A 72,089-nucleotide genomic window follows, 5' to 3' on the forward strand; every position below is an offset into this window, starting at 1 on the left:
ACAGCAGCCTGCGGTACATCTAATCCGGTCCCGGCGACTTATCCATCTTGATGTTTGCGAAAAGCTTCAGCACATCCTCTTTCTTAATGTCTACATGCTCAAGCTTTTCAGTCTGCTGCTTGGTTAAGTTTGTCTTCCATGCTGATCTTGGTCTCACGGTGGTTTGTTTTAGGGAAAAGAGCTTTTCGGAGTCAGTGATTATCATATGGCAGTTTCAGCCTGCATTCTGAGAGAGAACGGCTGAAATCAGATGTAACCGTATTATAATCGAGTAAAAATGAACTGCATAGGCGTGAGAGAGAAGCTGGCCAAAGTTGATTGAAAGGAGACACCAGCAGGGATGACAGTGCAGCAGCAATGGCTGAAGTTTCTGGGTACTAGTCAGAAGTTGTCGGATTGCTTTATCCCAATGTTCTTCAAAGCATCATTCTAAAGGGAGGATAAGACAACCTTGACAACCTGCACCGTCCTTCTCTGGAGCTGTTAAACTTTATTGTGGAATATGTTATTGTTCTCCTTCTTTGCGCCATTCAATCAGTTGATTGGTTGGAACAATTTGCATGACAGGCTTTTCACCACACTTTGATGTATTTTCTTGCCCCATGTAACTTACACACAACATTTTATTTTACAGAGAGATGCTAGTTAAATACACGGGGAGCACTGCCACAGTCTGGATGAACAGAGGCAAATTCGAGAATGTTAGCAAATCCTGCCGCTATCTGTTATGTCTTGCCCGTGATTACGTGTATCTCTTACTTGTGATCTGGTTTCTTCCGACATTCCGGAGTGGGTAGTTTTGTTGATCACTACAAATGGACCCGAGGATGAAATTGGGGGATTGCTGGTGCCGTAGCTCGAAGGGACCTTCTCAGCACTGTATATGAATAATGATATCTGATGAGGTGAGAGGCAATGTTGGAGAGTGATGGGTGGTCCAGGTGAGAGGGCAATAGGGAATATTGGAAATAGTGTCAGGGGCTGGGAGATGACAGGTGGGAACAACACAGGTCTGAAGATAATGGATATTAATGCTATAGCGATTTAACAAAGAGGTTAGATGGCTCTTGTTTCGGAGATTGACTGCACTGATCCTTGGAATGGTGCAGTCAGAGTATGAAGGAAGATAAATAATTCCCCTTTAGTGGGTGAACTAATTCAAATGCACAACATCATTAATTTTATGGGATAGTTGAATCAGGTTTCCAGTCTCAGAAAGAAAGGGTGGATTGTTCAGGACTGAAATGAGGAGAAGTATCTCTGCTCTGAGAGTGAATTATTGGAAATACCCCCGCCCACCACAGAGGCCTGTGAAGACGCAGAATGGGTTGGGGACGGCAAGGATCTAGCTGCGGCAAAGGTGGGTTAACTCGGAGATGTTGGCAGGTCCGTTGCGGGAGGCACCGCCGGTCACGTGACCCCGTATTACCAACACCTTTCTTGGAAATCAAGTCAAGCCAAGTCGCTTTTTATTGTCATTTCGACCATAAACTGCTGATACAGTACACAGTAAAAATGAAACAACGTTCCTCCAGGATTATAGTGCTACATGAAACAACACAAAACTACAGAACTACACTAGACTATGTGAGAGAACTCAAGGCTACACTACACTACGTAAACAACACAAAAACTACACGAGACTACAGACCTACGCAGGACTACATAAAGTACACAAAACAATGCAGGGCAGTACAATAATTAATAAATAAACAATAAACAAGACAATAGGCACAGCAGAGTACAATTTTCAATATAATGATATATGGTGTAGGTGGCAGTTTATACTCTGGGTATTGAGGAGTCTGATGGTTTGGGGGAAGAAACTGTTGCACAGCCTGGTCGTGAGAGCCCGAATGCTTCGGTACCTTTTCCCAGATGGCAGGAGGGAGACGAGTTTGTATGAGGGCTGCGTGAGGTCCTTCACAATGCTGTTAGCTTTGCGGGTACAGCGCGTGATGTAAATGTCTGTAATGGCGGGAACAGAGACCCCAATGATCTTCTCAGCTGACCTCACTATGCGCTGCAGGGTCTTGCGATCCTAGACGATGCAATTCCCGAACGAGGCAGTGATGGGGGAGGGGCGATGGGCGATGGACTTTTCTCAGCCTTCGAAGAAAGTAGGGACTCTGCTGGGCTTTCTTTGCTATGGAGCTGGTGTTGAGGAACCAGGTGAGATTCTCCGCCAGGTGAACACCAAGAATTCTGTTGCTCTTAACGATCTCAACGTTAACGATCTTAGTGATTCAAGATTAGCCTCTGCTCTCCGAAATAGGCTTTCTGAATAGACCATGAGTACTACCTTGCTATTCCCTCTTTTGTATTAGTTATTTATTCATTTTTTATATCTTGTGTTATGTTATTGTAAAAACTTGCAACAAATTTGTTGCGCCTGCAAAACAAACTGGACGACTGTACAATCCAAATGATCTCGCTCTCATTGGGTTTCCTTCCTGGGCCCCACCCCCGCCCTGATGACGTCGTAGCACTGCGCATATCCACGGTCCCCGGAAGAGGGGCGGATTCAATTTTGTTCCCTCTGAAGTAGGTCGTATGCGGGGCCGATTGGGAGAGGGAGGCGATCCTTAAGAAGGCCTGGTGACTGCAGAGCGAGGAACGCAAGTTCCCGTCGGTGAGTATTTCTGCTGGTCCCGGGCGGGCGCGCGCACACTCACGTGTTTGGCTGTGACTCTGGTTGAATTTCCTTCTGCGGGTGGCCTCCAGTGTTGGTGCCTTCACACCGAGCCGGCTGAAATGGGCCGGGGCTAAGTCCGTGTTCTGGTCCTGGGGGCGGGGTAATGGGGCACTACTGTTTAGCGGCCCTTTACCTCCATCACACTGTCCGGTAACGGGATCCAAGTCCTAGGTTGATGGCATGATTCTCGGCACAAGAAGCGATCGCTCGGCCCATATTGTCCGTCCTGGAGAAATTGTTAAATTGAGTAAACACACCTTCAGGACAAAACTCCACATATGTGAACGTCTTCCTCCTTCGCCTGGTAGCGAGGCATTGAGATCCAAATCTGCCTCATTCTCTAAAACATAGAACATAGAAATCTACAACACATTACAGGCTCTTCGTCCCACAATAATACTCTAGAGACTGTCTAGAATTTCCCTAGCGCATAGCTCTCTATTTTTCTAAGCTCCATATACCTTTCTAAAAGTCTCTTAAAATATCCTGTTGTGTACCCGTCTACCGCCTTCACTGGTAGAGCATTCCACGCACACATCACTCTGCATGGAAAAACTTACCCCTGACATCCCCCTTGTACTTACTTCCAAACACCTTCGTGTTAGCCTTTTCAGCCCTGGGAAATGCCTCTGGCAATCCACATGAACAATGCCTCTCATCATCTTATACACCTCTATCAGGTCACTTCTCATCCTCTGTCACTCCAAGGAGAAAAGGACAAGTTCACTCAACCTATTCTCATAAGGCACGCTCTCCAGTCCAGGGAGTATGCTTGTAAAAGTCCTCTGTGCTCTCTCTATACTCTCCACATCCTCCCTGTAGTGAAGTGACCAGAACTGAGCACAGTGGGGTCTGACCAAGGTCTTATCTTGCTATAACATAACATCATGGCGAGGTTGGGCATTTTGTTTCTTGATCTCCTTACCAGTAATACTACCGGCCAAAATGAAATCCATGATTGGTGGCATATGACCCGACCATTATTATTAGAAATAAGCCTTGTTCATTTACCTGAGCATTTCAAAAATCATACACTTCAAATTCATCCATTCCAGAGCAAACCAGGATTTTTATCTTTTCAGATAATTATTGTTGTTTGCAATTTTAGGAGCATTTCCAATATTTCAGCTTGTGTACAGAATGTCTTTGATTGTTTTTGAGTTACCAATTCTAACTGGTGGAGAGTACATGTAGAAATGGTGCTATTTAACTCCGTCCTTCCAAAATGTAGACAGAATTTATTGCCTGTGAGGGGGGGGGGGAATGTGCAGATGTGGCATCCTCTGTACATGTTGCCGGTTGTCATCCTTGTAAAGACTCCGGATGGGTTGGGTAGGGCATGATACAGTTGTGGCCAAGTTGAGTTAACCCAGAGACGTCAGCAGGCCCATTGCGGGGCGGAACCATCAGTCATGTGACCCTGTTTCAACAACACCTTTTTTGGAAATGTTTCAGAATTTGCCTCTGCTCTCCAAAATAGGTTTCTGATAGTCCATGAGCACTACCTCACTATTTGCCCTTCTGTAATATTTATATATTGATTGATTTTTATGTTTTATTATCAAAAATTCTGGTTATTTGTTACACCTGCACAACAAGCTACATGACTTGTGTCAGTGAAATTGATCTCGCTCCCATTTGACTGCAGATGGCCCACAGCAGTGGTGCCCTCACACTGAGGCGCCTATAATGGACCCTCTAGTCTGTAATCAGTACCTTGGTCTTGCCTCCATAGAGTGAGAGGCTATTGTTATGACACCACTTTGCCAGATTTTCAATATTCTTCCAAAATGCTGATTTGACAGCAGACATTGGAGCTGTGCCTTGCCGTAGTCAGAAGTATAAAGTGAGTAGAGCCAGGGGTGAAGCACACGAGCTGGTGGTATCCCTGCGCTGATGGAAATTGTGCAGGAGATGTCGCCAGTCTGAATACTTCAGACTCAGTGTGACATCGAAATAGCGACTAGAGTTTTGTGTGTCGCTGTGGAAGGAGCAATATCCGTTTCTGCCTTGTTAGTGAAAGAGAGAGAGAGCCTGTGGAGTGTTGAAATGTTGGAGTGAATAGATGGATGATCTCAGCTTTTGCTTGCATTTAGGTTGGTGGGAATACCGATGCTTTCTGCTGGAATGAGTAGCAGGAGGGCTGAGTGTTGTGCATGGGAGGGGCAGGGGTCCTTTTGTTTTCTTATAATTTTTCTGTCATTTGTCCTTTGGGAGATTTTCTTTTGTTTCGAGGATGTGTATGGGGAGTAAGAATTTCAGGTTGCATATTGCATGCATTCTCTGATAGTAAATGGAACTCTTGACTGAGGTCTACAGGTGAGGAAATCCAAGATCCAGTTGCTTGGAGCTTATTGTTGAATTTTGAGGGGATGTTGGTATTGAATGCTGAGCTGGAGTGGATAACGAGTATCCTGGTTTATGTATCTTTTCTCTCCCGATGTTCTGGGATGAGTGAAGGGCCAGTGAGATGGCATCTGCCATGGACCTGTTGTTCCTGCAGGCAAACTGGAGCAGATCCAAGTCGCTTCTCAGGCAGGAGTTGGTTGGCATGTCTCATCTCCAGTCTCTCAAAACCCTTCATCACTGAGGGTGTAAGTGCTACTGGACGGTCATCACTGAGGCCGGTTACCACCACCTTGGGCTCTGGTACAACTGAAGCAGGTGGGTGCCACACACTGTCAAAGTGAGAGGTGGAGGATCTCACTGAGACACAGTAACTATTTGATCAGCATAGGGACATGTTCAGATACCCCATCTGGGCTGAGTGCTATCAGTTTTACCCTCCTGAAGGCAGTTCCCATGTTAGACTCCAAAACAGATTATGGGATCTCTGCGCGATGTGGGAGTTTGTGATGGTTTGATGGTCAAAGCCAGCAGAGAAGGCATTGGGCCCATCTCGAAGCGAAGCCCTGCAGGATACTATATCTTACTCTCATCTAGTCCCACCGACCTGCACTCAGCCCATAAGCCTCCATCCCTTTCTTATCCATGTACCTATCCAAATTTACTTTAAATGACACTATCGAACCTGCCTCTACCACTTCTACTGGAAGCTCGTTCCACACAGCTACCACTCTCTGAGTAAAGAAGATCCCCCTCATGCAACCATGGTGTATTCATTCAGATCCTCAGATGAGGACTTTAAAACGGCCGAGACCACCGACTCAGCATCCCGTAATCACTCCTCTGCCTCCCACCACCACCTTTCAGTTGTGATGATATCTGGAGCTTGCTCTTTAGCATCTACCTGTCTGCAAGTGGGATGAGGACAGCCATTTGATCAAATTTACAAAATGCAGTCCGGTCACGGAACAGTCGGCATTCCTTATCATAGTTTAACAGTGGTCTAGTATGTTGGGATCTCTGGAGCCTCAGGTTATATGCTGATGGTAATTGAATTGACTTCATTACTTACATCCTTCATAAACGAGGAGTAAAAATCTTTACGTCTCCGTCTAAATGTGCAATTATTGTAATTTATAACAAATAATCATATAACCATATAACAATCACAGCACGGAAACAGGCCATCTCGGCCCTCCTAGTCCGTGCCGAACTCTTAATCTCACTTAGTCCCATCTACCCGCACTCAGCCCATAACCCTCCACTCCTTTCCTGTCCATATACCTATCCAATTTTACCTTAAATGCACAACTGAACTGGCCTCTACTACTTCTACAGGAAGCTCATTCCACACAGCTATCACTCTCTGAGTAAAGAAATACCCCCTTGTGTTTCCCTTAAACTTCTGCCCCCTAACTCTCAAATCATGTCCTCTCGTTTGAATCTCCCCTACTCTCAATGGAAACAGCCTATTCACGTCAACTCTATCTATCCCTCTCAAAATTTTAAATACCTCGATCAAATCCCCCCTCAACCTTCTACGCTCCAATGAATAGAGACCGAACTTGTTCAACCTTTCTCTGTAACTTAAGTGCTGAAACCCAGGTAACATCCTAGTAAATCGTCTCTGCACTCTCTCTAATTTATTGATATCTTTCCTATAATTCGGTGACCAGAACTGTACACAATATTCCAAATTTGGCCTTACCAAAGCTTTGTACAATTTTAACATTACATCCCAACTTCTGTACCCAATGCTTTGATTTATAAAGGCCAGCGTTCCAAAAGCCTTCTTCACCACCCTATCTACATGAGACTCCACCTTCAGGGAACTGTTATTCACTGATGCACTGTTATGCACTGTTATTCCCAGATCTCTCTGTTCCTCTGCATTCCTCAATTCCCTACCATTTACTCTGTATGTTCTATTTGGATTATTCCTGCCAAAATGTAGAACCTGACACTTCTCAGCATTAAACTCCATCTGCCAACGTTCAGCCCATTCTTCTAACAGGCATAAATCTCCCTGCAAGCTTTGAAAACCCACCCCATTATCCACAACACCTCCCACCTGAGTATCATTGGCATACTTAATAATCCAATTTACCACCCCATTATCCAGATCATTTATGTATATTACAAACAACATTGGGCCCAAAACAGATCCCTGAGGCACCCCGCTGGTCACCGGCCTCCATCCTGAACCTTCTTAACCAACCTTCCATGTGGAACTTTGTCAAAGGCTTTGCTGAAATCCATATAGACTACATCCACTGCCTTACCCTTGTCAACATTCCTTGTAACTTCTTCAAAAAATTCAATAAAGGTTTGTCAAACATGACCTTCCACGCACAAATCCATGCACAAATAGTATGTAGAACAAGACATTCACTATAACATAGAAATACAATAGTCTCAGCATGAATTAATTATTCTGATGGCCTGGTGAAAGAAGCTTTCCCAGAGCCTATTGGCTTTAATACTGAGGTACCGTTTCCTGGATGGTGGCAGCTGGACCAAATTGTGCTCTGGATGACTCGGGTCTCCACTGACCCTTTGGGCCCTTTTTACTTACCTGTTTTACTAAATGTCCTGAATAGTGGGAAGTTCACATCTACAGATGCGCTGGGCTGTCCACACCACTCTCTGCAGAGTCCTGCGATTGAGGAAAGTACAGTTCCCATACCAGGCAGTGATGCAGCCAATCAGGATGCTCTCACTTGAGGCCCTGTAGAAGTTCTACCAAACTACTTCTACGGCCTGAGGTGAAAGAGGCATTGTTGTGCCTTTTTCACTACACAGCCAATATGTACAGACCATCTGAGATCCTCGGTGATGCTTATGTTGAGGAACTTAAAGCTGTTCACCCTCTCAACAGGGGTTAGCCTGTCTCCATTCCTCCTATGGTCCACAACCAGTTCCTTTCTTTTTGTGACGTTGAGGGCAGGGTTTTCTTCAAATAAGCTTGGTTGAAGTCTCCAATGTGATTTGAAATGCGCTGAGATGGACTGTTTCCTGTTTGGAGACAACATGCAGGATTGCGAGCAGTTATTTCTTTACTCAGAGAGTGATAGCTGTGTGGAATGAGCATCCAGTAGAAGTGATAGAGGCAGGTTCGGTATTGTCATTTAAAGTAAAATTGGATAGGTATATGGACAGGAAAGGAATGGAGGGTTATGGGCTGAGTGTGGGCCAGTGGGGCTAAGTGAGAGTAAGTGGTCAGCATGGACTAGAAGGGCTGAGATGTCTTGTTTCCATGCTGTAATTGTTATATGGTTATGTGATTAATAATAGTCAGCCCACACATGGTATGTAAACTGAGATCAGGATAATAGACGAGTTTAAAATAAGATACAACCCTGAGATTCTTTATCCTGCTTGCATCTTCTGTAGTATAGTACCTGTAAACCGCATCACTGAAGGAGCTACAGCAGCGAAGAAAACAAACTGTTGAAATGCATCTGTAAATAAGTAGCAATAAATACCGAGAGCATGAATTGACTAAAGAGTCCTTCAAGTCGGGTTGTGGGAGCATCTCAATAGATAAGTGAAATTACTCTTTTTTTTGTTCAAGATCCTGAGGGCTAGCAACATTTCTTCAACCTGGTGGTCGAAGTTTTGAGGTACTTTACCTTTTCCCCGATGGCTGCAGCAAGAACAGAGCCTGGCCGAGGTGGTGAGGATCTTTGATAGATGTTGCTTCCCTATGGCATCTGAGGGAGAACTCCCAAGGTAACTAGAAGGCATAGTACTGTATTTGACCGTCACGTGTTGAAGGTTGGGGGAACACAAGTTTGCCAAAACCACTGTTAGCGAAATTAATTTGCAAAGGAAATTCAATTAAAGTTGACCCCAAATAAATCAGACACAAACTTCAAAATAATGAGAGTTTTAATCATGGGGAGTGGAACCTCTGACAGTGGGTGCAGTGTACAGAGTGCACAGTTCCTTTCATACATGTGTAAATTGATTGCAAATGCAAAGGCTGTTCGATTGTTCGAATTAGAGAAGATAAGCTTGGCTCACACACTGTTCTCTTGGGATAAGCCATGCCCCAAGTAACAGCCAAAAATTAAAAATTCAGTCCTGTGTACCAACTTTTGACATTTGTCTCATTCTTACGTTAGATTCATTCTTGATTCTAATTCTTACAAGATAAGCAATTGCAAGTGTTTATTCTGAATAAACTGCAAGTGTCTCTGCAGAACACAAAGGCCATATCTACAACAAACTAACAACAGAAAGGTTTCTATGCTCAAAATGCCAATATTTACCCTTTGCCTAACATAATCTTTAACTCATAATATTTTCCTCCACAGCTGCCAGACTGGAGCACCACTGAGAGTTTATCATAAAATTCACTTCCTCCTTTTGCTTTTCCCAATTCAGCACTTCGATACATTCTATAAATCGCAAACCTTTGGGTTTGATTGTTGTATCTAGTGTGCCGGGAGAAATCAGTCTATCAGTTCCCTCTGATACAGCAGTCTTGCACTTGGATCCTAAATCTTGTTCTCCAACAGCGACACGTACTCCGTAGAGGAGGCCTCATCTCTCTGTGTTTCAGCCTGGCTTGGCGTCCCTGTCTCCTGTCTGCTGTCTTCTGCCTCCCTTTCAGCCCTGGTGAGGATCCTTCATTCGCTTAAATCTTCATTCTCCTATCTGATCCAATGAGTCCTTCATTCGATGGAGAGTTCTGAAGATCATTCAGCAATTTAAAATCTTTTGTTTAAAGGGGAGTTGCATACTGGCAGTAAGAAAAGTTTAAAGTAGAATATTTAACAGAACTTTTGGATCAATTTTCTGAAGCCCACAAAACATTGTCAATGATCAGAGCATACAAAGCCATCTTGATAAGACGCTATCAGAAATTGGATATTGATGGAGGACAATTTGAATATTGGACAAACATCCCATATTTGTCAAAATGGTGTTGCACAGAGCTTTGGTGATGCTTAAGGCAAATGTTGAAATTTGGGGATAGAATGGTAAAGTAGATATCTTTTTTTTAAACTTGTGGAGCATTAACACCTGATACAATGGAAATTGGAACAATAAGATTATCTGATGTGGGGATTTAATGCTGTGTTGTAGTGTCACAAATGGGAATGGGATGGCAGTGGAAGGCTTTTTGAAAGAAAAATGTTTGGTGTACTTGAATGATAGTAGGAGTAACAGGATAAATCTTTGTATTGTATTTCTGCTGCTGACCTTGCAATAGCATCTGAGGATTTAGTAAATGTGTGCAAGTGGTGGTGCCATCCATTTGTCTGGAAGGACAATGGGTGATCACAAGCCTGGGCAGAAGGTACGGAGATCCTGAAATGCCCAGTCATCAAGATCCCCCTCTCGGCCTCACCAGTGTAGCCGACAGGAAAGTTTATGAAGTTTGGCACCAGCTTGGCTGCAGGAGCCTCCGGAAGGATGTTCAATGATGACCACACCAGATGCATCACGGCAACCATTTGGTACAGGGAATTTAGCAATATTAAGGCAGATATTATGGTTACTAGGGTCTCTCTGTTTCTTTTTCAGAATTTCAATTGACTTTGTTAAGAAGAAATGCTCTGACATTGTCAGAATTCATCAGTATTCTTGTCTATCAGTTTGGCCTTCAATATTCCAAGCTGTATTCCCTGATCATGTGCTTCAATGCTCACATTCATTCTTGGTTTTCACACTTGTTCAAACCGGTACTTCAAATTGTCAGACTGACATTCTTCTGGAGATTGGACAACGTCTGTCAGACTGCACAGTCTAGGCCTGTGCACACATTTAAAATGGGCTCCTGCCCAAGTTGTGGTTGAAGGAAGTGAGCTGGCAGGTATTCTGGCCAAGCAGTGGCTGAAAATTAAGGATGTAAGTGTAGCGGTGCCTTTGCATAAGTAGGAGTTGAACGTTATAATTAGAAGGTCTGTTTGATCACAGTGGCATCGAAGTTGGGTAAAGAAATGAAGGGACGGCATTTATGTTAAATTTGGAGGATAATGGGAGCTCCATTGGGAAATGGGTATATCAAAATGGAATCAGAATCAGGTTTATTATCACCGGCAGCAGCAGTTCAATGCAATGATCAAATAGAAGAAGAAAATAAAAGTAATAAATAAGTAAGTAAATCAATTACAGTACATGTATATCGAGTAGATTAAAAATCTTTGGGAAATAGAAATAATATATATTTAAAACAGGGAGGTAGTGTTCACAGTTCAATGTCCAGTTAGGAATTGGATGGCAGAGGGGAAGAAGCTGTTTCTGAATTGCTGAATGTGTGTCTTCATGCTACTGTGCCTCCTACCCAATGGTAAGTCGTACTCAAAAGTTTACGTATTGGATGTACTTCGTTGAATAACAAGGAGCAGTTGTTTAGGAGCAATATGATACAGGCATTCGTAGGGAACGGTTGGGAGGCGTTCACTGTTTTGACCATTTAGCAATGGAATGAAGCTTGCTAGCTCACAACGCAACTCTTAGATATTCGATGCTCGCACTTTACCATTGCTGCACAAGCAACAACCCTAGGCCAACAGCTTAGAACATGAACTCTACTCTTCTCGTTGTACCAAGATTCACTCTTTTCCAATTTATAGCCCTGAAGTAGTTGATTGATCCTTCTCTTAGCCCTTGGTGTGGGGGTTCTTCTTTGCAATGCTGGGTCTCTGGAGAGAGCTACTGCTATCTCCAGGAACAAGCTTTGAATCACTCAAGGCAGGCACAGACCCGAAATCACAATCTAATTAAAGGCCACCTCACAAATAACTACTTATTTGGAAATAGTCTCTATTCCAGCAGCTTACTCAGAGCATGATTCTCTCTACTTTAAAACAGAAATACAGCCAAGCAACTTCATTTCACAAAATGGAGGGCATAGGGTAGCTTCACAAAATGGCAGTCTCCATTCCTTCAAACTCATGGCAAGAACAAAGACAATTGGTTTGTCTGCTTCCACTGTACTAGACCTATTCGAGTTTGACTTTGCCTTCCATATTTGAATTCCTCCACAGCCAACAGTTTTATTGTTTGAATAAGCAATATAATGGTAATTCATGAAGGTATCGTTTGCATGCAGATTTTGAGGTTCAAAGGAAATTTCTAATTGCTAAATTGAGATCTCTGGGGCAGGTGGTTTAATCATGGGTAGTTTGTTAGGATATGCCTGCCATCATGATGTATATACCTATTTGAATTAGACTAGTTGATATTATTTGTTTTTTTTGCGAGGGTGCTGATGAAGGGACTCAGCCCGAAATGTTGTCTGTTGACTCTTTTTCATAGATACTACCCGGCCTGGTGAGTTCCTCTAGTATTTTGTATGTGTTTCTCTGGATTTCCAGGTCTTGGAATTCTCCAGATTTCCAGGTATAAGTTTGAGGTGCTACATTTGGTAGGAATAATCAAATTTACCATACATGGTAAATGGTAGGGCATTGAAGAATTGGTGGGGATGTCCAGAACTAGAGGGCTCAGCTTCATAACTGACTGGTGGCCTTTGAGAATAGAGATAAGGAGGAATTTTTTTCAGCCAAAGAATGGAGAATATGTGGTATGCTCTGCCACAAACTGTGGTGGACGCCAAGTCCATGGGTGTATTTAAGGTGGGAGTTGATTATTCATCAGTCAGAGCATCAAAGGATATGGCGTGAAGGCAGGTGTGTGGAGTTGAGTGGGATTCGGGAACAGCCATGATGGGCTGGCAGAGCAGACTCGATGGGCTGAATGACCTAATTTTTGCTCCTATGTCTAATGGTTTTCCATTGTATTGTTATCTCTGTCCTGTTAGAATTAGACCTGTGATAAGAGGCTGAGGTTGATTGGGAGAAAACATTGTGCAGCTGGAAGTGAACAGCGGCTGAGTCCTCAGCAGGAGCAACAAGTCCGTGTGAGAGCACTGCAGGACAGGAATATCCTGATGCAGAATTTCTGATTCATTCGGGGGGGGGGGAAAGTTTGATAAGTCTCATTTACTGAGGCACTGATCCTTGAGTTATTACAGATCTGTGATGCATCAAACAGTTGGGGGACTGACTGTGCCCACATGAGTCTAATTGTTCCTTTGGCAGATCTAGTGTCAATCACCCCAGTTGTCAGCAGCCAGGTGTTTAAATACTGCACTCTTTCTCCTACTAAAGAGTCATAGAAAACTACAGAACTGAAACAGGCCCTTTGGTCCATCCACTCTGTGCTGAACTAATCCCACCAACCTGCACCTTGACCATAGACCTCTATTCCCCTCCCGCTAATGTACCTGTTGAAGCTTCACTCAAATGTCGAAACTGGGTGGCTGTCAGGAGAGAGGGAGCCAGTGCAGTGTGATCCTGTGGCTCGTCCCCCCAGTAATATGGGGTGGGGGCAATGGTGTTAGAAACGACCTGGCAGAGGAAAGCCACTTCAGTCAGGTATCTGGCACTGAGATTTTCCTCACTGACAAGGAAGGGGAGAAAAAGAGGCAAGTGTTAGAGATGAGAGATACATTGGTTAGGGAACCGACCTGAGACAGCAAGAAAGAGATTCCCTGACAGCATGTTACCTTGCAAGGGCATCCCGGAGTGAGTTCACAGCATATTTAAGGGGAAGGGAGAGCAGGCAGAAGCCGTGGCCCACATTGGTACCAGTGACATCGGCAGGAAGGGTGACGAGGTCCTGCAAAGTGAGCTTGGAGCTAAATTGAAGGACAGGACCTCAGGGTGGTGATGTCAGGCTTTCCACCCATGACACATGAGAGGCAAGATGGCTAAGGAAATTGTTCAGAATGAAGAGTTTTGGAGTTTTGACCCATTGGGCCAGGGTAGTGGAGGTCTGTACAAATGGGATGATTTGCACCTGAAGTGCAGGGGGAACCCAGTGTTAAGGTGTGCTAGTGCTCCCTCTGGGGGTTGAAACTAGGAGTTGCAAGGAAGGTTTGGTGCTGCAAGGAAGTTGCAAGGAAGTGGTTGGTTTAAAGTGGAGTTAGTGAGAGGAACCTGGACAATTGCATGGTTTGCACCTGAACTGGAGGGGGACCTATAATCTTGCTAAAACTGTTCCAGGGAGTTTAAACTCAGCTTGCAGGGGGTTAGGAAGCAGAGAGCTTTAGCATCAAGTGGAGTTGTTGTGAGGAAGGAAGATGTTTAAACGACTTACAAAGACAGGAACCAACAAGTTGAGCCTCGTGTGACAAATGCTGTGGAGTTGCATCTCTCCCTATGAAAGAATTGTGGGTGAGGGAGATGAGCTCTGAGCATTCGTCAGCATGTGGATTTGTGGTATTATCGTCGTCAGTAAGTACTGTTTGCAGGTCTGGCAACTTGAGGTTTCAGGGTTCTGTTGCTTTGCGTATGATGAAGGTTGGGGTGTGTGGCATTACTAATCAGGAAGAGTCACGGCAGTCCTCAAACAGGACAGACTGGGGGGCTTCTCTACTCAAGCTCTGTGGATGCCCTGAGCAAGAAAAAAGGGACGATCACTTCAATGCTATTGTGTTGTTGACCATCCAACAAAAAGATTCACAGGAGCAAATTTGTAGAGTGATCTCAAACAAGTAAGGCTGATTTTAGCTTTTCGTATATTGATTGGGATTCCCATACTGTGAACAGACCAATTGGGATAGAGTTTGTCAGATATGTTTGGGAATGTTTCCTTAATCATGTATAGAGGCCCCATTTAGAGGGAGTGCTACAGTGGATGAGCTATGAAGGAACGAGACAGGGAAGGTGGAATTAGTTTGTATTGGGGAACATTTTGGATCGAGAGATCATAATTCTTTAGAAGGGATAGGACTAGTCCTCAGGCTGGGATTCAAAATTGGGGGAAGACCAACTTTAAGCGTATCAGGATGGATGTGAAAAATGTGGATTGGGAGAGGTTGTCTGGCAAACACAGTCTACAAAACTGAGGCAAAGCTGTGGTTTAGTCCTGGACTGTAGCCGGATTACAGTGGAATTTGTGGGAGGTTAGTACCAAAGTTGTAGAGGCCCTGGCAAATGGATTTAAAATGTTTTTAGCCACAGATGATGCGCCGCTGGACGACGGATAGCTAATTTTTTTTTTAGCGATAAAGGCTCTAAGAACTAGATGGGGAATTAAAAGCCGGTGAGCTTGAAGTCAGTCGTGGGTAAATTATTGGAAGGGTTTTAAGGGTCAGGCTATATATTTAGATAGACAAGATCAGGTATTGTTGACATAGTTTCGGAGGGACGGTAGTTACATAGGGATGATTCAGTAGGCTGAGGTACTGGACTTACAGGCAGGACTTAACAACAAGAGTTGCAGTCTGGAGTTACAGTCAGGATGATTCAGGAGGGGTAAGGGATAGTAGTTACATCGGGATGACTCATTTCTGGCGAGGGACACTAGTTACAGTCAGGATAACTCAGTAGGGGTGACAGATAGTAGTTACAAGCAGGACAATTCAGAAAGGGTGAGGGACAGTAGTCACATCCAAATGATTTAGGAGGGGTGAGGGGCAGTAGTTACATTCAGGACAATTCAGGAGGAGTGAGGGGCAGTAGTTACATTGAGGATGATTTATTAGTGGTGAGGGACACAATTCAGTCAGGAAGATTCAGGAGGTATGAGGGACATAAGTTACAGTCAGGATGATTCAGGTGGGATGATGGACATTAGTTATAGCCAGGATGATTTTGGAGAGGTGAATGACAGTAGTTACAGTGAGAATGATTAAGTAGGGGTGAGGAACAGAAGTTAGAGGCAGGATGAATCAGGAGGGGTGAGGGACAGTAGCTACAGTCAGGACTATTCATGAGTGCAGAGGTGCTAGTTACAGTCAGAACATTTCAGGAGGGGTGAGGGATAGCAGTTACATTGGGATGATTTTGCGGGGTGAGGGACAGTAGTTACAATCAGGATGATTCAAGAAGGGTGAGGGACTGTAATTACAGGCAGGATAACTCAGTAGGAGTGATGGTTATTAGTTACAATCAGGACAATTCAGGAAGAGTGAGGGAAAGTAGTCGCATCCGGACAATTTAGGAGGGGTGAGGGACTTTTGTTACAGTGAGGATGATTCAGAAGGGGTTAGGGACAGTAGCAACAGTCAGGACAATTCAGGAGGGGTGAGGGACAGAAGTCACATCCAGACGATTCAGGAGGGGTGAGGGACATAAGTTACAGTCAGGATGATTTTGGAGGGGTGAGGGACAGTAGTTACAGTCATGGCAATTCATGAGTGCTGAGGTACTAGTTACATTCAGAACAGTTCAGGCGGTGTGAGGGGCAGTAGTTAGAGTGAGGATGATTCAGTTGGTGTGAGAGACATTTGTTACAGTCAAGACAATTCAGGAGGGGTAAGGGGCAGTGTTACAGTCAGGATGATTCATTAGGGGCAAGGGACATTAGTTACATGGCAGGATGGTTCAATAGGGGTGAGGGCCATTAGTCACAGTCAGGACGATTCAGAATGTATGAGGGACATGAGTTAAAGTCAGGATAAATCAGGAAGGGTGAGGGATAGTAGTTACAGTCAAGACAATTCATGAGTGGTGAGGGATAGCAGTCACATCCAGATGGTTTAGGAGGGGTGAGGGGCAGTAGTTACAGTGAGGATGATCCAGGAAGGGTGAGAGATAGCAGTTACATCGGTAACACAAGTGAATCTGCAGATGCTGGAAATAAATAAAAGGGTTTCGGCCCAAAACGCTGTCACTACCTCCTCCCATAGATGCTGTCTGGGCTGCTGAGTTCTGCAGTTAGGATGATTCAGGAGTGGTGAGGGACAGTAGTCACCTCTGAACGATTTAGAAATGGTGAGGGGCAGTAGTTACAGTGAGGATGATTCAGTAGGGGTGCGGGACAGTTGTTACAGGTAGGATGATTCAAAGTGTTGATGGACAGTAGTTAAATCGGGACAATTCATGAGGGGTGAGGTATTAGTTATAGTCAGAACAAATCAGGATGGGTGACGGACAGCAGTTGCATCTGGATGATTCATTTGAGGTGAGGGACGTTAGTTACAATCAGGATGATTCAGGAAGAGTGAGGGACAGTAGTCACATCCAAATGATTTAGGGGGTTGAGGGACAGTAGTTACAGTCAGGACTATTCATGAGTGGTGAGGGGCAGTAGTTACAGAGAGGCTAATTCAGTAGGGGTGAGGGAGTGTGCTTACAGGTAGAATGATTCAGGAGGAGTGAGGGACAGTAGTTACAGTCAGGACAATTTAGTTGTGGAGAGGGACAGTAGTTACAGTCAGGACAATTCATCAGTTGTGATGTATTGGTTACAGTCATGACAATTCAGGAGTGGTGAGGGACAGTAGTTTTATTGGGACAGTTTAGGAGTGGTGAGGAATAGCAATTACAGTCAGGATGATTCAGGAGCAGCGAGGGTCAGGCATTACAGTCAGGATGCTTCAGTAGGGACAAAGGACAGTATTTAGAGTCAGGACGATTCAGTAGGGATGAGGGACATTTGTTACAGTCAGGACAATCCAGGAAGGGTGAGGATCAGTAGTTACAGAGAGGATGTTTCAGTAGGGGTGGGGGAGTATAGTTACAGATAGGATGATTCGGGGGAGTGAGGGACAGTAGTTACAGTCAGGACAATTCGTGAGTGGTGATGTGCTGGTTATATTAATGACAATTCAGGAGTGGTGAGGGACAGTAGTCGCATCCAAATGATTTAGGCAGGATCAGGGACAGTCGTTACATTTAGGACAATTCAGGAGGATTGAGGGGCAGTCGTTACAGTGAGGATGATTCAGTAGGGTTGAGGGAAAGAAGTTACAGTCAGGGCAATTCAAGAGGGGTGAGGGACTAGTTTCGTCAGGATGATCCAGCAGGGGGTGGGGGACATTAGTTACAGTCAAGACAATTCAGTAAGGGTGAGGGACAGTAGTTACAGGCAGGACAATTCGTGAGTGGTGATGTGCTGGTTACAGTCAGGACAATTCAGGAGGGTTGAGGGACAGCAGTTACATCAGGATGATTTTGCAGGGTTGGGGGACAGTAGTTACAGTAAGGTTTGTTCAGGAAGGATGAGGGACAATAGTTACAGGCAGGATGGCTCAGTAGGTATGATGGATAGTAGTTACAGTCAGGACAATTCAGGGGGCGAGGGACAGTAGGCACAATCAGTATGATTCAGGAGATATGAGGGACATGAGTTACAGTCAGGATAATTCAGGAGGGGTGACAGACAGCAGATACATCAGGACAATTCATTTGAAGTGAGGGACGTTAGTTACAGTTAGGATGATTCAGGAGGTGTGCGGGACAGCAGTTACAGTCAGGTAATTCATGAGTGGTGAGGTACTAGCTCAGGCATGGGCAAACCACGGCCCCCGGGCCATATGCGGCCCGTTAAGCTTTTTAATCCGGCCCGCAGAACTTGATGAAATTATATTAATAAACCTTGTTAACGTTTTTTCCCCGCAATTCTGGCGTTTTCCCAATAGATGACGCATTCTATATACATTTGTGGTGACCCATTTCCTGGCACATCCGAACCGGCTCACAATTAGCCAGCGTTCCGGCTAAGGGAGATAGCCTGCGGGGATTTGCGAGCACAGAGCTTTGGAGCCTCTGCGCCACGGGGGGCAGGTTGAGGGAGGCTTCAAAGTGAGGCTGGGGATTTCGAATAAAGTTTTTTTTTCTTCGACTGCAGTTACCGACTCCGTGTCGTAATTTTAGTGCTGCATGTAGCACACCGCTACACATTGACCTTTGTTGAGGTGCAGCGTGTTACTCCACATTTGCGCTTTACTCTTTGGCTCGACCTATTTGTGTGAACAGGCGTTCAGCGTCATGAACATCAACAAAGCCAGCCACAGATTCAAGTTAACTGACCAACACCTCAGATCCATCCTGAGAATCGCCACAACAAAACTAAATCCAGACTTTGATGCGCTGGCTAAAAAGGGAGACCAACAACACTGTTCCCACTGAAATTAAAAATAAGTTTCTTCATTGTGTTATGTAAAAAATGCATTTGAAAATATTTTTTTCAATAAGCCTTACATGTTACATGTCATTTCTGTTAAGTGATGGACATGAGTAGTGCGCAGGTGCACGTACATTCTCAAAATAAAAAATGTGCTCCAGATCAAATAACGCGTTCCGCATACTGGCGCGCTGTCACTGTTCTGTCTTTGTGCTGGTCGTTGTTGAGTTTTGGCACAGGGGATAATTGAATAAGAAGGAGCAGGACAAGTAGACCTGCATCTCCTACCATTTTTGAAATAAAGACAGGCAGGAGGAGAGTGATGATGATAATATCTTGAAGGATAACAGAATCTTCAGTGCTTTAAAATAATAACTGTTACTATTAAAAAAAAGCTCTATTTTATTCATTTAATTTTCAGTGTTTTAAAAGTCATTTCAATAAATAGCTAAATACCATGGGACTTCAAAGACAGATATTTTGTTGTAATGCATTTGTTCATTTTCAATTGAAATTAAAGCACATGTTTTCCCATGATATTTTATTTTCTCTTATGAGGTGTATTACCAAAAGACTCCGTCCATCTGCTCCTGGTCTGGCTCCACTGTCAAATTTTAGAACCCTTTGTGGCCCACAAGTCAAAAAGTTTGCCCACCCCTGTACTAGCTACTGTCAGAAAAATTCAGGAGGGGGTAGGGACAGCAGTTACATTGGGATGATTTTGCAGGGGTGAGGAACAGTAGTTACAGTCAGGATGATTCAGTTGATGTGAAGGACAGTAGTCATAGTAAGGACAATTCATGAGTGGTGAATTACTCGTTACAGTCAGGACAATTCAGGAGGTAGTTACATCGGGATGATTTAGGAGGGGTGAGGGACAAGAGCAAACTGCAGGATGATTCAGGCACAGTGAGGGGCAGTAGTTCCCTTCAGGATGATTCAGGAAGGATTGAGACAGTAGTTAGCGTTAAGACAAATCAGGAGTGGTGAGGGACAACAGTTACATCTGGATGATTCAGTAGAAGTGAGAGACAGTAGTGTTACGTACCCCGTAACTGGGTGTTTAACCAGCAGAGAAAGAAGAATTTGTTGGAGTCGGTGGTACCAAACTAAAGGTCTTTATTAATAAAAATGAGCAAAACCATATCAATAATGCAAATATACATATAAAACAAGTTAGCAGTAATAAACCTAAAAGTGTAAGAATAATAATAATCAATAATAAACAAGCTCTATCAATGTCTAGGGGTAAATGAATTGTCATAGAAAAGTATAAAGTTCAGTTCATAAGTGCTGATGTCGTTATGGTTGTTGTATTGTAATCATTGGAGAGAGAGAGAGAGAAAGAGAGAGAGCGAGCGAGATGTGACAGCTACAGTCAGGCAAACCTTCCTTTGCTTTCTTAATCTGTCATATCTTTGTGGTCTCTCAGTTATGACCTCTCTGTCCTTCTGCTAGACCGTTCTTCTGTGGTGGACTTGTCACTCTGGCATGAGTGGACACACACACAAGTCCCCACCGGCCCTGCTTTAACACTGTGAACTTTGCTGACCGATCTCCTGGTTCGGTCTCCGAAGCCCCCACCTTTCTTGTGGGATCCAACACTCAGTGTCCACTGGCATGTCTGGAGAGTCTCTCTCCAGACCTATCTTTTATTCCTACCAACGGAGACTCCGCTATCCATCACTCCTGAATGACTGTGTCCATCCAAATAAGGCCGCTCCTTCAGTCCACTGTGTAATGTTTATGAGGAAACTATTGTCCTTGCAGCAAAACAGTAAATAATTCAAAAAAGGAGACACAATATGGTTAATCAGCAATTTCCCCCTCTCTCATCTGTCGCAAATGTTCTTGCTTGTTTTTCCGTCTCTCTTTCTCAAGGTCAGCATAACAACAGTAATAGTTTGTGTTTCTCGGGGGGTGGGGGGGGATTGTGAACTCTTCACCCCATTGTCCATCAGGTCTGTTCATCACTCATAACACCCCCATCCTTCTGGGAATTTCCACCGGGGGAAAATTAACTAATAAAGCACATGGCTGAATTACAGAGTTTAACAAAACACAGAAGTTGTCTTAACTACAAGAATAATAGATACACATTCAAGTTAACATCTAGGTAAACAATCAGCAATTACATTGTCACTCCCCTTTACATGTTGTATCTTAATATCATATTCCTGTAACAACAGACTCCAATTTAATAACTGCCTATTTTTATTTTTCATGTTAGCAAAAAAAATACTAAAGGGGTGGTGTTCTTAGCTTAGGTGTGTATTACAAAGTGTGAACCAATACATGTGTGATTATAATGTAGTACATTACAAAGGTTTGTGCAAATACTAATCTCTATTTTACTTTTAAACTTAACATTCAAACAGTCAATCTTCCATGGTGCTTTTTTTTCTTTCACATGCTTTGTTCAAATTCCCTCAAAACCAGATCCTGTTATTCAAAGTGGCATTTGGTCAACCTTTGTCCCTTTTCCACTTAACTCTCAGGTGGTTAGCTTGCTCACCAGTGTGGAATAGGCCTTCTCAGACTCCTTTCACAGGAGCTATCTTATCACCAATGTTTTCCAAACTAAGCCCATTTGTTGAACTTCCACACAATTCGTTAATTTTAAGCAAGTCATTAATTTTATCTTCAGGATCTTTCATTCTATTTGTTTTCAGTTTAACAGCGGCAGATGATCCCTCTTGGTCAAAACAACATTTCAAGTTCTGCCTCTCCAAATCACATACTTGAACAACATCAGCAACTTGTTTCTCTTTAAATTCCAAAACAAACTGTAATTGATTCAAAGGTACCTTGTTCACAAGCCATTGTTCAGTTAACGGTCCCTTCCCTTTTGTCAATCCTTCTAAAACCAATTCAGACTTTAAATTTTCTTTATTCAATTTTGGAACAACACCTTTCCCTTCTCCTTCAATAATATTCACATCACCAGCTTTCATTTCATCATTAACTTTTCACACATCTTCCAACACAAACAACTGAGAATTCTCACTTTCCACTGGTACCAAGGTTACCCTTTTCTTCACTGAACCAAGTCCATCTGACCCAAAAGGACTGCATTCCTTTTCAACTAAATCAGATAACTCAGACTTTTCCTGAGTTACAATACTAGGTTCAGTACCCTGTGCATCCACACCCTTCACACCCTGAACACACACAAACGGGACATCTACCTCTTCCAGGCTTTCAATACCAGTCCCCTTTTCAAATTCTATGTTCCCCTGATCTTCCCAGTTACTCTCTGGGCAACTCCCACCCGGAGTAAACTCAACCCTGCGGGTTAAAACAACCTCGTCTGCTAACCCAGCAGACTCCCTCAAGGTAATGGCATCCTTTTCATCTAGGACAACCTTTACATCATTATCGGGAACACATTTAAATTCTTCAACTGCGAACTGCTCTGTCAAGCCAGACAGATCATCCGTGTCCAACCCTGGACCTTCTAAATGCCTTATCTGTTTCTCATCTTTACTCTCTTTCACCCCACTGTCCTTTTCCTTCTCATCCGGTAACCCCTTTCATACAAGGTCAGCAAAAATGTCTCCGCTAAATTAACACTGGACTCATTTAAACTGGCTCCTTTCTCAGCCACCTTTCTAGACATACTGCAAGTGACTGCGCATGCGGGATAAATCTTGGAATCTATGGGCGGGTCCTCAGCACTTACACTTGTCCATCTCTCCAGATCCGCACCGGAACTGGGGTTTCTCCTTCCTTTTGAGATAAACTTCTCAAGCCCCTCTTGTGCTCTACCTACCTTCGCCTTCCTCATTGATCTACTGACTGACTCAATGCAACCTGTCGGAATTGCCGTTTTCCCTTTTCCTGTCTCCTTCTTCGGAGCAAAGCACTTAGATGCTGTATGACCAGCTTTCCCACAATTCTAACAGGTAAAGCTAGGAACCTTCCTGCCAGCGTGATTTTCCTCCTCCTCACCTTTTCCACTAGCTCCTGGCTTATTTTCTGCCATAGCCGGTGGGCTTTCTCTACCATCCCTACTGCCTCTCTGGTAACTCTTATTTGAGGAAAACTTTGACTCGTGGGTTAAGGCGTACTCGTCTTCTAACTTGGCAGTCGCAGACAGAGTCTCTGTCTCCTTCTCATCTAAGTATGTCTTCATACTCTCAGGGATACAACTTTTAAATTGCTCCATCAGTATTAACTGTAACAGGTTATCATAATCTTCATCAACCCCTTTTGAGGTGCACCAATGCTCACAATATATTTGCATCTCACGGGAAAACTCTAAAGATGTGTGGTTCCACGGCTTTCTCAAGTTCTGGAACTTCTACTGGTATGTCTCTGGCACCAACTCATAACTCCTCAGTTCAGCCCTTTTTACTTCCTCATAATTCCTAGACTTATCCTTGGACAATGGCGAATACGCTTGCTGAGCCTTCCCCCTAAGTACGCTCTGTACCAGAACAGCCCATTTTCTCTCAGGCCAGTTCTGATTCACAGCCACTTTCTCAAAATGGAGGAAGAACTTATTGACATCCATCTCCTCGAATGGAGGTACCAACTGGATCTCACGACTAATCTTGAACCCCTCATTTGGGTCTGCCACCCAGTCTCTTCCCTGCTGTACCTTTAACCTCTCTATTTCCAGCGCATGCTGCCTCTCTTTCTCCCTTTCCTCCATCTGCCTTTCAGCTTCCTCTTTCCTCCTTTCAGCTTTCCTTTCTTTCTCCTCCTTTCTTCTTTCCTTTCTTCCTCCTCTCTCCTTTCTTCTTCCCATTACCTCAGCCAATCTTAGTTTTTCCATCTCTAACTGAACCTCCCCCTGGGCTGGTTTCCTCTCAGGGAACAGGTCCAATGCATCTGGTGTGAACAAACCCTTGGTTACATAATGTATAGCTATTTCTCTCTGTATATCCACCTTTCTCATCGACGATTTCTCCTCTGGGAGATCACCAATTTCGCAACAATCACCAATTCAACCTTCCTGGCAACCTCTAATGCCCCCGCAGTTGGGTCTTTTAAAAATTTGACAATGTCCATCTCTGCTGGTTTCCCGTCTAGTTAATCTCACAACCAGATCAGATAAGGGACTTTTATCTCAATTCACTGGCCCCCTAATTTGGTGATCAAATCTCGAGACGAGGCCCCAATTTGTTACGTACCCCGTAACTGGGTGTTTAACCAGCAGAGAAAGAAGAATCCATTGGAGTCTGGTGGTACCAAACTAAAGGTCTTTATTAATAAAAATAAGCAAAACCATATCAATAATGCAAATATACATATAAAACAAGTTAGCAGTAATAAACCTAAAAGTGTAGGAATAATAATAATCAATAATAAACAAGCTCTATCAATGTCTAGGGGTAAATGAATTGTCATAAAAAGGTATAAAGTTCCGTTCAGTTCATAAGTGCTGATGTAGTTATGGTTGTTGTAATCATTGGAGAGAGAGAGAGAGCAAGCGAGATGTAACAGCTACAGTCAGGCAAACCTTCCTTTGCTTTCTTAATCCGTCGTATCTTTGTGGTCACTCAGTTATGACCTCTTTGTCCTTCTGCTAGACCATTCTTCTGTGGTGGACTCATCACTCTGGCATGAGTGGACACTCACACAAGATCCCACCGGCCCTGCTTTAACACTGTGAACTTTACTGACCGATCTCCTGGTTCGGTCTCTGAAGCCCCCACCTTTCTTGTGGGATCCAACACTCAATCAGTGTCCACTGGTGTGTCTGGAGGGTGTCTGTCCAGACCTATCTTTTATCCCTACCAATGGAGACTCCACTATCCATCACTCCTGAATGACTGTGTCCATCAAATAAGGCCGCTCCTTCAGTCCACTGAGGAATGTTTATGAGCAAACTATTGTCCTTGCAGTGAAACAGTAAATAATTCAAAAAAGGAGTCACAATTTGGTTAATCGCAAATGTTCTTGCTTGTTTTTCCGTCTCTCTTTCTCAAGGTCAGCATAACAACAGTAATAGTTTGTGTTTCTCGGGGGGGGGGATGGTTAACTCTTCACCCTCTCATCAGGTCTGTTCATCACTCATAACAGTAGTTACAGTCGGATAACTCAATAGGGGTGATGGATAGTAGTTACAATCAGGACAATCCAGGAAGTGTGAGGGACAGTAGTCCCATCTGGATGATTTAGGAGGGTTGAGGGACAGTAATGACATTCAGGACAATCAGTAGGAGTGAGGGGCAGTAGATACAGTGAGGATTATTCAGTAGGGATGAGGGACATTTGTTACAGTCTGGGCAATTCATGAGGATGAAGAGCAGAGTTACATTCAGGGTAATTCATTTGGGGTGAGGGAAAGTAGTTACATGTCAGGATGATTCAGGAGGGGTTATTGACAGTAGTTACAGTGAGAATGATTCAGGGGTGGTGAGGGACAGTTACAATCAGGATGATTCAGCAGGGGTGAGGTACAGTAGTTAAAGTGAGGATGATTCAGTAGAGGTGATGGACAGTAGTTACGGTCAGGATGATTCAGGTGGTATGAGGGGCTTTAGTTACAGTTAGAATGATTTAGGAGGGGTGAAGTTACATTGGGATGATTTTGCTGAGAAGAGGGACAGCAGTCACAGTCAGGATGATTCAGGAGGGGTGATGTACTGGTTTCAGTCCTGACAATTCAGGAGTGGTGGGGGACAGTAATTACATCGGGATGATTTAGGAGGGGTGAGGGATAGGAGTTACAGTCAGGACTATTTAGGAGAGGTGAGGGACAGTAGTTACAGTGAAGACTATTCAGTAGGGGTGAGGGACTGTAGTTATAGGTAGGATGATACAAATTCTTGAAGGACAGTAGTTACAGTCAGGATAATTCATGAGTGGTGAATTACTCGTTAGGGTCAGGACAATTCAGGATGTGTGAGGGACAGTAGTTACATCAGGATGATTTAGGAGGGACAGTGTTTAACTGCAGGATGATTCAAGAAGGTTGATTAGGACGATTCAGGAATGGTGAGGGACAATAGTTAGATCAGGATGATTCAGTAGGGGTGAGGGACAGGTGGTTCATTGAGGACAATTCAGGATATACGAAGGACAGCAGGTACAGTCAGGATGAGTAAGTAGGGTTGAGGAACAGTAGTCAGAATGATTCAGGAGGGATGAAGGATGGAGACAGTAGTTACAGTCAGGGCAATTCAGGAGAGGTGAGGGACTGTAGTTTCAGGCAGGATGATTCAAATTGTTGAGGGATAGTAGTTACAGTCAGGACAATTCCTGAGTGGTGAATTACTCATTACAGTCAGGACAATTCAGAAGGGGTGAGGGACAGTAGTTACAGTCGGGATGATTTGGAAGGGGTGAGGAACAGAAGTTACAGTCAGGATGATTCAGGAGGGGTAAGGGACTGTAGTTACGTAGGACGATTGAGGACATATGAGAGACATTAGTTACAGTCTGGATGATTGAGGAGTGGTGAGGGACAGTAGTTACAGTCCAGGAGATTAAGTAGGGGTGAGGAACAGTATTTAGAATCAGGAGAATTCATGAGCAGTGAAGTTCTAGTTACAGTCAGAACAATTCAGGAGGGGTGAGGGTCTGCAGTTACAGTCACGATGATTCAGGAAGGGCAAGGGACAGTTGTTACAGGTAGGATGACTCATTAGGGGTGCTGGATAGTAGCTACAGTCAGGACAATTCAGGAGGGAAGAGCAATAGTAGTCACAGGACGATTCAGGAGGTATGAGGGATATGAGATACAGTCAGGATAATTCAGGACTGTTGACGGACAGTAGCTACAGTGAGGATGATTCAGTAGAGGTGAGGGAAAGTAGTTACTGGCAGGGTGAATCAGGAAATGTGAGGGACAGCAGTGACAGCATAATTCAGGAGGGGTGAGGGACAGTAGTTACAGTCAGGATGATTCAGGAGGGGCGAGGGTCAGTAGTTACGGTCAGGATGATTCAGGAGGGGCGAGGGTCAGAAGTTACAGTCAGGACAATTCAGGAGGGGTGAGGGTCAGTAGTTACAGTCAGGACGATTCAGGAGGGACGAGGGACAGTAGTTACAGTCAGAACAATTCAGGAAGGGTGAGGAACTGTTGTTAAAGCCAGAATGAATCAGTAGGGGTGATGGATAGTAGTTACAGTCAGGACAATTCAGGAGGGGTGAGGGACAGTAGTTACAGTCGGGATGATTCAGGAAGGGTGGGGGTCAGTAGTCACTGGCAGGATGACACAGGAAATGTGACGGACAGCAGTTACAGTCAGGGCAATTCAGGAGGGGGTGAGGTACTAGTTTACATCAGGAAACTATGTGGCAGTGTACAATCACTCCATAAGTTTCCCTGTTCCTTACCTTGAACACTCTCTCATCCTAGACACCTCTGCCAAGGGGAAAATTTATTTTCATTATCTCTCTTCTCACACCATCATTATATTATCTACTTCAATCATATTTCCACTCAATACCATCTGCACTGAGGATCAGAGATTTTGACATGAGGAACGTAGGTCTGGAGGATGGGCAGATTGTGTCCCTGGGAGGATGGGTCCTGGGGATCAGACGATATCTGAGCCGTGTGTAGGTCTCTGTGATTGTATTGTGTGTGAGCCAGGATATTGGTTCCCAGCGCAGTCTGTTGAGGCGAAGGGCTGTGATTCCCATGGTTGGTTTGTGCAGCATGTGTCATGGACAGAAGAGCATAAGAACCAGCAGGAGTCAGCCATCTGACCCATCGAGCCTGCTCCACTGTTCAATAAGATCATGGCTGATCTGGCCATGGACTCAACTGCACTTCCCTGCCTTTTCCCCATTATCCTTAATTCCCCAACTTTGCAAAAATGTATTCAACTCTGTGTATGTGTCATGAGAAGGGTAGGTCCTAATATTCAGACAATGTGTGATCGGTGAATATTTTCCTTTGTGGTGGTTAATAGCTATAAAGAGTGCCTGTGAAAATCATTCACCAGGCCCCCCCCCCCGGAAGTTTTCATGTTTTATTGTGTTACAAATAGAATCACAGTATATTTAATTTGGCTTTTAATTGATCACTGATCAACAAAAAATGGCTCATGTCAAAGTGAAAATAGATCTCTACAAAGTGATCGAAATGAATTACAAAACAATGAAACAAGAAAACAAGAAAACTTGGGGTGAATACTTTTTAAAGGCTCTGTGTCGCAATCCTCTGTAGTGGTGTTGGAAATTTCCTCTGGACAGATGCTGTGTCATTTGTGTTTCATTTTCATTTTTAAAACATTTTATTGATTTTCCAGTAAAGGATATACAAATCAGAGGAGAAATTTAGCAAACAGATAATACAAAAAAACCCCATATAAACAGCAGTAAAAAAAAGAAAGTTTATATTATCAAAATCAGATAGGTAAAATGTTCCGCTGTTATATATACAATATAATCAGAACAAAACCACAACTCTTCTTGACAATCGTTTAAAAAAAAGATTAGAAACTTGATTTAATAAAAGGAAAAAAACCCACTAACTAAACAGAACAAACAAAATAAAAAGAAAAGAAAAGAAAGATTGGGCAGTCCATTTGAGAATAAAATTAGAAGAAAGAAAAAGATGAAAAAAAATCCTTCCAGTCATCTCTGAAACTTCACGGATAAGGATTATCCCTAAAGAGAGTAAAGAAAAATAAATAAATAAAAAACAAATTAAATCATGTGTAAGTATTGAATAAAGAGTCACCAGACTTGTTAAGAATTAAAAGATATATCAAATGTCCGGCTTCTAATGTTCTCCAAGCTTAGACATGCCATAATGGAGGAGAGCCAATAAAAAACAGTAGATGGGTTAGAGTCTTTCCAGTATAGCAAGATAGCTCTCCTAGCCAGTAATGTTGAAAAGGCTATCACATGTTGAGCGGAAGCAGACACTCTGCCTGCTTCCTTTGGAATGATCCCAAAAGTTGCTATAAGTGAATTGGGTTGAACATCCACATCTATAACTTTAGATAGTATCCCAAACACATCCTTCCAAAACTTATTTAAGCTTACACATGACCAAAACGTATGAGTAATGTAGCCACTTCTGCATTACATCTGTCACAAATAGGGCTTATATTAGGAAAAATATGCGCCAATTTATCTTTGGACACATGGGCCCTGTGTACTATCTTAAACTAAAGTATGGCATGCACCGATAGATGAATTATTAACTAGATAATAAATTTTACTCCATTGATTATGTGAGAGTGAATGTTAAACTTTTATTTCCCAAGTGCGTTGAATCCTATTGTTAGGCGACATGCTAGCATTCATTAACTGTTTATAAATTATAGCTATTAATCATTTTTGAAATGGTTTAAGCTGAAAAATAGCTTAAGCCAAATTTAAAGAGCAGGCTAAGGGGTAATTCGGTAGAAAATCTCTTAAAACATTCCTGACCTGTAAGTATTTGAAAAAATGTGTATTAGAGATGTCATATTTATCCATTAACTGCGAAACGGACATCAAACAGTCCTCTAAAAACAAATCTAAAAAAGTTTTTATTCCCTTAATGTTCCATGTTAAAAAAGCTTATCCAGTGTTGATGGTTTAAAAAAGAAATTAGAATAAATATTACTAGAAAGTAGAAAATCATTTAATTCAAATCTATGAAACTGAAACCAGATTTAAAAAAAAATGTTTAACAATAGGGTTGAGAGCTTGTCCACCTATTCTAGAGAGCGAAAATATAAGGGGAGCTCCTAATAAAGAAGCTAAAGAAAACCCTGTTACTGAATTTTCCTCCAACTGTAACCATGAAGGACGATTCTGGTCATCTATATCATAAATCCAAGAAGTAATATAACAAATATTAATTATTCAATAATAAAATCTGAAGTTTGGTAAGACCAGTCCTCCATCTTTTTTTTGTTTTTTGCAATAAAAGTTAATTCACTCTGGAGCTTTTATTATTCCAAACGTAAGACAAAATCATAGAATCTATTTTATCAAAAAATGTTTTTGGAACAAAAGAGGGGACTGCTTGAAATATATTTAAGAATTTCAGTAAAATAACCATTTTTATAGCATTTATTCGACCTATCAATGACATTGACATAGGCGACCATTTAGAAAGTGCTTGTTCAGTATATTCAACTAAAGGGGAGAAATTATACCTATATAGGTCTTTAAAATTTTTGGTAATTTTAATAACAAGGTAAGTGAAATGGTTTTTAGCAATATTAAAAGGTATTTGATCATAATAATCAGAATAATTATTATAGGGAATAATTCACTTTTATGTAAATTGTTTATATCCAGAGAAAATACCAAATTCTGTAAATATGGATAACATGAAGGGAATAGATTTCCTAGGGTTTGAAATGTAAACTAATAAATCATCCCTGTATAATGATACCTCATGTAATTTATCCCCTCTCTTAATACCCTGCACAGAATTAGAATTCCTAAGAGCAATAGCAAGTGGTTCAAGCCAAATTAAATAATAAAGGACTAAGGGGACATCCTTGACGGGTTCCTCTATATAATCTAAAATAAAGAGACTTTTGATTATTAGTTATAATCGCCTGATATATCAAATTAATCCAGGAAATAAATCCTGCACCAAAATCAAACCTCTTCAAAACCTGAAATAGATAAGGCCACTCCACCCTGTCAAAGGCATTCTCTGCAACCAAAGATACAATACATTCAGATTCTTTGACTGAGGGGGAATAAATGATATTTAACAATCTTCAAATATTAAAATGTGAGTACCTATTGTTGATAAATCCTGTTTGATCATTTGAGATAACATTAGGCAAGATATTCTCAAGCCTATTTGCTAGAATCTTAGCGAGAATTTTAAAATCTACATTCAGTAAAGAAATAGGTCTATAGGATACACATTCCAGTGGGTCTTTTCCTTTTTTAGGAATCATGAAATTAATGCCTCATAAAAAGTGTTAGGAAGGTTCCCAGAAGATGTACAATTAGTAAATGTTTGGTGAAGATGTGGCATAAGGATCTAAAGTTTCTGTTCTATCTGGTCTGCGAATTTTTAAAATCTGTCTTCTGGTCATCCCAGCTTTTAGCTGACCCGCCAAAAGCTTAGCAGATTTTTCCTCATGTATATAAAATAAATTTTTAGATTTAAAAATTTGCTGTTCAATAGGAAAGGTCAGAAGCAGATCATACTGTGCTTGAAGTTCGACTCTTTCTTTATAAAGCTACTCAGTAGATTTTAACTGAATAAGCTTTGTCTTTATCTGATAGTTCCACTTTCTCAAGGCTGCTGAATATGAGATTATCTGTCCCCTAAGAAACGATTTCAACATGTTCCACATAACCAGGTTTGACATTCCTTCAGTTGCATTAAATTCAAAAAATAATGAAATTTGCTCCTTAATAAAACTAACAAAAGCTAGATCATGTAACAGTGTGGGATTCAGTCTCCACTGTGACATTTTCAAAAAGCTATCTGAAAGCTCGATGTGTCATACACACATTCAACAACGGAGTTTAACAGATGTGTATCTAAAGAAAAAGTAATCAATTCGAGAATACTTATGATGAACGTGTGAGAAAAAAGAGAAATCTTTACCATTGGGGTGTTTATATCTCCAGATATCAACCAGGCCATATTCTAGTAAAAAAGAATTAATACAAGCTGCTGCTATATTAGGAAGTGACGGATTGGTTGTTGACCTGTCAATCACCAGATTTAAACAACAATTAAAGTCAACACCCATGATCAACTTATATTTGTTCAGATTCGGTAACTCTGAAAAAAGTTTCTCAAAAAATCAGTATTATCTACATTAGGTGTGTATACACACACCAGAGCTACCTTTTGCTCACATAATAAACCAGTAACAATTAAATATCTTCCAGTTGAATCAGTAGTAGTACTAAAGTGTACAAAAGGGATTTTGGGGCTAAGAAATATAGAACCGCCTCTAATCTTACAATTAGACAGCGAGTGGAACAGAGGTTCTTTCCTAAATTGGAAAATCCTGTCCTCATCCTGTTTTCACATATGATTTTCTTGCGCAAAAAGAATATCTGCATTGTGTTTTTAATTTCTTAAAAATCTTTTTATGCTTAATGGGGTGATTGACACCATTCCAATTCCAAGACATTATATTAATTTTATTACCATCCATGTTTAGAATTGAATTTAATATTATATAAAATAAATGTCACACAAGTACAGATTAAACCAAAAGGTGTGGGTACAGCCATTTACGAGAAAAAAATCCATCAAAAGAACTGCCCAATCGAGAAAAAGACCTACTCTAATAGTTCCCTCCCCCTTCCGCCTCCCAAAAGATAAGAAGAATTAAGTGACCAATAGGGTGGACACATGCTAACTAATAACCCTTGACCCTGGTCTCCATCTTTGGACTCCATATAATCATATAATAAAATAAAGCAAAAATCCCACGGAGAATAGCCATAATAAAAGGCACAAGCAGAATTCAACTACTATAATGTTATGTCTAACAGTAATAAAAACATAATCAACATCGGCCATCTTAGAATCAGCTGAAGTATCTTAAACACATATTCAAAAAAAAAGAATAATCCGAGCAAATAATATTACAAACAATATTCTTTCTCTCGAAAAAGAAAAGTAAATGAGTGTGAGAGTGTGGAAGTGTGTGTGAGTAAAAAACAGACCTAAAACTATATTGGTATTGAAACAAATAAAAGAATTAAGAAGATTAATACACAACAGGTCCTACACGGACCATTGGAGTACAATACTATAAAAGTTCCCTACAAAACAGTTATCTATATCCTCATTATTAATAGTTTAAAAAAATTTAATCAGCCACGTCCCACACCAAAGACTAAAAAAGTATAGGATAAGCATAACTCAGAAGATCCTTAAACAACTCGTACAACAAATACTTCAGAATTGCCTAGTAATCGGGATAATTTTAATATTTTATTCAGTAGGCTTAACTGCTTAACTTTAAGATTTTTTATGTACTCCCATCCCTCCTGGGGAGAGTAGATTCTCAGTGACTAAGATTTTTCAGGAAAAATCATCAGCTTTGCTAGGAAGCGAAGGGAGGGGTATAAATCTAGTTTATACATTTCACTCATAACTTCTCGGTATTTTCTTCTTTTGGCAAAGGTTTCAGGGGGATAGTCTTCAACTGTACGAATTTGTGCTGACTTAAAACTTAACTTCCGCATCTTCCTGGCTTCTTTAGTCATTTAATAATGCAAAGAAAGTTCTATTGGTTGAGGATGTAATTTGAATGAATGCCGAGAAAATGGACTCTATGGGCTCTGTCAATTAAAGGGTCTCACTAAAAAGGGAATACAACATATATGAGAAAAATTTTAACAGATCACCAGCTTCAGTGTTTTCAGGCAGTCCCAGAATATGCAAATTCCTCCCACACCCTCTAGTATCTAAATCAACCATTTTTTTCTTTGTTTTAGATAGTTCCGAGGTAATTTCACTGACTTTCTTTTCCATCGAAGATATCTTCATTCCTTGAGCTTTAATAGTTTGCTTGAGTAAGTCGTGCTCATTCTCAATTCCGGTTGTAGTCTGCTGAAGTGTTTGAAATTGACAGTTCAGATTTTTCAGAGAGTCTTGAACCATAGAGATAGCTTTTTCAAGCTTCCCGTTTGAGCCGTAAAGTTTATCAATCTTGATATTAAGCGATCCGAATTCCTATTTCATGTCTTGTATTGAAGAAAATATTTCTGCTAAAGTAACGGGTTCCTCTGTCTTCTCAGTTTGTTCCTTTTCAGGAAAAGTCTTGCCGCTTCTCAGTTTAATACCAAAACGACTTTTGTCAGTCATTGTAATTAAATTGTAAGTCCTTCAGTAGAAGTAATAAGTCATCAAAGCTAAAAAGGATCTGTCAGTGGGATATAAAGTATATAAAGAAAGGGAGCCGCTGAGAATGCGACTATTCAATATGCTGCAAAGATGGAGAATCCATGTAATTTGTAAAGAGCACAGCTCTGTCAGTTCTGCTGTGTTCTCTGTGACTGGGTGTGAGCAGTCACCTGCTTATCCAGACAAGTGGTGAGTTGACAGTCCCCCTTGAAAGTCGATTGACTCAAAAATGTTGCAGCCACTCATTCTGAAACTGGCATGCTCCGTTCTAAATCGGCCTGCTCTAAACACCAATTTGTGATGTAATTTATTTTTTTCCCAAGTTGGAAACACACTTTGAAATGGAAAGAAATTAAAGGGACTTCTGTCATTGAACTCATCAGGGGAAGATGATCAGACCTCATGAGCCGCAGTACAGTAGAAGGCTATATTGAGGGCTGTCCCCTAATGGAATATGATACCACTGAAGAGGAATGGAAACGGACACCTCAGGGGCTCTGGGGTCGGATACTCGGTCCAGGGTCATGGAACCGGCCCAGGTAAGGATTGTTTTTTTTTATTTAATTTTTTTGGCTCTGCATAACAAAACTTTCAATTTCCAGAAACATTTACATTTCTTCCCCACACAGATATCAGCTATCAGAACACTTCCATCAAACTATAGACATCACCCCAACATACTATACAAAAACCCTTATTAGTATAGCAAACAGGTTTACTTCGACATACTGCAGAAAGGTTTGCCAAGTTTTATGAAAACTCTTTGTTTTTGAGTGTACCATACATGTCAAAAAGTCCAAAGGAATCTATTCCATGATTAATTTACGCCAACCAAAAAGTCCAGGGCCCTTCTCGGATATCCAACAAAAGTAAAATGTTCTTCCTAGCACAAAAAGCCAGGATGTTAAAAAGTTTTTTCTGATGTGCATTAATAATACGACTGCTGGGTAAGCCTAGAGAAAAGACACTGGGTCCAATTTAAGCTCCATCTTCAGAATCTTTTTCATTTCACCCAAAGTATCAATCCGTGTGCCTGAAGTTTGAAAAACTTCCAGTATTTACTTTGCATTTAGAACACATTGGAGAAACTCCCACCTTAAATTTCAAGACACAATCTGGAGTCAGATGGGCTCTATGCAGAATTTTGAGTTGAAAACTGAAATTTTCTTTGCATTATCACAGATACCTTCCCATGCTTCAGCTGCAATTTCTATTCCCAGCTCTTCCTCCCAGACCCTTCCCAGCTGCTCAACCTCTCCACAAGAACATTCCCTCAGGTTGCTGTAAAAAGTACTAATGCAGACTTCACCTTCAGATTAAAGCATGCTCTTTTCTATGTCAGAATTATAGAAATCAGTTAACCATGATGCCTTTTGTCTGTATATAATCTCTTATCTGAAAGAAACAAAAATGATCCTTGTTGGGTATGTTAAATTTCTGTACTATTTGACTAAAAGATATCATTGTTCCTTCATCACACAAATCTCCCAGAATGAAAATCCCTTAGAAATCCAAAGTTTATATCCAGAATCCATTATGCCAGGCTGAAAATCTGGACTGCTGGTTATTGGAGTGAAGGTTGATATTTTTGCTGCGTTTCCCTCAATTTGTCGCACCGCCCTCCAAGCCCTGACTGTATAATTGTTATTGGGTTGTGAAAATATTCCTTATCTAGTTTCATCTTATTGAGGAAAAGCAAGTTGATAAGAGGGTATTTTACTTGTGAAGCTTCAATGTCTAGCCAAATTGAGGAGTGGTCCCTGCAAACCCAATCAACCACATAAGATCAAAGGAACTTAATTGATATCTTTTGATGTCTGAAAAATCCAGACCCCTTAGAATACTGGGTATTTTGTTGTTCCAGATGAAAGAAACAAACCAGCCATTATTTCTTTTTAAGTATTTTTTGGGTAAAAATGACTGGAATCATTTGTATTGGGTAGAGCGAAGAAGAAGGTTCATTTTGAGCAAGGATATTCGGCCAAGCCAAGAAACGGGAAGTGTGCTCCATTGCTCAAGATCCTGTTTGATTTTGTCAAATAACTGTGTAAAATTAGGTTCGAACAATCGATCAAACATAAATATGCCTAAGTAAACAAAACCTGTCTGCAACCATTTAAAGGGCAAAACACCCCGAGTGTCAGGTACCTGCTGCAAATTCCCCAGAGGCATAGCCTGATTTTCAGGCATAACCTGAAAATGCTCTAAATGAATTGATGCATTGTATAAGGTGGTGGGTGAAGGATTATTAATTTAACTAGAGGCCTGAGACTTCTGGTGCTTCCACAAGAACCATTGTTGGAGCCGGTTTTGACTTTGATGTGATTTTTGCGATAAATGGAGATAATCTGGTATTAATGAAATCATTTTCTCCGCACTATTACCAGAAACTGAGATGCAGGCACAGGTACACTGGGGACTGGAAACTTTTGATGTGTTTTGAAGGGATGGGGCATGGAAGGCTGATCCAGCAGCTAATCATCCATCTGTATTTATCCATAAGAAGCTGGTGGTGAGCCGTTGCCTTGAACCTCTGCAGCTCCTGACGTATGGGGTAGGAGAGAGATCCTTGATTGATGGTGTGTAGCTTTGAAGACAAATCCCAGCCTGTCTCTCCATGCTTTTGCTGCCTTTGGTCGAGCTCATGGGTTTGGAAGTTTTCTCTTGAGCCCGGTGGAATGAGTGAACAACTGTGTCTCAGGTTTTGCATTATATCAAGCTCCTTGAGTGAAGCTTCAGTCAATGAGGAAAGCGATATTCCATCATCCTATCTATCCCTACTTGCCTGTGGCCTTAACGGTCACGTACTTACAGATACCAATTACAGCATTTCACAGTTATCACAGCCATCTACCTCAGGCACAGGTTAGTCAAATGACAGATTCCACCAGAGGCACCTCCTTATATATCCTCTCCAGTATGCAGGGCATGGGCAGGGCTTAATGCATGATCTGAATTGCCTGTTCCTGTTTGGTCAGTTTGAATTGACCCTGTTCTGGTTGGTTGATTGATCTGATTCCATCATTCTGACTGGAGATGAAGTATATTTTGAGTAGTTTCCAATCACCCCCATGACAGTGGAAACATCGCTGAACGGATGGACAAAGCATTATAGTGCAGAGCACTGGTAGGGCAATCATTTGCTGGGCTGGCAGCAAGGGTTAGATGCTGTTCCTGAGGTGCTTATACTTTTTTTTTCTCAGTTATGTTTGGGGAAATATTTCATTTTCATTTCTGCCTGGGCTTGTGTTTAGTTTCCTTTTTTCACAGATCCAAAGACTGAAATCCTTCAACTGCTGTCTCATTGTGACAATTACCAACTGTTTCAGTTGGCAAATTTCTATAGAGAAAGACTGAAACCTGCAATTGAAGAATGGATTGAAGAATTTGGCTTAATTTTGAGAGAGGAGGGACATTTCAGTGGACAGGAGCACGAGGTGAGTGGAAGAACAGGGTGAATTCTGGTAATCCAACATTGTGGAACTGATGGCTTCAGAAGGAAGAGAGACCAAGGTCTCTTGTGACCGATTAACTGCACTTTAACAACTCCCAGTCGAAAACATCTATAGATGTTTCTGAGTCATTTTTGTTCACATACCAAATGTCTTCAAACTCGAAATGAACTCTAGTCATTGTCTTGCCTTCTTTATGACTGCATGGATATGTTGGGATCAAAGATATGGACACCAAAGGGACTTGGAATTGCTCCACCTTTTCTCGCTTGGGAGCCAGCAGCCATATCCAGACTCGGCAAGGATGTTCATGTTAGCTTGATGACATTTGCTCACTAATGGATAGTGATTTTACTAATTCCCAAGCACTGTCATTTATGTGCAGATTTTATTGTTATTCACATCTGAAATATATAGAAACTAATAATTAAATCTGCAAAGTTCACACAGTTTCTACTGGATCAGCAACTGCATAAAAAAATCATAATGTTGATTACCGTGCACCGTTCATGATCGGGATGCAGATCTTTTTTGTATGAGGGGTTGTGATTGATGTTTCTCTCTGAATGACTTTTATGTTCTTTCCTTGTTTCCTTGAATCTGGAGAAGACAAATTTCAGAGTTGGATAGGGATAATAATAAGTGTAGCTTTAGTACCCTTGATACCCAGCCACTAATGCCAGGATTGGAATCCACTGGTGAACCCACTCTCTGTGGAGTTGGGGATTTGTAAGCTCTTGTGGAGTGTTTGCAGAAATCATGAGAATAATTCCAGGGGCGAAAGAGTTTGGGTTAAATGAGGAACGTTTGATGGCTCTGGGCCTGTACTCACTGGGGTTCAGGAATAAGTGGAGATTCCAGCAAAACCTTTCAAATATTGAAAGGCTTAGATAGAGTGGATGTAGAAAAGACATTTCCCATAGCAGGCAAATGTAACATAAGAATAGAGGCATGTCTATTTAGAGCAGAGACGAGGGAGGAGGAAATCCTTTAGCAACGCATACTAGACCTGGGGAATTCATTGCCACAGATGGTTGTGAAGGCCAAGTCATTTTAAAAGTGTGTTTTAAAGTGGAGGTTGATGATTCTTGATTAGGCAGAATATGAAAGGTTACAGTGAGAAGGTAGGTGAACGGGATTGAGGGGACAGTAAACCAGCCATTACGGAATGATGGTGCAGACTTGAACGGCCAAGTGGCCGAATTCTGCACTTGTGTCTTATGGTCATATTAATATGATCTGTAATTGTGTAGTTGATAAACACTGGGCAATTGCACTGTCTTCTATCACTCTGTCCCTCACAGATTCTGGTGCCGAGGATCTTGTCTCCACTCTCAGTCAAAGCTGATCAGTGGAGGAGCTGGACCTGAGATCAAACTCCCTCACAGATCGATCTGTCCACTGACTCTGCCGCCTCATACAGACTCTCCTGAGTGTGAAATGGATCTGGTGAGTTTTGATTATAAAATATCAGTAGATCTGCAGGGTTTCTGGTGATATTTGTCTGTTATTAACCCCAGTCCCTTTTGTTTCAGTTCAGTTGGCAGGAAACAGCTGAAATTCCTGCAGGAACCCAGATCCCAGCTGACTGTGGAACTGTGAACATCTGGAAGTGGGAACTACTCCGCCCTTGGAGTGGGAACATTTCTGGCGAATTTCTCATCCATAAAACTGGAAGGCATATGGAGGAGCAAAATCGGTCCACTCAGCCCTTCGCATCTCCCTAACATTTGATCACGGCTGCTTTATTCTCATGCTCAAGCCCATTATCCTGCTTCCTCTCCTTTGCCACCCTGATTATTCAAGAATCAAGCCACTTACACTTTAAATATACCCAATGACTTGGCCTCGCAGCTGTCTGTGGCAAAGAATTCCAAAGGTTCCCCAACCCTGGCTAAGGAAATTCCTCCTCATCTCTGCTCAAAAGGAACACTCCTCAACTCTGAGACTGTGCCCTCTGATTATAGACTCTCTGACTTTTGGAAACATCCTCTCCATGTACACTCCATTCAGACTGTTTCAAAACTATCTTCTCCACAGCCTTCTCATTTCCAGTGAGTACAGGCTCTGAGATATCAATCACTCCTAATAATTTTTTAAAAACTTTCATTCCCTGGATCATTTACTTGAAGCTCCTCTCCAATCCGAACACTGTTCTTCAGTAAAGGGCTCAAACTGCTCACAATCCTCCAAATGTACAATAAATGTTCGGTTAAGATTAGTGCAGTATAATTTTCTACATCAATTATATATGACACCACAAAAAATAAATAAATTAAATACAAACTTATCGGATCAGTGTTTCCGATGTAACCAGGAAACTGGTACTTTTTTTACATTCTACATGGTCTTGTTCTAAAATTCAACCTTTTTGGACAAATTTAAGACTTTTACTGGAACAAATTACAGGAACACAATTTCCTCATAATCCAATATTACTCTTATTAGGCGATATTGAAGGGATAAAACCAAAACTCAAACTAAATAAATACCAGAAAGAATTTATAAAAATTGCACTGGCAGTAGCCAAAAAAGCTATTGCAGTTACTTGGAAATCGGATACATATTTAAGTATAGATTCTTGGAAGAAATAAATTTATGGTTGTATTCCATTAGAAAAAAATACTTATAATTTAAGAGATAAATATGAAACATTTCTGAAAATTTGGAGCCCTTATTTACAAAAGACAGGATTAAATCTATAAATATTCTGAAGATGAAACAATTGGTTATTTGGGGAAAGAAATAAATATACATATTAAAGTTATTACGAATTCCATGGAGCATGTGGAGATCTTCCAACAACCAGGCATTCTTTCTTTCTTTTTTTTCTATAGGGCAGTTAGGGGGGAGGGGATTAGGGGAGGGGGGAAGGGTTATATACATTGTTTTTCCATACTTCATTTTGTAACTACTTAAAAATGCAATTAAAAAAAATCCTCCAAATGTGCTCTAACCAGTGTCCGAGAGCTTCAGCATTGCATTCTGACCAACAATATACTGTACGTAGGAAAAGGGAGGAAGTCCTGAAGAGAGAATTTAGAAAGCTGAAAAGCAGGACCTGTAGGGTAGTAATCTCTAGATGCAAAAAGACTGAATAAACTTGTGAAAAAAAGGCCAGATCCATCCTTGGCTACTGTTGCGTTGGTGGTGCAGAGTAGGTCACTAAACATCTGTTATCCATTACAGACAAATTGGCACATTCTCTCCATGCCCTACTGAATAAGCAGTGGAGCAGACTTTCAAACAGGCTCATTCAGTTCTGCTATAACAAGGATCATTACGGGAAATCTTTCCTACCAAATGCAATAAGCTTGTACAACAGTTCATCTCTGTGCGACAGGAGAACACACATCATAGTACAAATCTCTTTTTTTAATTTTGTACACTATTATTGCACATTGGTGTACAATTGTGTACATTATTATATTGTTCTTTATTATTATGTCTGCAGATTGCCAAATAAGTCTTGCTGTTGTAGTGAAAGAATTTCCCACTCAGCTTCAATAAAGTATTTATTATTATTATTATTATTATTAATCTCTGTGCCATGTTTCAATGGGAGGTAAGATTCACATAACTTGACAGATTATGTGCAGCTGAAGAACTGGTGCAGGGAGTAGGATTTCAGATTTCTAGATCTTTGTGATCTCTTCTGGAGAAGTTATTGCCTGTTCAAAATGGATGGTGTTGTGAAACGTGCACAGCTCGCATAAGACAAAGTCAGCATAAGTGGAAGCAAAAAGAAGGGAAGTCCTATTCGTTCTGGCAAGAAGCAACAGCAAAACAAACAAAGTTTAAAAACAACGGGGTCCATGTCCATCGGACATTCAAACCTGCAGCGCAGGTAGGTGTGTTGGCCTTCATCAAATATGTGTTTGTGTTCAAGAGCTCTGAGGTTGTGTTACAACTATATAAGACCTTGGTCAGACCCCACTTGGAATACTGTACTCTGTTCTGGTCATCTCACTACAGGAAGGATGTGGAGTGTATAGAGAGAGTGCAGTGATTTAAATGGATGTTGGGTGGATTGGAGGTGGTAACATATGAGAACAGGGTGAGCAAACTTGGTCTTTTCACCTTGGAGTGGCGGAGGATGAGAGGTAACATGATGGAGGTGTGTAAGATGATGAGGGGCATTGATCGTGCGGATATCCAGAGGCTGTTTCCCAGGGCTGAAATGGCTAACACAAGGGGGGGCACAGTTTTAAGGTGGTTGCAAGTAGGTACATGGGAAATGCCAGAGGTAGTTTTTTCTCACAGAGTGGTGGGTGCATGGAGTGCACTCCCAGCAGCAGTGGTAGAGGTGGAAACAATAGAGTCTTTTGAAGAGAATCTTAAATAGGTACATGGAGCTTCGAAGGATAGAGGTCTATCTAATTGGGACATTCTAAGCAGTTTCTAGAGTAGGTTACATGGTTGGCACAACATTGTGGGCCATATGTCCTGTAATGTGCTGCAGTTTTCTATGCTCTATGCTCTCTCAGAATGAATTGTGCAAGTATAAAAAATAAAATAAATAATAAATATAAAGAACATCAGATGAAGAGTGCTTGAAAGTGGGTCCATAGATTGTGGGAACATTTTCAGTGATGGGGCAAGTGAAGTTGAGGGAAGTTATCCAGTTTGGTTCAATTGCCTGATATCTGAGGGCTCCAAACTGTTCCTGGGCCTGCTGGTGTGACAGCTGAGGCTCATGTATTTTCTTCCTGCTGGCAGCAGCGAGAAGAGAGCATGATCTTGGTGGTGGGAGTTCCTGAGGGTGGATGCTGCTTTTTTGTGACAACACTCTTTGTGGTTGTGTGTGTGAGAGGCAGGGGTTGGGCTTGAGAGTGAGGGGCTGGGTGGGTGAAATCTACCACTCTTTGCAGGATTTTCCATTCAAGGGGATAGATGCTTCCATCCCAGGCAATGATGTTTGTGGAAGTTTTAGAATCAAGGCACTGCCATGCTTTCTTCATAATTGCACCTATGTGCTGGGCACAGGACAGGTCCTCTGAAATGATAACACCAAGAAACCGCTATCCTGCTCTGATCTGATGAGGACTGGCTTATGGAACTTTGGTGTTATCCTCCTGAAGTTAACAATTAGCTCTTCTTGGCATTGAGTAAGGAGTAGTTGTTGTGCCATCACTCAGCCAGATTTTCAGTCTTCCTTTATATGCCGATGCACCTTATGACAGTGGTGTCACCGGCAAAACTGAATGTGGTATTGAAGCTGTGCTTAGCCACACAGTTATATTGTAAGAGTAAAGCAAGTGGAACAGGTAGCCAGCCACACAGCCTTTGGATATACCTGTGCTGATGGAGATTGTGGAAAAGATGTCGCCAATCAGAACTGACTGGGATCTGCAAGTGACGAAGTTGAGAATCCAATTGCACAGGGATCTATTGAGGCCAAGGTCTTGAAGCTTATTGATTAGTTTTGAGGGGATGACAGTATTGAATGCAGAGCTGTAGTCGACGAAGAGCTTCCTGAAATACTCACCTTTGCAGTTTCAGGATTGAGTGAAGAGCCAATAAACCATATAAAATCATATAACAATCACAGTACGGAAACAGGCCAACTCGGCCCTTCTAGTCCGTGCTGAACGCTTACTCTCACCTAGTCCCACCGATCTGCACTCAGCCATAGCCCTCCATTCCTTTCCTGTCCATATACCTATTTTTTTTTGTTTTAAATGACAATTCTGAGCCTGCCTCTACCATTTCTACTGGAAGCTTGCTCCACGCAGCTACCACTCTCTGAGTGAAGAAGTTTCTCCTCGTGTTACCCTTAAACCTTCGCCCACTAACTCACAACTCATGTCCTCTTGTTTGAAACTCCCCTACTCTCAATGGAAAAAAGCCTATCCCCGTCAACTCTATCTATCCCCCTCATAATTTTAAATACCTCAATCAAGTCCCCCCTCAAGCTTCTACGCTCCAAAGAATGAAGACCTAACTTATTCAACATTTCTTTGTAACTTAGGTGCTGTAAACCAGGTAAAATTCTAGTAAATCTGCCCTGTACTCTCTCTATTTTGTTGCCATCTTTCCTATAATTTGGTGACCAGAACTCTACACAATACTCCAAATTTGGCTTCACCAATGCCTTGTACAATTTTAACATTACTTCCCAATTCCTATACTCAATGCTCGGATTTATAAAGGGCCAGCATACCAAAAGCTTTCTTCACCACCCTATCCACATGAGATTCCACCGTCATGGAACTATACACCATTATTCTTACATCACTCAGTTCTACTGTATTCATCAAATGGTCGTACCATTTACCATGTACGTCCCATTTTGATTAGTCCAACCAAAATATAGCACCACGCACTTAGCAGCATTAAACTCCATCTGCCAACTTTCAGACCACTCTTCTAACTGGCCTAAGACTCTCTGCAAGCTTTGAAAACCTAGTTCATTATCCACAACGCCACCTATCTTAGTATCAGCTGCATACTTACTCATCCAATTTACCACCCCATCATCCAGATCATTAATGTATAGGACAAACAACATTGGACCTAGTACAGATCCCTGAGACACACGACTAGTCACCGGCGTCCAACCTGGCAAACAGTTATCCACCACTACTCTCTGGCATCTCACATCCAGTCACTGTTGAATCCATTTTACTACTTGAATATTAATACCTAACGATTGAATTTTCTTTCCGTGTGGAACCTTGTCAAAGTCCTTACTGCAGTCCATATAGAAAATGTCCACTGCTTTACCGTCGTCAACATTCCTAGTAACCTCTTCAAAAAATTCAATGAGATTTGTCAAACATGACCTCCCACGCACAAATCCATGCTGACTGTTCCTAATCAGACCCTGTCTATCCAGATTATTATATATACCATCTCTTAGAAAACTTTCCATTAATTTACCCACCACTGACGTCAAAAATGAGATGGCATCCGCAAGCAAGATTCTCACTTAGGTGTTGGCGGAGTCCAAATGTTGAAAAATGTAATGAAGGCACAATTTAACTGAATCCTCATCTGAGCGATCTGCACAATAAAAAGAGTATCAGGAATGGACTTAAGAAAAGCCAGCACTAGACATTTAAAGGTTTTCATAGGTACTGAAGTCAGAGTGACTGGCCCACATTCATTAAAGTCCAGAGATTTTGTCTTTCTTGGGGATTAAAACGAGTGTAGCAACTTTAAAGCTATGTGGAGTATTGCATGATAGCAGGGTGTTGTTAAATATTTCAGGGAAGAGATTGGCACAGTGCTTAGAATATCAAGTGGGACACCTTCAGGACCTGCAGTTTCCCTATGTTCTGTTTCTGAACTAGATTGCAGACACCTTGCTTCACAGAAAGTATAGGTTGAGATAGAAGGATGGAGCTAATGGGGACAGGAGTGGCTGAATAGAAGGTGGTGAAGGGGAATGTTGGCATTGGAGTGGTTGTTCTCAGCATATCAGCACAGAGATCGATGTTGATTGTCCTTTTCGAACTGGCAATAAAGTTGAGGCATTTGGCCAAGGGAAGGGAGAGGGAGACTTCTCTTTGAAGTTGGTAAGTCTGCAGACCGGCTGGCAAGTGTGGAAGTCTCTCTCTAGCCGATTCACTTCATCACTGTCAGAGCTTTATTAAACCACCATTTCACAGAGTAGTTTCTACTCTATTTCACGACCTGCAGGCGTGATACTTTGCTTATGGCTCATCGTCGTTATACCTCACGGTGATCTTCTGCGGAGGCCGCGATGAGATTCACGAGAATATTCGAAGGAATGAAAGGGTTAATGCATCAGGTGTGTTTGATGGCACTGTGCTGTAGCCGCTGGAGTTAAGGAGACTGAGGCCAGATCTCATTGAAACCAATCGAATATTGAAAAGCCTAGAGAGAATAGACTTGGAGAGAGTGTTTCCAATAATGGAGTCCAGAATAAATGGCACAGTCTCAGAACAGAGGTGAGTAGGAATTACTTTAGCCAGAATGTGGTAGATCTGTGAACTAATTGCCACATATGGATATGGAGTTCAAATCGTTGAGGTTGATTTGTTCCTGATTAGTAAGACCACCGCGGGTTACGTAGAAGGGCGTTGAGGCCGGATAGCTTACGTTTCGTGGAATGGTGGCCGATGACTAGTGGTGTGCTGCAGAGGCTTGTGTGGGAACTGTGTTATTCGCTATTTGTATAAGTGATTTGGCTGCAAGTGCGCAAGGCTTGATCACTACGTTTCTGGATGACACAAAAATAGAAGAGAGTGAGATTCCAGCTGGATCTTGCTCATTTAGGGAAGTGCGCAAATGGATTTCAATGCAGATCCGTGTGAGGTGATGCATTTTTCAAACTCAAACCAGGACTTGTGCTCCAAATGACGGAGCACTGGAATGGCTAATGGACCAACGAGGTTCAGGAATCCACGTGCGCATTTCATTGAAGAGTATCACAGAATATCACAAAATTATATCACCGCCGAAGCTCTGCATGAGCGCTATGTGCAGCATTGGTCACAGTAAAGAAGAGGTTAAAAGAGATGAGGTTTGACAGATTAACTCATTATTCCTCAGTAGTAACAGTTTTAAAATGTTTAACATTGTTTGACAGAAATGTTTAAAATTACTCAAGGTCTGCATTCTTGTGGTGAAGGACTTGGTGCTGGAAGGGTTACTGTCGTTATACTCCATTGCCGACTGTTTCTGGGCAGTGCACTGCGAAGTGTTTGTATCGGTGCAGGTCTGCGGTGAGCTCTCTTTGTGTCCTTGCCGCACGTTTCTGATGCTGTAGCAATTTGTGTCCCAGTGGGCTCACGGTCACTCTTACGTCTGCACTGCGCAGGGAGTTGTTACAGTGCTGGGATTATACAAGTCTGTTCCTGTACAAAGCACTGAGGGTGCGTGTCCTGCTCCATGTCCTCACAATACAGCACTCCATGTTGTGAAGACCTGTCCTGACTGTACAATGCTCCGTTTCTGAAGCACCTCTGCTCTCACAGTACAACGCCGTGTTGTAAATGTCTGTGGCCTCACAGGACAACTCTGTGTCGTGAAGACCTGCGTCCTCAGAGTTCTGTATCGCGTGCTGTGAGGTCCTGTGTCCACAAATTACAACGCTCCATGTTGCGAAGTGGTCAGCATGGGAAAGTGGGGCGAGGGCCTATTTCCGTTCTGTATCTGTATCAGTGACTGATCTGAGTAATTCTGCAATTGCAGCCTCTGTACAATTTTAGCATGACACCTCAGCGCGGTGCTGAGTGCTTCACCCATTTAAGTTCATCATGCCATGTGCCTCACTCATCATGTAGTCGACAATTGTCGCTACTTTCATGAAGCAAAATATTGTTCCCCGCATCCCCCCTTGGCTGCTGTTCAGCAACTCTACCCAGGGCCTGAAATGTAGCACATATAGGTTCGAAATGCATCAGTTCACACTACACTGTGTTAATGATCCCAGATCAATACATAACGCACCCCACAAATTCTTACCATTGCCCCTTCAGTTCAACCGACCCGTATGTACATTAAAACGTCCCTTAAGATTGAGATGCTTCCCGCTGTACCGACAAGCTCACTGTCAACATAATAAAATATTTCCTAGCTATAAACTTGCTGATCTGCTGAAGAGTCGCCGTTGATACGACGTTTTGACGCGAAATTTATTTCCCGGAATTCTTTGCGCAGTTTTTGTTCACATTTCGATTAAATAATTATGTGTAAATCGTAACTACATTTTGACTCTTTTTAATTGTACAGTTGTTACAATCGTAGACATCAGATAATGCACTGAACGGTAAGATGGCAGTCATTCACACAACACACTGTCACAGCTGTACTGGAGAACGGTCCATTGATGTGCAGATAACCATTTTGCCTTTCATAATCGATGCAGCGGAACTTCAGATAATTCAGTGAGATAAGCAGACAAGAATGTACTGTGTTTGTGTGTCAGTGTGTGGTTGGGTGGTGGGGGGTTGGTGGCTGGTGTTGTGTTCAACGGATTCATACAAATTTCCACCAGCCCACACCGCATGAAATTGTCAAGTATCATTTGTGTAAACAGATGGCAGTGCCGCACTCAATCGATGAATTCTGCGATGAGTTGCCCTATTGATGTTCAAATACTGGAAAGGATTTTTAGGGGGATGTGAGCACTACACAGACAATCCAGCATCATAAAATATCAAAATTGGAGAAGCATTTGGATAACTGGATTAGAAATACTTGGCTTGGGTTACCCTAGTAATAGACTGGCTTTATTATCAAAGTTCCAAGTGAATTTTTTACCGAAGTACATTTCTGCCACCATATACAACCCTGAAGTTCGCTTTCTTGCGGGCATACTCAGTAAAACCAAGAAACATCATAGAATCAATGAAAGAGAAAATAATGTATGCATAAAAACAAAATGTAAAAATACAAAAGAAAAATAGTAATAATAGAACAATAAGTAATAGATATCGAGAACACGAGAAGAGTTCTTGTCGGCATTCCGAACTTGAGAGCAACAATACTCTCCAAGAGTCAGACGGATTTGAAAACGATGGCCAGCGAGAGGAATTGGAGGTCTCACCCCCCCATTGAAGAAAGACACTGACGGTCTTCAGATTTTCAATTGATGGAAGAAACCAAGATGTTAAAATGGAAAGGTAGATGCCTCAGCATTCACGCACTCAGAATTACGTATTTTGAGAGTCAGGTCAGCTCCTGTATCAACAGCATCGTCGGTATGGAGAAATAATTGACATATATGGACGAGCCTGTGATTGATGGAAGGGCAGAGGTATCTTCCAGCAGTACGGATATCGCTGCTGAAATGGAGCCATTATTTGAAGCAAAGCGTCCAGACAACTGGGATCTGAAGAAGTTCAGGCCGTGAAGGTAAAGAAGAGACATGTTCAAATCAATTGGATGGCAAATCTAGAATCCTGATATACAGAGTATAGAACATTACAGCGCATTACAGGCCCTTCGGCCCACAATGTTGTGCTGATCATTTAAGCTACTCTAGAAACTGCCCTACCACATAGCCCTCTATTTTCTTAAGCTCCCTCTAGCTATTTAAGAGGCTTTTAAATGACCCTATTATACCCATTCCATGGCCGCCGACGACACTGCATTCCACGCAGCCACCACTCTCTGTGTGAAAAACCTATCCCTGACATCCCCTCAGTACCGATTTGCAAGTACCCTAAAACTATGCCCCATCGTGTTAGCCATTTCAGCCCTGGGGAAAAAAGCCTCTGGCTATCCACACAATTGATGCAAATTTATATAGCAGATATTTGTACTAAGCACAGGGTTGTGATTGTAGGAGATTTTAATTTTCCGCATATAGACTGGGAAGCCCATACTGTAAAAGGGCTGGATGGTTTGAAGTTTGTAAAATTTGTGCAGGATAGTTATTTGCAGCAATACATAGAGGTACCAACTAGAGAAGGGGCAGTGTTGGATCTCATATTAGGGAATGGGACAGGTCTGGTGACGGAGGTACGTGTTGGGGAGCACTGCGGGTCCAGTGATCACAATTAGTTTCAGTACAATTATGGAGAAGAATAGGACTGGACCCAGGGATGAGATTTTTGATTGGAGAAAGGCTAACTCTGAGGAGATGCGGAAGAACTTAGAGCGAGTGGATTGGGACAAATTTGTTTTATGGGAAGGATGTAATAGAGAAATGGAGGTCATGTAAAGGTGAAATTTTGAGAGTACAGAATTTTTTGTTCCTGTTAGGTTGAAAGGAAAGGTTAAAAGTTTGAGAAAGCCATGGCTTGCAAGGGATATTGGAAACTTGGTTGGGGAAAAAGAGAGATATCTACAATAAATATAGGCAGCATGGAGTAAATGATGTGCTCGAGCAATATAAAGAATGTAACAAGAATCTTAAAAAAATAATTAGAAAAGCTAAAAGAAGATACGAGGTTACTTTAGCAAGTAAGATGAAAGTAAATCCAGAGGGTTTCTACAGTTATATTAATAGCAAAAGGATAGTGAGGGATAAAATTGGTCCCTTAGAGAATCTGAGTGGACAGCTATGTGTGGAGCCGAAAGAGATGGGGAAGATTTTGAACAATTTCTTTTCTTCGGTATTCACTAAGGAGAAGGATATTGAATTGTGTAAGGTAAGGGAAACAAGTAGGGAAGTTATGGAAACTATGATGATTAAAAACGAGGAAGTACTGGCGCTTTTAAGGAATGTGAATGTGATATATCTTTGGGTCCTGACAGGATATTCCCTAGGACCTTGAGGGAAGTCAGTGTAGAAATAGCAGGGGCTCTCTCAGAAATATTTCAAATGCCATTAGAAATGGGGATGGTGCCTGAGGAGAGGAGTATTGCTGATGTTGTTCTATTGTTTAAAAAGGGTTATAAGAGTAAACCCAGCAATTATAGGCCTGTCAGTTTGACGTCAGTGGTGGGTAAATTAATGGAAAGTATTCTTAGAGATGGTATATATAATTACCTGGATAGACAGGGTTTAATTACGAACAATCAACATGGATTTCTGCGTGGAAGGTCATGTTTGACAGACATTATAGAATTTTTATGATAAGGTTCCTCGGAAAGTTGACGAGGATAAAGCAGTGGATGTTGTCTATACGGACTTCAGTAAGGTCTTTGACAAGGTTCCACGCGGAAGGTTACTTCGGAAAGTTCAATCGTTAGGTATTATTATTGAAGTAGTAAAATGGATTCAACAGTGGCTGGATGGGAGATGCCAGAGAATAGTGGCTGATAACAGTTTGTCAGGTTGGAGGCCGGTGACTAGTGATGCGCCTCAGGGATTGTATTGGGACCATTGCTGTTTGTGATATACATTAATGATCTGGATGATATGGTGGTAAATTGGATTAGTAAGTACGCAGATGATACTAAGGTGGCGTTGTGGATAATGAAGTAGGTTTTCAAAGCTTGCAGAAAGATTTAGGCCAGTTAGAAGAGTGGGCTGAAAGATGGCAGATGGAGTTTAATGCTGCTAAGTGTGTGGTGCTATATTTTGGTTGGACTAATCAAAATGGGACGTACATGGTAAATCGTACGTCCATTTGATGAATACATTAGAACTTAGTGATGTAAGAATAATGGTGTATAATGAAGGTGGAATCTCATGTGGATAGGGTGGTGAAGAAAGCTTTTGGTATGCTGGCCTTCATAAATAAGAGCATTGAGTATACGAATTTGGAAGTAGTGTTAAAATTGTACAAGGCATTGGTAAGGCCAAATTTGAAGTATTGTGTACAGTTCTGGTCACCACATTATAGGAAAGATGTCAACAAATTAGAGAGAGTACAGAGGAGATTTACTAGAATGTTACCTGGGTTTCAGCACCTAATTTACAGAGAACGGTTGAACAAGTTAGTTCTCTATTCTTTGGAGCGTAGAAGGTTGAGTGGGGACTTGATAGAGGTATTTAAAATTATGAGGGGGATAGATCGAGTTGACGTGGATAGGTTTTTTTTCCATTGAGAGCAGGGGAGATTCAAACAAGAGGACATGAGTTGAGAGTTAGTGGGCAAAAGTTTAGGGGTAACACGAGGGGGAAGCTCTTTACTCAGAGAGTGGTAGCTGTGCGGAACGAGCTTCCAGTAGAAGTGGTGGAAGCAGGTTCGCTATTGTCATTTAATGTAAAATTGGATAGGTATATGGGCAGGAATGGAATGGAGGGTTATGAGCTGAGTGCAGGTCTGTGGGACTAGGTGAGTGATAGCTTTTGGCACGGACGAGAAGGGCTCAGATGGCCTGTTTCCGTGCTGTCATTGTTATGTGGTTATCGTCCTATGCACCTCTATCCCCGTCTCATCCCCGTCGTTTCGAGGAGAAAAGGTCAAGCACACTCAACCTATTCGACATCAGGCATGCCTTCCAATCCAGGCAACGTTTTGTAAATCCCTGCTCACTCTCTGGAGTATCCACTATAGTTACTACACAACGTGTGGGTGAAAACAACGAGCAAAAGCATAAAGAGTCCCGGAGATATATATATATATACATACATATTTCTATTAAACAGCTAAATTAGATAAGTAATGCTGAATAGAAAACTTTTAAAAATGAAGTGAGGTGGTGTTAATGGTCACAGTAGCCATTCAGAAATCGGATGGCTGAGGGGAAGAAGCAGTTCCTGAATGGCTTCACGCTCCACTGCCTCCTTCCTGATGGCAGCAATGAGGGCAGGGCGCCGTCTGGGTGATGGAGTCTTTAATGATGAAAGCCACCTTTTTGAGGCATCGCTCTTTGAAGATTTACTGGATATTAGCGGAGCTGGTGCTGATGATGGCGCTGACAAAGTTTACAACTCTGTAGCTGCCTTCGACCCTGTGCAGTCGCCACCCCCACCCTCATACTCGACCGAGATGCACCCGTTCGGATTGCTCTCCACTGTGCATCTGTGGAAAATTTCCAATGTATGCGAAGGAGGCATACGAAATCTTCCCAAAATCCCTATAAATTGTAGCCTCCGTCGTGCCTGCTTTGTAGCTGGGGCGATATGTTGGGACCAGGTTAGATCCTCAGATCTATTGACAACGAGAAATTTGAAATTGCTAGCTTTCCCCACTTCTGTTCCCATGCCGGCCATCACGCCATCGCTTCTATGTCGATCATTAGTCCAAACTGCACTTATTTCTCTTGCTGCATTAAAGTCCATGCATGTCTAAGGTCTCATTATTGAATCAATTGTCACGATGATCCTGAAAAGATGTCACTGTTTCACCAATCAGAACCACCCTGTCGCTCATTCCGGATGGCAGCTAACCTTGTGTGAAAGTCTTACTCTGCTGATCCACATTGAAATCCAATTCCTCGCGTTAAAATGAACCGCCTATCTTAAAAACGCATGTCATAGGAGATAAGCACGACCTATGTATCTCATATTTTTTGCCTTTCGCATATCTTTGCTTTATTCATTCTAGCTGATGAAGACCAAGTCTATCTAATCTCTTCCGATAATCTACAAGTAAGTTTTTCAACGAAGGCGGCATTCTTCTAATCTTTTATTTTCTACATTGTGACAACTTAGTTACATTCTTCCCGCTGCGAGCAGGTGCAGTCTGACCTACGTTTTGTACGACAGAAAACTGACATCACAGACTCTGACGTCGGCACCTCGCTGATGAAAGCAAGTCTGCCCTAAGCTGTTCTGGCTGTTTTTATGTGTCTGTATTTTTTTTTTCGGAGAACTATCTACTGTCACGCAAGATGTCTCAGAGGTTGGTGGTGGTTTAGATGGCGGGGAAATGAGTTGAATGTAAAAACAAACTGCACCGGAACGCCATGGGATTCAATATGACCGGCACCGACTGGAGGAACATAGCAGCTGCTAACTTAAAGGTAAACCCAGACGTTTTTGCTCGGTGAGAAACCAATTTGAAGAAACGCACAAAGTGTGAAGCAGCTAGAAAACAGATGTTCTGGAGTGTATGAACCCGTCTGCATATCGGCTTACGGAAAACTGTATTTACGGAATACAGTTCAATCCACAGTGGTAAAAACTGAGTAACATTTTGCGTAATTTTGTTGCCACATTTGTTTCGTCTACAGAAGTTTATATGTTTAATCTAAACCCTGAGTTTATCTGCTTTGTACGCACGTCAGAGATATCTGCTCAATTTGATTTCGATCTAACAACCGCATTAGAAATACGCGCCTCCCCCAAAATACTCCTCCAGCCCACTTCCCTTCACTTTGCTGCTGAGCTGTCTAAAATGGGATGAAGCTGCTCTTGGTTTATCAATTCTGCTAATCTGCAGTAAAGCCTGCAGAACTCATTTCCGGGCACGTTTAAACATTCATATTCTGGTGCGGCTTGGAGCTGGTATTGCATATTATTGATCTATAATTGAGCTAGTTTTTCCAGAAATTTGTCTGTCACATTCTCCTTCATGTGTATCCAAAACCGTGATATGCAGCGGCTGTTGCTTCTCGTGGTGATTCAGCACTTTCGTAAGTAACTCTGTCTTTCACGTTTTGCAATTTTGGATGCTGCATAAAAATAAGAAAAACACCTAAAATAGTATAAAGTATGACTGATTTTGTTAGATTGTTTCGCTTTTCATATTTATGGTTTCATCTCTTGTGAGAAACCCAGATTAGTACGGCAAGCGAGAGAAGAGATCACTCCACTCTTGAATCGGAACATGGATGAAAAAAGTACCGAGGGCTATTTTGGAAAGAATAGTCAGGTGACCTTGGAGTAGGTTGAAGTGTCGAAGAGCCTAATATGTGTTGCACCTTTCTATCTTCTATGTTACGTTCGGAAATTCTCACAGTTCTGAAATAAAGAACAAAAAGGTCGCATTGTAAGCAATATTGTAAGCAGCCTTAGGCATGACTTGTTCCTCGTGTTAATAGAGAGTAATATTGCACCGACCCTAATAACCATATAATAACCATATTACAATTATAGCACGGAAACAGACCATCTCGGCCTTTCTAGTCCGTGCCGAACGCTTACTGTCACCTAATCCCTCCGACCTGCACTCAGCCCATAACCCTCCATTCCTTTCCTGTCTATACACCTATCCATTTTTTAAAATGTCAAAATCAAACCTGCCTCTACCACTTCTACTGTAAGCTCGTTCCACACAGCTACCACTCTCTGAGTAAAGAAGTTCCCCCTCGTGTTACCCCTAAACTTTTCCCCCTTCTCTCAACTCATCTCCTCTTGTTTGAATTTCCCCTACTCTAAATGGAAAAAGCCTATCCACGTCAACTCTATCTATCCCCCTCATAATTTCAAATACCCCCTCATTCAAATTTCAAAGTCCCCCCTCAACCTGCTGCGCTCCCAGGAAAAAAGACCTAACTTGTTCAACCTTTTCCTGTAACAGGTACTTTGAACAGGTACTTTGGATCTGTCTTCACCAGGGAAAGACACAAACACCTCTCAGATGGAATAGTGGCCAAAGGAACTAGGGTAAAGGATGAACTGAAGGAAATTTATATTAGGCAAGAAACGGTATTGGATAGACTGTTGAGTCTGAAGGCTGATAAGTCCCCGGGACCTGATGGTCTGCATTCCAGGGTACTTAAAAAGCTGGCTCTAGAAATCGTGGACGCATTGGTAATCATTTTCCAATGTTCTATAGTTTCAGGAACAGTTCCTGCTGATTGGAGGGTGGCTAATATTGTCCCACTTTTCAATAAAGGAGGGAGAGAGAAAACAGGGAATTATCGACCGGTTATCCTGACGTCAGTGGTGGGAATGATGCTGGAGTCAATTATAAAAGAGGAAATTACGACGCATTTGGATATATTTGATAGAAATATCAGTCCGATCAGCATGAAATTATGAAGGGAGATCATGCTTGACTAATCTTCTGGACTTTTTGAAGATGTAACTATGAAAATGGACAAGAGAGAGCCAGTGGATGTCGTGTACCTGGACTTCCAGAAAACTTTTGATAAAGTAATCTCATAGGAGATTAGTGGGCAAAATTAGTGCACATTGTATTGGGGGCAGAGTATTGACATGGACTGAAAATTGGCTGGCTGACAGGAAACAAAGTGTAGCGATTAATGGGTCCCTTTCAGAGTGGCAGGCTGTGACAAGTGGGGTGCCGCAAGGTTCGGTGCTGGGACCGCAGCTGTTTACAATATACATTAATGATTTAGATGAAGGGATTAAAAGTAACATTAGCAAATCTGCCGATGACGCAAAGCTGGGTGGCAGTGTGAAATGTCAGGAGGATGTTATGAGAATGCGGGGTGACTTGGACAGGTTGGGTGAATGGGCAAATGTATAGCAGATGCAGTTTAATGTGGATAAATGTGAGGTTAACCCCTTCGGTGGCAAGAACAGGAACGGAGATTGCTATCTAAATAGAGTCAAGTTAGGAAAAGGGGAAATACAACTAGATCATCAGTCAATGAAAGCAAGCTTGCAGGTACAGCAGGCAGTGAAGAAAGCTGATGGCATGCTGGCCTGTTTAACAAGAGGAATTGAGTATAGGAGTAAAGAGGTCCTTTTGCAGCTGTACAGGGTCCTGGTGAGACCCCACCTGGAGTATTATGTGCAGTTTTTGTCTCCAAATTTGAGGAAGGACATTCTTGCTATTCAGGGAGTACAGCGTAGGGTCGCAAGGTTAATTCCCGGAATGGCGGGACTGTCACATGTTGAAAGATTGGAGCGACTGGGCTTGTATGCACTGGAATTTAGAAGGACGCGAGGGGATCTGATTGAAACATATACGATTATTAAGGGATTGGACACGCTGGAGGCAGGAAACATGTTCCCGCTGATGGTTGAGTACAGAACTAGAGGCCACAGTTTAAAAATAAGGGGTAGGCCAATTAGAACAGAGATGAGGAAAAACTTTTTAACCCAGAGAGTGGTGGATAGGTGGAATGCTCTGCCCCAGAAGGCAGTGGAGGCCAAGTCTCTGGATGCATTCAAGAGAGAGTTAATAGAGCTCTTAAAGATAGCGGGGTCAAGGGATATGGGGAGAGGGCAGGGACGGGGTATTGATTGTGTATGATCAGCCATGATCATAGTGAATGGTGGTGCTGGCTAGAAGGGCAGAATGGCCTACTCCTGTACCTACTGTCTATTGTAACATAGGTGCTGAAACCAAGGTAACATTCTAGTAAATCTCTTCTGTAGTCTCTCTATTTTGTTTACATCTTTCTTATAAATCGCTGACCAGAACTGTACACAATATTTCAAATTTGGCCTCACCAATGCCTTGTACAATTTTAACATTATATCCCAACTCCCTATACTCAATGCTCTGATTTATAAAGGCCAGAATACCAAAAGCTTTCTTCACCACCCTATCCACATGAGATTCCACCTTCAGGGAATATGCACCATTATTCCTAGATCAATTTATACTACTGTATTCCTCAATGCCCTACCATTTACCATGTATGTCCTATTTTTATTAGTTCTACCAAAATGTAGCACCTCACATTTATCAGCATTAAACTCCATATGTGACCTGAGATGTGGGATGTCGATTGACCTGAGTGTGAAATATATTGAATTTAATATCTGTACTAAATAAGGATTGGTTTAAGAGATTACACCTTTGTTGAACTGATGTGTTATTTTAATATGTTGCATTCTATTTTGGAACTTGTTAAAAGCTACAATAAAATAACGTTAAAGTTTAGAATTGAGTTAACAGATATTACCCTGTAAATAAGGTGCTGGAAAATTTAAGAGAATGTTTAAGAGCATTGTGTTAACGCGAGTTTTGTACTAATAGCAGTTTTGAACCTCAGGTGGCAGGGAATTAATGGATGTGACAATGAAATTATCTCCAAGAAAATGTCCCATATATTTTATGTTTCAACCTATCGGCAGAAAACTAAATCGCCATTTTGAAAATCTAATCGTTTTAGACTTAGCTTTCAAGTTCATATGAAGTTCCTAACGATATTCTGCAGTTTGGAGATTAGACAGCTGGATCTTTGACTTTTTCCTTAAAATTCTGTAGATAATCAGGTCCTGGGCTGTGATAGGCAATGCACCAAGAATGGCTCGTGGAAGCCAATTTCTGGGCTAAGAATTCCATTGCACCATGAATGGCTTCTGCGAGCTTCATTGTATTTCTAATATTCATGAACCGTGTTTTATAATTTTAGGATGTCTCCACTCCCAGTTTACTTGGATTAAATTTACCGAAATTTTATTATTTCTCTTCAGTCTCGGCCAATGTACTTTGATAACTTTGGTCATAATGTTATCCAAGTAACGTCGGTTCAAGTGACTTCCCAGGTGAAAACCCGCACAAGAGTGAAATGATATGGAAATGTTGCATGAATGATTTTGCTAATTTTTAATTTTTAATCGAGGTGCTCTTCTTTCTACATTAAGAGAGTTCTACCCGCTGGCTCATGACCAATACTTGCCTCGCAATCCCAGTAACTAAAATTGGAAGTCTACTTTTTTTTCAATTTTGTATTACATTCTGCACACATTTTTCAGGACGCAGAAACTAAGGAAGAGAAATGTTGAAATCAGTTGAATGACACGTCTAGAATCTTGTTACATGGGACATAGAACATAGAGATCTCCAGCACATTATAGGCCCTTCGGCCCACAATGTTGTGCCGACCATTTAAGCTACTCCAGGAACTGCCCTACCACATAGCCCTCTTATTTTCCTAAGCTCCAGGTACCTATCTAAGAGGCTCTTAAAATACCCAATTGTATCTGCTTCCAGTACCGCTGCCGGCACTGCATTCCACCACTCTCTGTGTAAAAAAAAATTCCCCTGACATCCCCTCACTACCTACTTCAAAAGCACCTTAAAACTACGCCCTGTCGCGTTAGCCATTTCAGTCCTGGCAAAAAGCCTCTGGCTATCCGCACGATTAATGCCCCTCAAGACCTTATACATCTTTATCAGGTCACCTCATCCTCCGTGGCTCCGAAGAGAAAAAGGTCAAACACACTCAACCTATTCGACATAAGGCTTGTCCTCCAATCCAGGCAACGTCTTGTAAATCTCTGCACTCTCTCTGGAGTATCCACTATAGCTGCGACACAAAGTGTGGGTGAAAACAACTTAGTGGAGCAAAACATAGAGTCCCGGAACCACAGAGTGTTTTCAGAATCAGCATTAATGTCACCGGCATATGTCGTGAAATTTGTTGACTTTGCGGCAGCTGTGCAATGACGTACATAGTAATAGAGTGAAAAACCGAATTACAATTAGTCTATACATATTTCTATTAAATAGTTAAATTAAATAAGTAGTGCTGAATAGAAAACTTTAAAAATGCAGTGAGGTGGTGTTGATGGTCACAGTGGTCAATCAGAAATCAGATGGCAGAGGGGAAGAAATTGTTTCTGAATGACATTACGCAGAATTTCAGAGGACTGCCTCCTTCCGGATGGCAGCAATAAGGGCAGGGCGCTATCTGGGTGATGTCCTTCGTGATAAATGCTACCTTTTTGAGGCATCACTGCTTGAATATTTACTGGATATTAGCGGGGCTGGTGCTGATGATGGCGCTAACTAAGTTTACAACTCTATATCTGCCTTCCACCCTGTGCAATAGCCTCATTCTCGACGGCCATGCACCAGTTCAGAGTGCTCTCCACTGTGCGTCTGTGGAAAAATTCCAATGTCTTTGGACGCATACGAAGTTTTCCAAAACTCGTTATGAAATATTGCTGCTGTTGTGCCTGCTTTGTAGCTGGGACGATTATGTTGGGACCAGGTTAGATCCTCAGATCTATTGACACCGAGAAATTTGAAATTGCTAGCTTTCCCCACTCCTGTTCCCATGCCGACCATCACGCCATCGCTTCTATGTCGATCATTAGTCCAATCTGCACTTAATTCTCTTGCTGTATTAACGTCCATGCATGTCTAAGGTCTAATCATGGAAGCAGTTGTCACGATGATCCCGAAGAGATGTTACTGCTTCACGAATCAGAACCACCCACGTCGCTCATTCCGGATGCCAGCTACGCTTGTGTGAATTTTTTACTCTGCTGATCCACTTTGAAATCCAATTCCTCGCCTTAAAATGAACTGCCTATCTTGAAAATGCATGTCATTGAAGATAAACTCAGCCTATTTATTTCATATATATATATTTTTGCCTTTCGCATATCTTTGCTTTATTCGACGCAGCTGATGAAGACCAAGTCTATTTAATCTCTTCCGATAATCTACAAGTAAGTTTTTCAACGAAGGCGACATTCTTCTAATGTTTTATTTTCTACATTGTGACAACTTAGTTACATTCTTCCCGCTGTGTGCAGGTGCAGTCTGACCTACGTTTTGTACGACAGATAACTGACATCACAGACTCTGACGTCGGCACCTCGCTGATGAAAGCAAGTCTGCCCTAAGCTGTTCTGGCTGTTTTTATGTGTCTGTATTTTTTTTTTCGGGGAACTATCTACTGTCACGCAAGATGTTTCCGAGGTTGGCCGTGGTTTAGATGGCGGGGAAATGAGTTGAATGTAAAAACAAACTGCATAGGAACACCATGGGATTCAATATGACCGGCACCGACTGGAGGAACATAGCAGCTGCTAACTTAAAGGTAAACCCAGACGTTTTTGCTCGGTGAGAAACCAATTTGAAGAAACGCACAAAGTGTGAAGCAGCTGGAAAGCAAATGATCTCGAGTGGATGAACCCGTTTGCATATCGGCTGATCCGCTGACATACAAATGGATTGCTGACATTTTGCGTAATTTTGTTGCCACATTTGTTTAATCTCAGAAGCTTATTTTTTTATCTGAACCCTGAATTTAACTGCTTTGTACGCAAGTCAGAGATATCTGCTCAATTTGATTTCGATCTAACAACCGCATCAGAAATACGCGCCTCCCCCAAAATACTCCTCCAGCCCACTTCCCTTCACTTTGCTGCTGAGCTGTCTAAAATGGGGTGAAGCTGCTCTTGGTTTATCAATTCTGCTCATCTGCAGTAAAGCCTGCAGAACTCATTTCCGGGCACGTTTAAACATTCTTATCCTGGTGCCGTTTGCAGCAAGTATTTCATAGTATTGATCTATAAGCGAGCTGCTTTTTTTCTCTCTCGAGGTTTAATCATACTCCTCTTCATGTGTATCCAAAACAGTAATATGCAGCGGCTGTGGCTTCTCGTGGTGATTCAGCACTTTCGTAAGTAACTCTGTCTTTCCCGCTTTGCAATTTTGAATGCTGCATGAAAATAAGAAAAACACGTGAAATAGTATAAAGTATGACTGATTTTATTAGATTGTTATGTTATTCATATTTATGGTTTCGGCTCTTGTGATAACACAACAGAGCCATCACTAAATGAAGCCCAGGATAGTACGGCAAGCGAGAGAATAGATCGCCGCGCCCTTCGCGATGAACGTTGCGTCCTCGCTGACCCCAGGAGCTGAGCCAGAGATTAAAGAATCTGTCAAATGTTATTCACTCGTTGAAGAAGGTTAATAAGGGTGACAGTGGGAATTGTAGTTTAGTGATTCAGATGTCATTTGTGGCCAAATTATTGGAGTGGCTTCACAGTGGTTGTATTTACATGCATTTGGAGAAGCATAGTCTGATTAGGGATAGTTAGTATGGCTTTGTGAGCAGCAGATCATGTCTCACGATCCTGATGGAATTTTATGAAGAAGGGAGAAAGTATATAGATGAAGGCAGAGCCTGGACGTGGCGTGGACTTTTTTTTTGGACTTCAGTGAGGTGTTTGCTAAATTTCCATATGATAAGGTTATTGAGAAAGTCAGGAGGTGTGGGAAACAGGGAAATCTGGTTGTCTGGATAGAGAAACGGCTTGCTTACAGGAAGCAGAGGATGATACCATTATACATACACAGACACACACAGGCACACACAGGCACACACAGACACACACACACACACACACACACACACACACACACACACACACACACACACACACACACACACACACACACACACACACACACACATATATATGTATATGTGATTCTTCCTGCAGGACAGTGCCCTGAGGTGCTCCGCAGGGATCTGTTCTGCCAGCCCTGTTCTTGTGATCTGTTCTTATGATGAAGGAATGGATGACTGAGTTAATATTTTTTTCCCGATGACACGAAGGATAGTAGTGCTGTGGATAGTGTGAAAGGTTGTCATCAATTACAAGCGGCATTGATGGAACGCAGAACTGGTCTGCGAAGTGGCAGGCTGAATTCAAAAATATGAAATTATTTACTTTGTAAACTCGAACTTGAAGGCAAAATACAAGATTAATCGCAGAGTTTGTAACAGTGTGGAGGAACAGAGGGATCGTGGAGTTTAGGTCCATGGTTCAATCAAGGTTCTTGGGCGAATTTTCAACAGGGTGCTTAAGAAGGTGTATGCGGTTGGCTTCACTAGTTGGGGGATCGAGTTCAGGAGCCGAAATTTAATGTTTCAGTTGTGTAAAACTCTCGTTAGACAACACCTGGAGTTTTGTGGTCAATTCTCTGAAACTCTAGTTAGACAGCACTTGCAGTATTGTGTTCAGATCTAGTTCGGCAACACTTGAAGTATTGTGGTCAGTTCTGTAAAACTCTAGTTAGACAACACATGGTCAGTCCTGGTTGCCTCATTAGAGCACGAATGTGGAAACTTTAGAGAAGGCGCAGAGGAGATTAGAGAGCAAGTCTTATGAAGACAGGTTGAGCGATATAGGTCTTTTCGCTGTCAGCGAAGGAAGATGAAATTCAACTTGATAGTGGTATACAAGAGGATAGGAGGCGAAGGACAAATAGGGAGCCAGAAACGATATCCCAGTCTGGAAATAGCATTGTTTACAGGGGCGGGGAAGAAATTAGTGAGGAGGAGATCAGAGGAAGTTTCTTGACACAAGAGTGGTGGGGGTACAGTACGCGGGTACGCGCTACCAGGTGTGGTGGCAGAAGTGGACATATAAGGGACATTTAAGAGGCTGTCGGATTTGAACGTGGATGGAGGGTTATTTTGGAGGGGATAATTAGGTGACCTTGGAATAGATTTTAGTTTCCTAGAGCCTCTTAAGTGCAGCACTCTTCTATCTTATATGTTAAGTTTGCTAATGCTCACAGTTCTGAAGTAAAGAACAAAAAGCTCAGATTAGCGAATATTGTGAGGAGCCTTTGGCATGACTTGTTCCTCGTGTTAGTATTGCACTGACCTGAGAATTGGGATGTCGATTGACCCGAGGGTGAAATATATTGAAGTTAATATCTGTACTTTATAAGGATCGGTTTAAGAGATTACACCTCTGTTGAACTGAGATGTTATTTTAATACTTTGCATTCTAGTTTGGAGCTTGTTACAAGCTACAATAAAAATGACGTTAACGTTTAGAATTGAGTTAAGAATTATTGCCTTGTAACTAAGGTGGTGGAAAATTTAAGACAATGTGATCCAGCATTCTTTGGAGCGTAGAAGGTTGAGGGGGGACTTGACAGAGGTTTATAAAATTATGAGGCGGATAGATAGAGTTGATGTGGATAGGCTTTTTCCATTGAGAGTAGGGTAGATTCAAACAAGAGAACAAGAGTTGAGAGTTAGGGACAAAAGTTTAGGGGTAAATCGAGGGGGAACTTCTTTACACAGAGAGTGGTAACTGTGTGAACGAGCTTCCAGAAGAAGAGGTAGACGCAGGTTCGATTTTGTCATTTAAAAAAATGGATAGGTAAATGGACAGGAAAGGAATGGAGGGTTATGGGCTGAGTACGGACCAGAGGGACTAGGTGAGAGTAAGGCACGGACTAGAAGAGCCTGTTTCCGTGCTGTAATTGTTATGTGGTCATATTGTGTTAACGCGAGTTCTGAACTAATAACAGCTTTTGAACCCGCAGGTGGCAGGAAATTAATGAATGTGACAATGAAATTATACCCAAGAAAATGTCCTATGTATTTTATGTTTTAACCTATCGGCAGAAAACTAAATCGCCATTTCGAAAATCTAATCGATTTAGATTTAGCTTTCAAGTTGGTATAGATAGTTGAAAGTTCATGTGAATAATCATGAAGTTTCTAACGATATTCTGCAGTTTGGAGATTAGACAGCTGGGAATTTGACTTTTTCCTTGTAATTCTGTAGATTACTTGGACCTGAGCTGTGAAAGGCAATGCAGCCAATAATATTCCATTGCACTAAGAATGGCTTCCGCGAGCTACATTGCAATTCTAACATTCGTGAACCATATTTTATAATTTTAGGATGACTACGCATCCAGTTTCCTTAGATTAAATTTACCGAAATTTAATTATTTCCTCTTCAGTGTCGGAACAATTGGTAATAATGTTATCCAAGCACGTCCGTTCAACTTTCCAGGTGAAATCCCACACAAGAGTGAAACGATATGCAAATGTTGCATGAACGATTTTGCTAACCTTTAACATTTAACGGAGACCCCTACCCGATGGCTAATGACCAATATTTGTCACGCAATCCAAGTAACTAAAATTGGAAATCTATTTTTTTAAAACATTTTGAATTATGTTCTGCACACATTTTTCGTCTCATTTCATAATTTCCTGGTTACACTTGACAAATTCTGATCCTTCCAAACTCCTAGTGCTTTCCCGGCGTATATGACGAATAAAATCTGAACTCGATACCTGTTCCCGGCTGGAAACCTGAGAAGAGTTCACTCAACCTATTCTCATAAGCCATGCTCCCCAATCCAGGCACACACCTGAGTATTCGGCATGGAATGTTGTCTGGCCCGGCCTCCTTACGGGGTTAACTGTCTGAAGGGCCCGTCTCATGCCTTCATCTGTTATGGACGGTGGCCACTCACCTGGGAGGGGGTCGCTCTCACTCCTTGAGTTTTGTTGCATAACTTGAAGCTTGCATGAAATTCGCTGAGGGTCAGGGAGGGAGGCGTCACTGACACACTTGACGCTGTTCTTCCTTAGATCGTTACTAATAACCAACAACGCACACCGGGATACGTTTTCAGGCAAGTGATCCTGAAATCTTTGTGCACAAGCGCACTGAGCCCTCTTGTTGCATCGGATGACGTTGCTCCCGGTTGCTCTGAGAGCTGATCTGACTCCAGACTTGAGTGCGGCCTCTTGGCCTTGTAGAAGGGATCGCACCTCTGCATTCATCCAGGGCCGCGAGGACTTGTTCAAGTACCACTGTCATCTACACACCCACAGCTGTAGCCGACGAAATATGAGGCACATTCCTCGAGGCCTGTGCCTTCTCTGATGGCGGTTTCCCTGAACCTCTGCCAGTCAGTTCGTCCAAAACAGTCCCGACACATCGAGATTCCCTCGTTATACTGAGAAAGGGGAAACAGAACAAAAGGCTGGCAATACCCAGAATGCATGAGACGCTGTTTCTTTGACCTGGAGGGAGCATTTGTTTGTCATTGCCCCCCCCCCCCCCCCGTGTTTCGAGAAACTTTTGCGTTTACCTCAGATTTTTGCCGTCGGCGTTTTATAAAAAAAATAATCGACACGTTTCATTATGATGGCTGAAGCTGAAGACAGAGAGCCAGAACATTGTTGTTCGGAGGCTTTCCTTGTTAGGAAATACTTGGAATGGCATTTGAAGTAATTGCCCCCTTGCAAAGACTTCATAAAGGTCAAAGTTAACGGGATTCAGAATTGGTAAGGGTGGTATCAGTGCGATTTATTCGTTGAGTGTAACGTCTGAATTGATTACTGGAGCTGACAATTTGGTTTTTCGTGGCACAGTTTGGTGCAGCCAATACTGTATTCAGAGAAACCTACTGAAAGCATCTCAGGTACACTAAACTTATATGGGCGTTGTAGATGCATTCCCGTGACCTCCGATCAAGTAGACGGGGTTCCGTCCATATTGACAATTCCCCGCACGTGAATGCTGGCGAAAGTATTGCGAGTCTGGATATGAACGTGCCCATGCATGTTCAACCCTCAGTCTATTTGAAGGCCTTCAATATCGCTAGCAAATCCAATGTCTTTTTTTCATTTTCAGGAATTCACTCCAAGTCTCAACCCTCCAGCCAACTTGCTGCAGCTGAAGCAGGAAGCAGCACAGGTAAACGTTAATACTCTTTGGTAATCGATGTATAAGAAATGCCCAAGAACATGTCCATATCGAGAGGAGGAGACTCTTGGTTTTTTGACAAATATTGAGCTGCAGAAATCCTGAAAGCATTAACGTTCAGAATTAAAATTATTTTTTTTATCAAAGTACTTATATATCACCATATAATACCCTGAGACTCAATTGCTTGCAAGACACGCAGTAAATACAAAGAAGTATTGAGGAATCAATTAGAAGGGTTGAGTGGTATTCGGGATCAGGCATGATGGAATGGGGAGCAGACTCGATGGGCTGAATGACCTAATTCTGCTCCTATGTCATGGTCTGAAAAACACTAAACTCAAAGGTTTATATTGATTGTATAAATACAATCAATGTGCAAAGAAAGGTAATTTCCAACAAACAAGCAAACAGAGAAACAAATACTTAAGCAAAAATATTTATATATAAATGTAAATAAAACAGGTAAATCAATAAATCCAATGGCGAACACGAACTGCAGATTTATTAAAAGTCAGTCCATAGGTTGTGGAATCCTTTCCTTTGTTTAGATGAATGAGGCTTACTATTTTACGAGCAAAAAGGATTGTAAAGAACAAAATTGGTCCTCTAGAAGATCAGAATTTAGGCTTATAGCTCTCTCAAACAGGGAGCAAAATTGAATGTTTGGTTGATTTACAGGATGGTTGATTTTATCGCTCGTGGCATTTTGTGCAACATTTTGCTGTGTGTAATTTTTGTCGCCACTCCAGAGGCGTGCAGCGTTGGGGGAGTGCAAGATGTTTCTGATGTCCAGGGGCAACAGGAACGATGCACAGATAGGATAAATAGCCATCTTTTCCCCCCAAGGTGTAAATGTGAACTGCTAGAGAGCGCAGATTTAAAATGTGACGGAGAAATTCAAAATAGGATGTAGGAGGCTGACTTTCTTTATGCCAGGCGTGTGTGGAATCTGGAGCGTACAATCATGTCAGATAGTGGAATCTGGAGCGTACAATCATGTCAGATAGTGGAATCAGGCCCGATAGCAGCAGTTAAGAAGCATTTAAACAGAGAGATATACCGGCAAGAGACATAGGATTAGACAGACCTCATTGCGAGATGAGGGTCTGTTTCTGTGCTGAGCTGGTTGTCCATGCATGGTTTTATAGATTAGGTAAGAATGCAATTCGGGTAGTTATACCGTAGATTTTCGTAACAGCTACGCCCTCTGTATCTTTTCCCCCCTCAATACAGACTCCCGTAGAATGTGTGATATACTTCCGAAGTTATGCCAGATAATTTAAATTCTGTCGTTTACTATATTCTGGCCTTTACTTAGAGTGAAAACTTACGGGTAAACGGTCCAGCAAATTTCGCAGAATCCATTTATTTTTATATTCAGTCATAATAATTTGAAGACTGGTCCCTGGAACAGCGGCAGGTCCTCGTGGGGTAAAAAAAAATCCTCAAACCCATTATATCAACTCACATTGTCAGTTCAAAACGGAAAATGATGTCCGAAAGAAGGCCCTGGTTCAGTCGAGTGAGGCAGATTTGTTCCAATGATCCCAGGTTCGCTGAAACCTGTAATAAATTAAACTGAGTTATGAGCCGTACTCAAAATAAGTAATTTAATTGCTTCTTGCCTTTGCTTCGATGGTGGCAGACTGTAATTAATGTTACTAATTCATCCACATATCAGCTTGTGATCAATTCACACCTAGGAATTACAAAGTTACAACATCCCACGTGTCTGCAAAGCAAGTATTCCTCAGTAAATTATTTCCTGGCCCCACAGCTCTTCTCGGTATTGCCTCAATTGCCTCAAGTTTAGATTTGTGCTACATTTCACTGAGCGCTTTCGACCCACAAAATCCATTCCAGAAACAACATCCATTTTAATCGAATTTCGCTACATCAGGGCCCTACCCTTGCAAGTAGGGGCGAAGCGGTAAATGCTTACGCCTGGTCCGAATATTCCCAAAATGGTTGACTTTCATAAAACTATGTTACAACTGCTCATTTGGGAGCACGTAACGACACAGTTCTCTCTGTTTGACTCTCATATTAGTGGGACGTTAGAGGATTACGAAGCTTTAAATCCAACAGCAGGCAAATGACATTTTTTTAAAAGGTACTGATGAAATACGAAAGTAAGCTAGCTACCAATATTGAAGAGGATACCTAACGCTTCTTCATATATGTCAATAATTTTGTTGATGGAGTTGATGGCTTTGTTGCAAGGTTTTCAGACGGTATGAAATAGGTGGAGGGCAGGTAGTTTTGAGGAAGTAGAGAGGCTACAGGACAGAAAGTCTAATCTTTTATGGGCAAAGAATGGGCAAAGAAATGGCAGATGGATACGGTAACACGAGGAAACCTGCAGATAGTGGAAACGCAAGCTGCACACACAAAATGCTGGTGGAACGCAGCAGGCCAGGCAGCATCTATAGGAAGAAGATGTGCAGTTGATGTTTCAGGCCGAGATCCCTCGTCAAGATATGGTGTCATGAGGTGTATGCTCATGCACTTTGCTAGAAATGTGAAAGGGTGACTCTTTTCGAAGTGTAGAGAAAATACAAAATACTGAGGTGCAAAGAAATTGGAAATGCAGTTTGAGAATGTGGTGAGGAAGTCAAATGTAACGTTTGCATTTATTTCAAGAGGACTTGGATATAAAAGCAGGAATGTAATATTATAACTTTATAAAACACTGGTGAGGCCTCACTTGGAGCATTGTGAGCAGGCTTGGGCTCCAATCTTGCATAGGACGTGTCGAAACTGGACAGGGTTCAAAGGAGGCTCACGAAAATGATTCCGGGAATGAAATGACTGGTCACCTGAAGAGCTTATGATGGCTCTGGGCCCGTATTCACTAGAACTCAGACGAATGAAGAGGTGTGGTAACCTCATTGACACCTATCGAATGGTGAACGGCCTTGGTAGAGTGGATGTGGAGAGGATGACACCAGAGGACACAACGACAGAATATAGGGGCACCATGTTAGAACGGAGATGAGGAGGAATTTCTTTAGCCAGAGATTGGTAAATCTGTAGAATTCTTTGACATAGGCCGCGGTGGATGCCGAGTCTTTACGGATATTTATGGCAAAGTCTGTTTCCAGGTTAGTCAGGAATACAGGGAGAAGGCAGGAGACTGGGGCTGAGAAGTAAATTGGGTCAACCATGATGGAATGGCAGAGTAGACTAGATGGGCCGAATGGTCTAATTCTACCTCTATATCTTATGGTCTTATTATGGTCTTGCAACGAACTTTCAAAATGAAAGGGTACAAGTCATTAAATGATGGTTATGGAACACAGCGCTTTGAAACAGACCATTCAGCACATCTAGCCTGTGCTAAACTTTTATTCTGCCTAATCCCATTGATCTCTTCCCGCGCCAGAGCTGTCCCTTCTATAGCCCTCCAATCCAGGTATTTGTCCAATCTTTTCTTCAACTTTGTAATAGAACCAGTGTCCACCTCTTCAGCTAGTCACATGCTGCCGATTACCAGATCACCACTTCATTCTTCTCCCCCCCACCCTTCTCTTCTCAGCCAGAGGGCCAGGCAATGCCTAATCTCTGTGCCTTTCCTCTGCTGGCTCATTCTCCAAAAGTACCGAGGGCGGTACATTTGTTACTAGGGAGACATCCCTTCCCTGCTGCTTTAGGTCACCCAGTGGCCGGTCTCCTGTATTGGCCATCAGAAGATTAAGGATTTTATGATCCTTTTGCTTCAAATTCGTTGTCTGAGCAATAGCTCGCATCTGCAGCACATGTTAATATGATTTGTTTAATTCAATATCTGGTTAGAACACGGAAATGATTTCATCAGACTCAAAGAGACGTTACTCCAAAGATAAGAAGAAATGAAAACAGCAACAAATATCACGTTCACTGAAAGCATACATTACATTATTAAATTGGGGTGCCCAGTTTTCATCAATTTTGAAGCTATTGTCGAAATGTCATGTAATACTTCAGCTCTGCTTCCAGGGACGCGTACAGTCACAGAACAATCCAACACGGACACGAACCTTCAGCCCAGCGAGTCCGTGAGGACGGCAGTACCCATTTAGCAAGTCGCAGTTCCCTGTGTTCGGCAGAAAAGTACCTCAGCCCCGAACTCCATGTACCTGTCAAAGTGCTTCTTAACTGGAACTGGTACTATTCCACTTGTCTCAGAGCTTCCTTTAACAGCTCGCTCCATCTTGTCGCAGATACTCTCCAACGTCGACGTGAAAACGTTGCCTCCCGGGCCGCGTCCAACTATTTAATATCCTACCTTAAATCAATGCACCACAAGTAGTGGAGACCCAGGGTAAGACTCAACAGCCAACTAATCTACCCATGTGTTTCATAGGTTGGTCAACTTCTCCCCATAGCTCCGGCACTTCCGATCCGGCAAATTCCAAGTAAATATTTCGTCACTGAAACCAGATATTTATGATAATAGAGTGACCGAAACTGTAAACTACAGCCCTTGCGGACAGACCAAAGACTTCTGCTCTCAGGCACTGAAAAAGGCAATTCAGCCCATCTGGTTTTTATCCACCCATGCCCGGACCATAGCCCAGCACACCACTCCCAACAATTCAAAATTCTTTCAAATGTTGGAATGGAACCCACATCTACAACTTCCTTTGGCAGCTTATTCTCGGCACCCTCTGACTGAAGAATTCCCCCCACATTTTCCTCTTACGCAGAATCCGTGAGCTCTTCTTTGAATCTCACCCGAATTCAGTGGAAACAAGCCTGCTTACATTTAAGCGACCTGCACCCAATATTATTGTTTTTAACTCTGTCAAATTTTCCTTCGTTATCCCACGCCCCAGGGAACAAAGTCCAATCCCATTGAACATTCCCTTGTATCTTTTTCACTGTAATTTGGAGATAGAGACCCTATAACACTAATATCAGTATTTGTCCTCGTTTGTTAGTACAAGAAGAACTGAAACTGGTGGGACCAGAAGCACACTGCATGGGGGATTTAAAGATTAAGTACAACGGTCAGTGGATGTTCCTCTGCAGTAGCTATTGGAGTTCAGCCATTGGCGCTGTTGTCTGTAGACAGCTTGGCTGCGGGATTTACGACAACATGCTGATCAAACCCATCTCGCCTGAAGTGGAACCGGTTTTGTTAAACGAGATCCGGTGCAAGGGAAATGAGACTTCATTGTCGGAGTGTTCTACCATTCCTACGAACGAGGAGCGCTGCGGAACTGGGCAGATTGTGAGCTTCTACTGTAAAGGTATTTATAGGCTCTTGAATTTCCTTGAACATTTTCTTTCGCCTGAGTTAACCGTTCTGCATTAAAATTGTTCGGACAGCCTCGCACCATTCAATACCGTTGTCATGCGCCGTCCTTCTCTTCACCTTGCAGGTACGGGAATCGTCGTAAGTCTCGATAGGAGGTTGGGACTTGAATTTCACTTTTTGTCCCTTAGCAAAGAATGAGTGATAGGAGCACCTCCGACGTGTACTTAATTTCATTTATACACTTCAGTGAACACCTCACAGGAATTCACATTGTTTTATTGTTAAATTAGATTTTTATACTTTAGTCCCGGGTCCTGCGATGCCTTTTGAGGAACAGAATGGTCAAGGTGGAAAGTAACTGAACAGACAGTTTCAGACTCTGCTGTCCGTCCACCTTCCACAACCAAGACCGACACACTGAACACACAATTGGAGATTCTGCTGTCCGCCCGCCTTCTACAATTAAAACAGACACACTGAACACAGAATTACAGTCCCTGTTGTCAATCCGCCTTCCATAACTAAAATAGACACACTGAACACACAACTACAGACTCTAGTGTCCGTCTCCTTTCACAATCAAAACCGACTCACCGATAATACCATTTTTACATCATAGCCGATCTGTGCAGGCAGCCTGTTGTCGGATGTCAGTGCAAGTTTGAGCAGGACTGGCAGACCTGTTATATGGAAAGGTTTTTAAAACAAAGTTTGTGACCATCGTTCTGCTAACTGAGATTTTAAAGGGAAATACCTTAGTGTTCTATGATCTTTTGCACCAGTGAGGCAATTAATGGTATTGCGCAATGGCGGCAGCCCGTGCGCTGGGAGAGTCCAGTCCAGCCATTTGGCCCGCACCTGGCACAGCCTCTGCGGTCGCCGGTGGGGTATGGCTGAGGCGCATGTCATATGTAACTACGCTGGCTGTGGAGACGCTGTATCCGCTTCAGGAAATTCGCACTTCGGACCTGGAAACTGGCCTGTCCTTCAAACCGAGCTTCGCTGCAACGGCACGGAGGACCATCCGTGGACGTGTCCAAGGTTTGCCTTGGCTCGCAACAATTGCTCGAAGGAAACAGAAGCGGCCGGAGTTGTTTGTTCAGGTAACTAACTGTTTGACATTATTGCTTAAGTTTGCATTGGCACCCATAGCAGTCAACCATACGAGGGAGTATGCATTGATATCTTCTCCAGGAAACATATAACTGAAGTCAATGTCAAAGGCGATCTCCTTAACCTGAATTTTCTCCTCCCTACAAGTAAATTATTAATGCTGATAGGAGTTGCTTTTACCTGATTAGAATTAATTCACGGCATGGCAATGACGTGGCGGTCGTGGAATGATATTTTGATTAATTGCGCGATTATAAAATTCATTTTGAAAGAAGCATTCGCTTTGTGTAAATCTGTTATGCAGAAGGTAGTGTTACAATTAGGTGAGGATGATCAATTACTTTATATCCAGTACATAAAATACTGTATACAGTATTTTGTTATGACAGGGAACCAGAATCTTCAAAGGATAATAATTGTATTTTGCTGTCGCCTTCACTCCGTGATGCAGGAATGATGGCTTGTGGAAAAGAAATTAAACATACCTACAGTGATGTTCTTTGGTTAGGGACGTTTCAGGGCAAAACGAGAAAGTGTAGCACGTTACGAGAATCATTTTGTTCAAGAAATTTATTTCCTTTATGTTAAGTTACACAAAATCCAGTCCATTCATAAAGAGGTGCAAAGTTCATTAGCCACGCATCAGATAAAACAACACCCAACCTAAACTGTAAATATTTTCATTCATAGAACATAGAAATTTACAGTATATTACAGGCCTTTCGGCCCACAATGTTGTGCCGACCATGTAATCTATTTCAGAAACTTCCTAGAATCTACCTAGCGCATAGCCCTCTATTTTTTCTAAGCTCCGTGTACCTGTCTAAGAGGCTGTTGAAAGCCGCTTCGACCACTGCTGCCGGCAGTGCATTCCATACACCCGCCACTCTCTAACTGAAACCCACCACTTTCAGTGCGTCACTCTCAGATGTATTTGTTTTCGTTTTCGTTTGTGTTAATTGAAGTTGATTTTCCTGAAGCTAATTTATCGCCTCCAAATTTTCATAGGAACGTAGAAAACCTACAGCACAATACAGGCCCTTCGGCTCATGATGCTGTGCTGAACATGTATACTTCCTTCAGAAATTACTTAGGTTTACCTATAGCCCCCTATTTTTCTAAGTTCAATGTACCTATCTCGGAGTCGCTTAAAAGACCTTATCGTATCCGCCTCCACCACCGTTGCCGGAAGCCCATTCCATGTACTC

The 72,089-nt window shown here is 42.1% G+C and overlaps 1 long non-coding RNA gene across 3 annotated transcripts; it reads left to right on the top strand.

Annotated features, from left to right (window-relative positions):
- Positions 1-2,487: 2,487 nt before the first annotated feature.
- LOC132384409 (uncharacterized) lies at positions 2,488-39,959 on the top strand. Of its 3 annotated transcripts, XR_009508876.1 has the most exons (6): positions 2,488-2,632; positions 8,616-8,773; positions 34,049-34,204; positions 36,936-37,102; positions 38,422-38,566; positions 38,653-39,959. It is a non-coding gene; the product is annotated as an uncharacterized LOC132384409 (long non-coding RNA). The 3 variants fall into 3 exon arrangements; XR_009508875.1 differs by having other exon boundaries at positions 33,989-37,102; XR_009508874.1 differs by having other exon boundaries at positions 34,049-37,102.
- The last annotated feature ends 32,130 nt before the right edge of the window (positions 39,960-72,089 follow it).

Source organism: Hypanus sabinus, chromosome 32 (genome assembly GCF_030144855.1).
Source record: "Hypanus sabinus isolate sHypSab1 chromosome 32, sHypSab1.hap1, whole genome shotgun sequence".
Lineage (NCBI taxonomy): Eukaryota > Metazoa > Chordata > Chondrichthyes > Myliobatiformes > Dasyatidae > Hypanus > Hypanus sabinus.